General features: G+C 45.7%; 2 protein-coding genes across 4 annotated transcripts; both read left to right on the forward strand.

Moving 5' to 3' along the window:
• Positions 1-5982: 5982 nt before the first annotated feature.
• LOC149450345 (E3 ubiquitin-protein ligase TRIM21-like) lies at positions 5983-9928 on the forward strand. 2 transcript variants are annotated; one of them, XM_089692047.1, is made up of 2 exons: positions 5983-6688; positions 8997-9928. In XM_089692047.1, the coding sequence occupies exons 1-2, from the start codon at positions 6019-6021 to the stop codon at positions 9926-9928; spliced, it is 1602 nt and encodes a 533-aa protein (XP_089548173.1). In that variant the 5' UTR covers positions 5983-6018. The 2 variants fall into 2 exon arrangements, with proteins under 2 accessions (XP_089548173.1, XP_089548172.1); XM_089692046.1 differs by having other exon boundaries at positions 6019-6679.
• Positions 9929-30628: 20700 nt separating this feature from the next.
• On the forward strand, positions 30629-37474 carry LOC149450346 (E3 ubiquitin/ISG15 ligase TRIM25-like). Of its 2 annotated transcripts, none has more exons than XM_089691979.1 (2): positions 30629-31298; positions 36546-37474. In XM_089691979.1, the coding sequence occupies exons 1-2, from the start codon at positions 30629-30631 to the stop codon at positions 37472-37474; spliced, it is 1599 nt and encodes a 532-aa protein (XP_089548105.1). The 2 variants fall into 2 exon arrangements, with proteins under 2 accessions (XP_089548105.1, XP_089548106.1); XM_089691980.1 differs by having other exon boundaries at positions 30629-31289.
• Positions 37475-72089: the final 34615 nt, after the last annotated feature.

Below are 72089 nucleotides of genomic sequence, written 5' to 3' on the forward strand. Positions count from 1 at the left end.
ACTAGGTCAGGTTAATTTACTAACATTTTGTTTTACCTTAATGGATGAGAAAAAAACCAAAGGAATGCCATTGATGACCACCTGCTAAAAGAGCTCGCTGCCTGGCTGTGTGACCTTCAGTGCTAGGGCCTGTTACCCCCTACTGTCCTACTCCTTCCCTGAGCCTGTAAAGTGCATTGTATGTATTTATTACAGATATTCATATAGCACCAACAATTTACTGATGCTCATGTGTCCATTGTAGGCACTTATGGCTGTGGACACGGGTCAGCATGGGCACCCTGAGCGGTCTGTAGCTACACAGCAAACTGCGATGCACTGTGTGTTCTGACACCTTTCTATCAGAACCAGCATTCACTTTTTCAACAATTTGAGCTACAATATCTTTTCTCTTTGATCGGGCTACATGGTCAGCCTTTGCTCCCCCTCCTCCATCAATGACCCTTGGCCCCTCCCCCATGAACCTGTCACCAGTTCGATGGTTGTCCTTCCTTGGACAGCTTTTGGTTGATCCTGACCACTGCAGACCGGGAACATCTCACAAGAGCTGCAGTTTTGAAGTTGCTCTGACCCGTCATCTAGATGTTACAATTTGGCTCGTGTCAAAGCCACTCAAATCCTTATACTTGTCCATTTTTTTTTCTGCTTTCAACACGACTTCAGGGACAAAATGTTCACTTGCTGCCTGATATATCCCACCTACTTTCAGATGTCATAGTAACCAGATAGTCGGTGTTATTGGATTTACCTGTCAGCGTCATAATGTTATGGCTGATTGGTGTATATTCTCATTATTATCCAGCTTTAGCCAGTCATGCACCATGATACTGGGAGCTACATGACCAATTCAACCAATGCTTGCAATTACTGCACAGTGTAGAGCACGGGTGTCAAACTGGCGGCCCTCCAGCTGTTGCCAAACTACAAGTCCCATGAGGCATTGCAAGAGTGGCAGTTACAAGCATGACTCTCAAAGGCAGAGGCATGATGGGACTTGTAGTTTCACAACAGCTTGAGGGCCACCAGTTTGATACCCCTGGTGTAGAGGTTACCAGACACATTTTCTCCTGTAATGAAAGACTTTGCTCTGTTGTCCTAGAGATTCAAATACTGATGTAAGCAAATAGCTGTGAAAAAAAAAAAAAAATCTCCCGAGTCTGTAGCTGACCCTGCTGCCCTTCAGATTGGCAGATGTAAGATTTTTCTCACTTGATGAAAAGCTTGAGCTGGTATATTTTATGTAAAAGTATTATTATTATTATTATTAGTAATATACAGTATTTATATAGCACCAAAAGGTTTGCTCAGCGCTTTACATTATAGTGGGAGACAGAACATGAGACAATATAGTAACAATACAATACACGAGGGGTTCGAGGGCCCTGCTCCTTGGAGCTTACAATCTAGGAGGGAGGGGTACACTCACCTGCCATTTTATTAGGTACATCTGTTCAATTGCTTGGTAACACAAATCGCTAATCAGCCAATCACATGGCAGCAACTCCATGCATTTAGGAATCTAGTGAAGACGACTTGCTGAAGTCCAAACCGAGCATCAGGATGGCGAAGAAAGGGGATTTAAGGGACTTTGAACGTGGCATGGTTGTTGGTTCCAGACAAGCTGGTCTGAGTGTTTCATAAACTGCTGATCTACTGGGATTTTCAGGCACAACCATCTCTCGGGTTTACAGGGAATGGTCCAAACAAGAGAAAATATCCAGTGAGTGGCAGTTGTGTGGAGGAAAATGCCTTGTTGAGGTCAGAGGAGAATGGGCACACTGGTCCGAGATGATAGAAAGGCAACAGTAACTCCAATAACCACTCTTTACAACCAGGGTATGCAAATACCATCTCTGAACGCATAACATGTCCAACCTTGAAGCAGATGGGCTACAGCAGCAGAAGACTACTCCGGGTGCCACTCCTGTCAGCTAAGAACAGGAAACGGAGGCTACAATTCGCACAGGATCACCAAAACCGGACAATAGAACATTGGAAAAACGTTGAATAGAAAAAAACAAACAGAGGGCGCACCGGCCTAGTGCATTACCTTAAAAATGTTTACTGAATGTAAATAATAAGTATTATACTCACAAATGATCAATAAATAAAAGGCACATCATAAAGAAACAGCTCTGTCCAATTCACACTGCGTGTCTATCTGTAGTGAGAACTCTGGACATCCAAAAGGCTGACGTGTTTCCAGGACTAGCCTCTTCCTCAGTGCTCACACTTCAACTGTCAGCAGGGGAACCCCCCTGACAGCTGAATGAGTGGTCGGGTGTTAGGGATGTGGGGGCCGGATTGTTTTGTGTTTGCAGGCTTTTTTTGGTTTACATTTCAGCTGTCAATGGGGGAATCCCACTAACAGCTGAAAGAACTGAGCCTGAAGGTATTGGTTCCAGGTATTGGAGCATTTGAAGGAGTACCGATACTCATGCAAAAGCTGCAAATCAGCACTGATACTGATACCGGTATCAGTGAAACTCGAATTATTATTCTTTTTTTTTTGGTTAAGTAAGGGGTTAGAGTTAAGGTTAGGTTTTAGAGTTGGGGGGTTAGAGTTAGGGTTAGGGATTAGAACTGAGGTTAGGGTTTGGGTTAGAGGTTAGGTGTTTTAAGGTTGAGCTTTGGTATTAGGGGGTTAATATTTTTTTTATTGTCTTCTTATTTGTTTATTATTAATTTATTGTTAGGGTGGTAATTTAATTACTATTAATAATAATAATAATAATAATAATAATAATAATAATAAATAATAAGTTACTGTTGTTTTTTTAGGGGGTTAAACTTAGGGATTAATTACTATTTATTTATTATTACATATTTCTTTTTACAGTTATGATTTTTTAAATTTGTGTTTTATTTATTTAACATTTATTTATTTATTCATTTATTATTATTATTATTATTATTATCATCATTATTGCAGTATTTTTTTTTTTCACATTTGTTCATTTGAGCAGAAAAAAGCTCCAATGCTCAAAAATGCACGAGTCGCACAGTTCCATTTATTTCTATGGAATTAAAGATGCTCAAAATGTGCAAATCTGCCCAAGCAACAAAACAAAGCTCTAGAGCTTGGTTGAGCTTCAGGCATTTGGCTTCAGGCGACTTGGCTTGGACAAGTGAACCATCTCCATTGAGAATAATTGGCTTTTTTCTCCTCAAGCACTTTGGAACTTTGAGCTACCAATAGCTCAGGTGTGAATGGGGCCTATCGCTCCTCAAGCTGCAGAGGAGAGTGCCAGCAGCTCAGAGGTAAGCAGACGTTCCAACCTATTATCTCCATCCTACCCTTATGGGTGTACAGGGCTGTTAGGTGTTTTAGGGTTACGATTAGGAGTTAAGTTTGGGGTTAATATTTTATTTGTCTTCTTATTTATTATTCATTTATTGTTAGGGTGTTATTTATTTTATAATACTAATAATAATAATCATACAAGTGCTTCATATACATCCCGCTCCCATCTTACTTTCCTCACCTTCCTTCTCCTAACCTCTGGAGATATCTCCCCAAACCCTGGTCCTCCAGTATCTCACCCCCACACCAGGCACCCTCCTTCCTCTAGGAATAGCCGCAATCCCTTCAATTTAATATGAGTCCCCGTGCTCCTAGAAACCACCCTCCCTTTTTCATGTGCGCTCTGGAATGCCCGCTCTGTCTGGAATAAGCTCACCTCTGTCCATGACCTTTTTGTCTCCCGCTCCCTTCACCTACTAGCAATTACAGAAACCTGGCTCCAAGCAGCAGATTCTTCTTCTCCCTCAGCACTTTCCTATGGAGGCCTCATCCGGACCCACTCACCCAGACCCAGTGGTTGGAAAGGTGGTGTGGTTGGTTTGCATCTATCCCCACTCAGCACCTTTGAAGTCCTCCATAACCCTCCTTCTCTATCCTTCTCTTCTTTCCAGACTCACTGCATTTGGTTGTTTTCACCCAGCACACAGTTAACCCTTTGATCGCCCCTCATGTTATCCCCTTTCTGCCCAGTGCCATTAGTACCGCCTCAGTGCTTTTTATTAGCACTGATCACTGTATTGGTGTCACTGGGGTGTCAATGGCAGTTAGTCAGTTCCCCTCCAGTGTCAGAATGCCCACCGCATTCCCGCTTTAAGTCGCTGATCTCCACCATTACTAGTAAAAAAAAATTTCAGCATAGAAATGTCACAGAATACATTTTGGCCTAAATTTATGATGAAATTTTAATTTTTACATTTTTTTACTGGACATGTTTAATAGCAAAAATTTAAAAAAATTGTTTCTCAAAATTTTCGATTTGTTTTTCTGTATAGTGCAAAAAATAAAAAATGCACAGGCAATCAAATACCACCAAAAGAAAGCTCTATTTCTGGGGAAAAAAGACGTAAATTTCATTTGGGTGCAGCGTTGCATGACTGCGCAATTGTCAGTTAAAATAACACAAAGCCGTAACACAAAAAATAGCCTGATCGGGAAGGGGGAGGAATCCTCAGGAGGGCGAGGGGTTAAAGAAGGTGGTGAGGAGGAGATACAGCACCTCCTTGCTGCCTGCCAAATGCTCTCTGAAGAGTGATCAGAACACAGGTTGCTCTTCAGAGACCAAAGCTAGTGTGAAGGTGCTCTTAAAGGGATTGTGGGCAGGAGGGGGTTAAACAGAAACATGGCAGACTTGGGAGGTAAATATCTATCATGTCTGCAAAACCTTCTAGAACAGGGAGGGGGAGAAGGGAGGAAGATGGGGACAGGTCAGTCATAGAGCAGGGCTCACTCACCCCAAGCTGGGATCTGAAGACTCAGGCAGAGTCATCCATCATGCAGAGAGGGTGGAGCTTCCAGGGGTGGACTTCATATCTCCCGCCCACATTCCCTTTCTGAGGCACCACACTACCCTTGTGTGGGCGGGGCAGACCAAGGGAGAGGGGCGGGATCAGCTGGAATAGATCAAGTCCTTTCTCCTCTCCTGTCTATACAGAGGGGAGGGGGGGAAAGCTCGTTACCTGGAGTCTGGGACACAGAGACTTGGCAGATGCAGCCAGCCGCCCCTACAGATTGCTTCCCTGACCAACGGTTTGGCAACCCTGCTTGGGCACAGTATTCATGGGGGGTTGCCTGGGTGGGCGCAGCTGCAATCTGGGGGGGGCATAGCCCACCCAAGCACCCCCCTAGATCCCGCCATGGTTCATACTCATGTGATCTGATTCAAGCAAATGCAACATGTTCTGCAACCTGCTTTTGGGGTGTTGTTAAAGCGGAGTTCCAGCTGAACAAAAAAAAAATAAAAGTCAGCAAATACAAAAACTGGAGCTTCTGACCGTTAAAATACAGACACTTACCTGTCCTTAGGTCCAGCACACCGCTGGACCTAAGGACAGGTAAGTGTCTGTATTTTAACGGTCAGAAGCTCCAGCCCCTCACCATGTCTGCTTTTCTTCTCTCGGGGAGAGAGGGGGGTGGAGAACAACTTCTGCTTCCGAATGCCTAGGTGATCGCAGCTGAAGTGGGAGCGGGTACATGTCAATTTTGGGTACCCGCTCCCCCCGCTCCCCAAAGGTGCCAATCCTTAATGGGGAACGAGGGACGAAGGCTTAAAGCGGAACTTCCCCTTTTGGGTGGAGCTCCACTTTAACTTTTGATTGACACCTGCAGCAGACGCATGAACACAGTGGGATTGCTATGTGGTGGGGAAATGCAGCGATTCCTGTGCGTTTGTGTGTGAACTCAGCCTTAACCACAAAATACAACAAACAGAAACATGCCAATAGCATTTCACGCTGCGGTATATAACCCAGTTTTATGTCTTGTCTGCAGATGTCATTTACAATTTATAATCAAAATGACGTATTAAAAAAACAGATCAGTTCACAAATGTCGGAATATATCCCTTTAATTTATAAACATTTGCTTTATCCACAAACTTCCTGAAGATAAAACTGCAACACCAGCTCAGCCCCGCCCTGTGCTGAGAAATGTGAGACGACCTTTAGATTTTCCGTGTCGGAGACTTTCACTGTCACTTCTCTCTTCTGCTGTCAGCGATGGCGTCTGCTGATCTGAGAGAGGAGCTGGACTGTTCCATCTGTCTGAACATTTATACCGATCCTGTAATGCTGAGATGTGGACACAACTTCTGCCGGGTCTGTATTGATCGATCGTTGGATACACAGGAGGGGTCTGGAGGTTATTCCTGTCCTCAGTGCAGAGAAGAGTTCCAGGATCGGCCTGCATTGCACAGGAACATCACACTACGTAACATAGTGGAGACCTTCCGGTCTACTCAGCCAGATGAGAAGAAGGCTGGAATCTTCTGTACTTACTGCATTCACTCTCCTGTACCCGCTGTTAGATCCTGTCTGATGTGTGAAGCTTCTATGTGTGATAATCACCTGAGAATCCACAGCAAGTCACCAGAACATGTTCTAACTGACCCCACCACTTCCATGGAGAACAGAAAATGTGCCATTCATAGGGAGCTTCTTAAATATTACTGTGCTGCAGATGCCGCCTGTATCTGTGTGTCCTGCAGTTTGGCTGGAGAACACCAGGGACACAAGGTGGAGACTCTGGATGAGGCTTCTGAGAAGAAGAAACAGAAACTGAGAAACGTTCTGCAGAAACTGATGACAGAGACAGAGAAGACGGAGAAAAGAGTCCAGAGTCTGCAGGAACGTAAGGGAAAAGTACAAGAAAAATCAGCTGGTCTAACAGGTCTAACAATTTTTTTATTTATAATTTTTTATTTATATTCTAATCTTTCTATTTTTTTTATTATTTTTTTTTGGATATTTGAATTTTCCCAACTCCGTCCCAGATTATATGGTCCCTCTACCACAACATCGTGATCATATCTATGCATCATCCCCCCGCTGCTTTATAAATAATAATTCCATTCCCCGTACCTACATTTATATATATATAATTACCTTATTAATACCTTGTCATCCAGTCCTCGTCACCTCTTCTCTACTATTTTCTCCACCTACACCCCCACCCAGCACCTCACTCACTGCTCATGAGATTGCAAATCATTTCAAAAAGAAGATTGACGCAATTCCTAGGGGCATCGCCACTGCACAGACATCCATCCCACTTATCATACCTTATACTAAACCTCCCTCAACACTTTCCTCTTTTGACCTTGCCACTACCGAAGAGGTCACCAAGGTTTTCTCAGAAGCCCATCTCACTACCTGCCCCCAGGATCCTGTCCCCTCACAACTACTACAGTCACCCTCTTCTTCCATCCTATGCTCCATCACTCACATCTTCAATCTCTCCCTCTCTACAGGTGCCTTCCCCTCCCCTCTAAAGCATGCGCACATCACTCCCATACTTAAAAAGCCCTCCCTGGATCCCACCAACCTGAACAACTTAAGACCCATCTCCCTGCTGCCATTCACCTCTAAACTCCTAGAACACTTAGTCTACAATCGCCTGAGCTCCCACCTCACCGAAAAAAACTTTCTTGACCCTTTACAGTCCGGCTTTCGCTCATTACACTCCAGTGAAACCGCCCTACTAAAACTCTCTAATGATCTACTAACTGCTAAAACCAATGGCCACTACTCCATACTCATCCCAACCAATGGCCACTACTCCGTACTCATCCCAACCAATGACCACTACTCCATACTCTTACTACTTGACCTCTCTGTGGCTTTTGACACAGTTGACCATCCCCTCCTCCTCAAAAAACTCCACTCTCTTGGCCTCAGAAACTCTGCTCTCTCCTGGTTCTCCTCCTACCTATCGCAGCGCTCCTTCAATGTTACCTATATAAAGCAGCCTCCTCCTCTTCACTCCCTCTTTCTGTAAGGGTCCCTCAAGGTTCTGTCCAAGTCCCTTCTCTTCTCCATCTACACCTCCTCCCTTGGTCACTTGATAAACTCCCATGGCTTTAAGTACCATCTCTATGCTGATGACACACAAATCTATCTTTCTACTCCTCACCTCACCCCTTCAGTCTCCTCTCGCATTGCTAACCTACTAAGCGACATATCGGCATGGATGTCACTCCACTTCCTCAAACTCAATCTTTCCAAAACTGAGCTCTTAGTATTCCCCCCAGCCACACAATCATCACTCCCTCCCCTCATGCCAGGGTACTAGATGTAATCCTAGACTCCCATCTGTCCTTCCAGCCCCAAATCCAATCACTGTCCAAATCTTGTAGACTTCACCTCCGCAACATCTCCAAGATACGACCGTTCCTAACCTCGGAAACCACTAAGCAACTTATTCACTCCCTTGTTATATCACACCTCAACTATTGTAATTCCCTCCTCATTGGCTGACCTCATCGCAGGCTATCCCCTCTTCAGTCTATAATGAATGCTGCTGCCAGACTCATCCACCTCACTAACCGTTCTGTATCTGCCATCCCTCTCTGCCAATCCCTCCACTGGCTTCCCATTGCCCAAGGGATAAAATTCAAAACATTAACAATAACGTATAAAGCCATTTAAAACTCTGCCCCAAATTACATCACCAATCTTGTCTCTAAATATCACCTACACCGTCCTCTCCACTCCTCGCAAGACCTACTCTCTAGCTCCCTTGTCTCCTCCTCCCATGCTCGTCTCCAGGACTTCTCCGGAGCTTCCCCCATCCTCTGGAACTCTCTACCCCAATTTATCAGACTATCGCCTACTCTGCTCACTTTTAGGCAATCTCTGAAAACCTATCTCTTCAGGGAAGCCTATCCTACCCTCAGCTAATAATGGAATCTTCTACTTTGCCAACGTGCATCCCACCCGGCTTTGAGGAGGACATGCATGCCGGCCGGCTCCACAGCTGTCCCCCTCCAGCCACCACGCTGCTCCAGCGGAACGCTGACACATTATTACCGATGACAGCTCAGTGACACCGATGACAACCCCCTCCTGTCCCATGTTACACCACACCACTTTATTTCATGCATTACTTGTACCTCATACATGGGAGGGTTCCTACTTCTCATCTTCATTAAAGTGTTATGCTGCACTTAGAGGCGCTTCTTCTCCTTCTCTCCTAACAGAGAGAGTCACTGCCCTATTCATAGAGCTCAGGAGACAACTGGAGGACCTGGAGAAGAGAGTCCTGAGGGAGATCGCCAGCCAGGAAGAGCGGCTTTCATGTCCATTGTCTGAGATGATCCATCAACTGGAGATAAAGAAGAAGGATCTGTCCAGGAAGATGGGGGACATTGAGGAGCTGTGTAACATGACCGACCCCCTGACTGTCCTCCAGGAATCAGACACAGGGGACTTGTGTGATAATGAGGAGGGAGATGATGAGGACAGAGAGAGACATGATAGACTCCTGCATGATGGAGGGGATCTGGATGGGGCTGGAATCTCACACACATTACACACAGGGATATCTGATATGATAAAAGGGGGAAATGTATGCTTCAATATACAGGAAGCTTCAGACTTATTACTGGATGTGAACACAGCTCATAATTATCTACAGATATCAGATGACATGAAAACTGCATCCTGGTCAGATACAGAGCAGAATCGTCCAGAAACACCAGAGAGATTTCAGTGCTGGGAACAGGTATTAAGCAGTCGGAGTTTTTCCTCGGGGCGACATTACTGGGAAGTGGATGTCAGTGAGGGAGAAAAGTGTGAAGTCGGGATGTGTTATCCCAGTATAGAGAGGGGAGGAGGATGGCAGTCAGGGATTGGAAGTAATAACAAGTCCTGGAGTTTGTGGAAGTATAACAGTGAGTGTTATCTATTACATGATGATAAACCAATCCACATATCTCCCGATACCCCCCCTGATAGAGTCAGGATCTATGTGGATTATGAGGCCAGGCAGCTGTCCTTTTATGATCTGTGTGACCCGATCAGACACCTCCACACCTTCACCACCACCTTCACTGAGCCCCTCCATGCCGGGTTGTATGTAAGAAAAGGTTGTGTAAAGATATCTGGGGGGGTCAGGAGACGTGTAAAATGATCATATGACAGGAAATCTGACCTGAATCTGGTGAAATCTGCTGAGAAATGTGAATCTGGTTCATAGGATGACACCATTTGTAGAGATAATATATTTCTTCAGTCGGTAGATCTCAGCCGAGGAGAGTGTCCTCCATCACTGCCACACCCAACAAGGCAAGATTTGGGGGTGGGGGGTATTTAGCATTAGGCTGACCACACACTATACAATCTGATTGTACAATAACCTTTAGATCTCCCATCAGCTGTGTAGTATACGGGTCTGCCTGATGTGACCCAATAAAGAGCTGATTCACACATGTGCGGTGCGGATTGAAGCTCAGGATTCACAGCTAATTGGCACAGTAGTTGTTCAGCGGTTCAGATCAGGTTTACATCAGGTTCAGGAAAGGTTCAGGTCAGGATTTAATCCCGTTCACACATGTGCGGTTTAGAAACGGTTCCCATAGAAGTCAATAGCCTGTAATCCGCACCTGAACCGGACCGCACTGCTCAGAAATCGCACATGACTCCTTCTCACCGCCAGTGCACCGGACCTATGTGGACAGGCACCATAGGAAGCAATGTTATGTCACATGTCATGCGGATTGGATGCGGTTCAAACCAATCCAATCCACATATGTGTGAACCGGCACTCAGAGGATTGTTTAAGTTTGTCTTCATAGGAGATAGTTTTGGTAAAGCTAAAGGAGATTTGGTGGTGTAGAGTGTGGTCAGCCTTAGATTTACCAAAAGTATGTCATATAAAGCCGGACATGAGCAATCCACTTACATTGTATCCAGGCAGACCCTCGCATTACATACAGTAGTTGCTGGCAGATCCGAAACAGATTGTATAGTGTATGGTCAGCTTTAGGGGTTCAGGTTGGGGGTTATTTTTGTTGGTTATGTGTTAGAGAAGACACTGGTAGTGATGAGGCAGAATTATGACTTTACTTGTGTGGCTTAAGTTGCAAACATACAGAGCACATTTCAGCAGACATATTACTTCCTAGAGAGAGAACCAACAAGTCTTACACATATGCTCAACTAGTGACCTTAGTGTACAGTGCCATCTACTGGTCAAGTGATATTAACACAGAAATACTATATACAGTACATTATGGTACATGCTGTTGCATTCCCAACACCCCTTCTCAACGGCATGTGCATAATTATATGACATTTAGTCTCTTTTGTAGAAAAAAATGACGTTCCCTTGGCAAAGGTTTGGTGAGTGCGTCTGCAGTCATCTCCTCTGATGGGCAGTACTGGATAACCCCCTTGTTCTTGCATGTCTCTGAGCAGATGATATCTTACATCAATGTGCTTGGTTCTTGGGTTGATCTTCTCAGAGTGTGTAAGCTTTATGCATCCCTGATTGTCTTCAAAGATGGGTGTGGGTTGTGACATATTCAGTCCCATATCTAGTAGAAGTTGACGAATCCAAATGGCTTCTTGACATGCATGTGCTGCTGCTATGTATTCCGCTTCAGTTGAAGAGAGTGCAACAGTCACTTGTTTCCGACTGTTTTGCGACCAAGAGGGAGTTCTGTTAGTGACCAAGTTTTATTTTCTTGAAGTGATTTTATTTCTTCTTCAGCTGCTTTTCTCCACTGATCGGCTTCCCTTCTCGGCAAAGTTTCTATGTCTTCCCAGGATGTTGGCTCCTGTGTTTGATGTGTTTTAGCAGCGTATGATAACCTGTGGGGTGGTATCCCTTTTGTCATTCGAGAGGATCTTCTGATTTCTTGTTGTTCAGTGGGTTCTATTGGCTCGTTGATTGTCAGTTCCACTTCTTGCTCTGGCTCTTGTCCTGCTTCACATGGGTCAGTGTCTCTTGCCGATTCAGCACGTAAATCCTCTCCACATTTCTCAAGAATTGTATTATCTGGTGCTTCACTTTCATCAAAATAAACACTGCGGCTTACTGTGACCTTGTTGGTCTTTGGACAAAGGATTCTATATCCCTTACTCTGCTCACTGTAGCCCACCAGAATGCCTTCTATGGCTTTGTTCTCCAACTTGGAGCGTTTCTGACTTGGAATGTGGGCATATGCTTTACAGCCAAACACTGTGATGTGTCCTACGTTAGGTTTTGATCCATTCCACATTTCTTATGGTGTACTCTCAATAGCTTTTGATGGGAGCCTGTTTTGTAGGTATGTTGCAGTCATTATTGCTTCTCCCCAGTATTTGTTAGGTAAGGCAGCGTCCGTAATCATACATCTTGTCATTTCTACAAGAGTGCGATTCTTTCTTTCCGCTACACCGGTTTGCTCAGGAGTGTATGGTACGATTGTTTGGTGTATAATACCTTGTTTCTTTAGGTATGATTCCATCTCTTTATTCATATATTCCCCTCCATTGTCAGTGCGTATTATTCCAGGTTTCCTTTGAAACTTGTTGCTTGTCATGGCTACAAACTCTTGAAGTTTTTCTAATGTCTCACTTTTTTGCTTCATTAGATACGTTGTTGTGTACCTGGAATAATCGTCAATGAAAGTCAGTAAATATCTGTTCCCGCCAGGTGTGATGGTTTTCATTGGTCCGCACACATCACTGTGTATCAGTTCCATGGGTTTAATGGTTTTACTCTGACTGGTCTGTGGAAGAGAGGTTCGGGTGGCCTTTGCTTTGATGCAACACGTGCACTTGCTGAGTGTGTGGCAAGGCAATATTTTCATGTCTTCTGATAGACCTCTCTTTGCAAAGTCCTTTATAGCTTCTGGGTTTCGATGCCCCAATCTTCTATGCCACAGGTGGATGCACTTGTCATGTGGGTTATGAGTTGCCGCATTAGCCTTCTCACTTTCAGTGATGAGTTTGTACAGATGTTCATGTAACCTTCCTCTTGCTAGAATTTGCTTTCCATTTTGAATTGTGCATTCATCACCTCTGAACTGGACAGTGAGTCCATTGCTTGCAAGGGTTCTAACTGATAGGAGGCTTCCTTCTAGGCTTGGAACATATAGAACATTCTTTACAAGGATGCTCTGCTTGCCCCCTGATAGCGTTTTGCAGTTCAGAAATCCCTGACCTTTACCTTCCGCTGTAATACTTTTCCCATTTGCTAGGAAGACTTTATCTTTTACACTAAAATCAATTTCTGTGAAGAATGTCTCGTCGCTTGTCATGTGACTTGTTGCCCCTGAATCAATGTACCATCCGTGTGAGGTACTATTCTGAGTCACTTTAAAAGTTCCACTCCATGATGCACTTTCATTTTCTTTCATGACCGCTTTAGCTCTTTCTCTTGTGGGTAGCTCCCGCTTTCGCTGCTCAGCTTTCCAGATTGAACAGTTCTTTTTCAGGTGACCGGCCTTTTTGCATCGAAAACACACCCTGGTTTCTTTGCTTTGTCTTATGCCTTCATGCACCTTCAGAGCTGCCTCTGGTCTCTCGTTCTCTTCACTATGCAAAATTTCCTTTCTTCTGCTGTATTCATCAATTAATTTTCCCTTAACATATTCTAGAGTCAGTTCAGTTTCCGGTCTAGTTTCTAGAGCATTTATAAGGGCACTGTATGATTCTGGAAGGCTGCATAGTAGTATTGAAACAACATGGTTGCCTTTCAATTCTTCACCTATTGCACCCAGCTGGTCCACAATTTCTAGCATAGCATTTACATGTTCACCCATTTCTTGCCCTTTTTCCAGCCTCATCTTATACAGTTTGCGTAGCAGATATAGTTTTCTGTTTAGGTTTGCACGCTCATGCAGTTTCTGTAATGCAGTCCACATACCTTTAGCTGTGTTTTCTTTCCTTATAAGAATGAGTTGATCGTCCTCCACTAACAGGCTTATGACTGCTTTTGCTTGCCTGTTTTTCCTGTCCCATTCTTCCGGGTTGTCATTGGGTCTGTGTGTATCTAGTACCGGCCACAAGTCATCTTTGGATAACAGCATTTCAAGCTTAAACTTCCATAGCTGGTAGTTGGTATTGTTGAGCTTTGCTATTGTAAACTTCATATCTGAAGCACTTGCCATCTTTCAGTGAATTGGATACAGCTCTTGTTCCCTCACACAGGATTTGGTAGGATTGGAAATGCAGCACTTGCTTGTAGTTTTCCTTTTTCCAGTGTCTGGAGCTGGGCCCATAACCTGTTGGATATGTGATAGAGTAGACACTGGTAGTGATGAGGCAGAACTATGACTTTACTTGTGTGGCTTAAGTTGCAAACAAACAGAGCACATTTCAGCAGTGATAACAGCAGACATGTTACTTCCTGAAGAGAGATGATAGAGAAGAAGGAAGAACCAACAAGTTTTCAGATATCCACAACTAGTAACCTTTAGTGTATAGTGCCATCTACTGGTCAAGTGATATTAACATACAATACCATATAGTACATACTGTTGTATCTCCAACAGGTTTGGCAGTCTAGCCAAGTACAGGACCCCAAATTCCAATAAGCACCTTCAGGCTTTTAAAGGGCTTTATTTCCTTATAACACTTCCTAACTACCTATCACAGTTTTGGAGGCCCTGAAAAGCCAAGATGGCACCAAACCCCCCCAAATGACCCATTTTCGGAACGCAGACACCCCAAGGAATTTGATAAAAAGCATGGTAAGTATTTTGCAGATCTTGTTTGTTGCCACAAGTTTTTGGAATATGAAGAAAGAAAACAAAAACATATTTTTTCTTTTCTTTTTTTTATATTTTGAAACCTTGTGAAAAAAATTTGATCTGCAAAATACTCACCATGCCTTTTTAAATTCCTTGGGATATCTACTTTCCAAAAATGGGTCTGGGGGAGGGGGGGGTTGGTGCTACCCTGGCATTTCAGGGCCTCTAAAACTGTGATAGGTAGTGAGGAAGTGAAATGAAGAAGTTACACACTTTCCGGCTTTCAAAGTGGTCATTGGATTTCAGGCTCCTGTATGTGGCTAGGCTCCCAAAAAGTCTCACACATGTGGTATCCCCATACTGGGTAGAAGTAGCAGAATGTATGTTGGGGTGTAATTCCACATATACCCATGGCTTGTGTGAGCAATATATCATTTAATCGACAACTTTGTGTAAAAAAAAAAATGTTTTTGTAATTTTCCAAAAACGTGTGGAAAGGAATAAAGCTTCCATGGCTCAATATTCCTCTCAGAGGATATCTTAGGGTGTCTACTTTCTGAAAAGGGGCCATTTTGGGGGTGTTTGTACTGTCCTGGTAATTTAGCACCTCAAGAAATGAGATGGGCAGTCAGAGAGTAAAAGCTGTATAAATTCCATTATCTATGTAATAGTTTGTAGATGTTATAACTTTCACACAAAGCAATCAATATACACTTATTGGGATTTTTTACCAAAACATGGAGCAGAATACATTTTGGCCTAAATTTATGACTAAAGTTGAGTTTTTTTGGATATTTTTCATTATTTTTTTGTTTATAGCGCCAAAAATAAAAAGCGCACAGGTGATCAAATACCACCTAAAGAAAGCTCTATTTGTGTGAGAAAAAGTACATAAATTAAATTTATGTACCATATTGCATGACTGCGCAATTGTCAATTAAACTAGTGCAGCGCTGTACAGCAAAAAATGGCATAAATTGCAGTATCTATACCAGGGGTCCTCAAACTACAGCCCGCAGGCCACATGCGGCCTGCCGAGGCCATTTATCCGGCCCGCCGGCAGGGGCGGGACAGGAAGGGACACTAAGTACAGGGGTGGGCAGGGGGCTGCTGTACCTTACCTGGCTCCGGTCCCAGTCCCACGATGATCCAGTCCAGGAAGCGCTGCTCCTTTATTCACTCCGGCCACTCCATCACTCCTGCTGCTTGGCTCTGCCTCCTCGCCGGTGATTGGGCACCAGAACTGTAGCTCAGGAAAGGCACACAGGCGGCCAATCACCTGTGAGGCGGCGGAGCCGAGCGGCCCTGCGAACATCGAGGGAGGGAGAGGCCGGAGAGAAGGACAGCTGACAGGTAAGTGTGCCATGCAGATGGTGCTGCTGCAACCAGGTATGCTGGCTGCAGCAGCACCATGCTGGAGCAGAGGTCAGCAAGTTACGTGTCAGTGGGAGGAATAGTGCCCCATCATTGGTGTCACTGGCATTATTCCTCCCACTGACACCAATGATAGGGCACTATTCCTCCCCCCACTGACAACAACGATGGGGCACTATTCCTCCCCCCCACTGACACCAACGATGGGGCACAATTCCTCCCCCCCACTGACACCAAAGATGGGGCACTATTCCTCCCCCCACTGACACCAACGATGGGGCACTATTCCTCCCCCCACTGGCACCAATTATGGGGCACTATTCCACCCCCCACTGGCACCAATGATGGGGCACTATTCCACCCCCCACTGACACCAACGATGGAACACTATTCCTCCCACTGACACCAATGTTGGGACACTATTCCCCTCCACTGACACCAATGAAGTATTATTCCTCCCACTGACACCAATGATCGGGCACTATTCCCCCCCACTGACACCAATGACATACTATTCCTCCCACTGACACCAATGACGGGGCACTATTCCCCCCCACTGACACCAATGACATACTATTCCTCCCACTGACACCAATGATGGGGCACTATTCCTCCCACTGACACCAATGTTGGTACACTATCCCCTTCTCCCACTGACACCAATGACGGGGCACTATCCCCCCCCATGCTGACACCAACAATGGGGCACTATTCCCCCACTGACAGCAATAATGGGGCACTATTCCTCCCCCCACTGACACTAATGATGGGGCACTATTCCTCCCACTGACACCAATGATGGGGCACTATTTCTCCCACTGACACCAATGATGGGGCACTATTCCTCCCACTGACACCAATGATGGGGCACTATTCCTCCCACTGACACTAATGATGAGGCACTATTCCTCCCGCTGACACCAGTGATAGGGCACTATTCCTCCCTCTGACACCAATGATGGGACACTATTCCCCCCCACTGACACCAATGACATACTATTCCTCCCACTGACACCAATGACGTACTATTCCTCCCACTGACACCAATGACGGGGCACTATCCCCCCCCACTGACACCAATGAAATACTATTCCTCCCACTGACACCAATGATGGGGCACTATTCCTCCCACTGACACCAATGTTGGGACACTATCCCCTTCTCCCACTGACACCAATGACGGGGCACTATCCCCCCCCCATGCTGACACCAACAATGGGGCACTATTCCCCCACTGACAGCAATAATGGGGCACTATTCCTCCCCCCACTGACACTAATGATGGGGCACTATTCTTCCCACTGACACCAATGATGGGCCACTATTCCTCCCACTGACACCAATGATGGGGCACTATTCCTCCCACTGACACCAATGATGGGCCACTATTCCTCCCACTGACACCAATGATGGGGCACTATTCCTCCCACTGACACCAATGATGGGCCACTATTCCTCCCACTGACACAATGATGGGCCACTATTCCTCCCACTGACACCAATGATGGGGCACTATTCCTCCTGCTGACACTAATGATGAGGCACTATTCCTCCCGCTGACACCAATGATGGGGCACTATTCCTCCCGCTGACACCAATGATGGGGCACTATTCCTCCCGCTGACACCAATGATGGGGCACTATTCCTCTCCCACTGACACTAATGATGGGGCACTATTCCTCCCACTGACACCAATGATGGGCCACTATTCCTCCCACTGACACAATGATGGGCCACTATTCCTCCCACTGACACCAATGATGGGGCACTATTCCTCCCGCTGACACTAATGATGAGGCACTATTCCTCCCGCTGACACCAATGATAGGGCACTATTCCTCCCGCTGACACCAATGATGGGGCACTATTCCTCCCACTGACACCAATGATGGGGCACTATTCCTCCCGCTGACACCAATGATGGGGCACTATTCCGCCCACTGACACCAATGATGGGGCACTATTCCTCTCCCACTGATACCAATGATGGGGCACTATTCCGCCCACTGACACCAATGATGGGGCACTATTCCTCTCCCACTGACACTAATGATGGGGCACTATTCCTCCCACTGACACCAATGATGGGGCACTATTCCTCCCACTGACACCAATGACGGGGCACTATTCCTCCCCCCACTGACACCAATGATGGGGCACTATTCCCCCCACTGACACCAATGACGGGGCACTATTCCTCCCCCCACTGACACCAATAATGGGGCACTATTCCTCCCCCCACTGACACCAATGACGGGGCACGTTTCTTCCCACTGACACCAATGATGGGGCACTATTCCTCCCACTGACACCAATGATGAGGCACTATTCCTCCCGCTGACACCAATGATGGGGCACTATTCCTCCCACTGATACCAATGATGGGGCACTATTCCTCCCGCTGACACCAATGATGGGGCACTATTCCTCCCACTGATACCAATGATGGGGCACTATTCCTCCCGCTGACACCAATGATGGGGCACTATTCCTCCCACTGACACTAATGATGGGGCACTATTCCTCCTCCCACTGACACCAATGACGGGGCACTATTCCTCCCCCCACTGACACCAATGACGGGGCACGTTTCTTCCCACTGACACCAATGATGGGTGCACATTTCTTCCCACTGACACCAATGATGGGGCATTTGTTCATAGCTTTTTTTTTTTAAACTATAGTCTGGCCCTCAAACGGTCTGAGGGACAGTGAACTGGCCCCCTGTTTAAAAAGTTTGAGGACCCCTGATCTATACCATAGTTTGTAGACGCTATAACCTTCACACAAAGCAATCAATATACACTTATTGGGATTTTTGTTTTACCAAAAACATGGAGCAGAATACATTTTGGCCTAAATTTATGACTAACTTTAAGTTTACTATATATTTTTTATAGCCAAAAGTAAAACATATTCTTTTTTCAAACTTTTTGGTCTTTTTTTGTTAATAACACAAAAAAAAAGTGCACAGGTGATCAAATACCACCGAAAGAAAGCTCTATTTTGGTGAAAAAGGACGTAAATTTTGTTTGGGTGCAGCATTGCATGACCGCGCAATTATCAGTTGAAATAATGCAGCACCGAGTAGCAAAAAGAGATCTGGTCATTAAGGGGGGTAAATCCTCTGGAGGGCAAGTGGTTAATGAGAAATATCTTCTAGGTGTAGATACACATCGGGAAATACTAACACAATCACACTCCTCCCACATTCGGCATACACCTTTGAAGACCAGGAGAAATACAAAGTTGTATGACAACATAACAATCATTCAAGAACAAGTCCTAAATTCCACTCCAATATGATCATTCATACCATCTCCTGCAGCAAAAGCAACACTGGAGAAACCAGCAAGAGATTGGGGGGGAGGGGGGGGGGGTGTTAGCCGATGTGGCCTTTTACCTATTAGTCCACTAGCTATAGGCTAGAAGACATTCCATATAGTAGACTTTCTTTCTAAAGCAAATGATTGTCCCCTGTAAGATGTCCTGACACGCCTAGACTTGTTTTGTGTTCAGTGAATGTTGGAGGAGACTCGCAATACAGCTCTTAATGTGGAGCAAAATTCACTTCCCGAGTCAATGTTATTAAGGTTCCTCAACTTAAATGTCAACTTAAATGTCATGTACAACAATGAATGCAGAAATGTGAGTGTACATGACGTACAATATTAACCCCTCGCCTACCGGGCACTTCTACCCCCTTCCTGCCCAGGCTTATTTTCAGCTTTCAGCGCTGTCGCACTTTTAATGACAATTGCGTGGTCATGCAACACTGCCCCCATATAACATTTTTATCATTTTTTTCACACAAATACAAATTTCTTTTGGTGGTATTTCATTGCTGCTGGGTGTTTTGTGTTTTTGCGCTATAAACAAAAAAAAAGAGCAAAAAATGTGAAAAAAAAAAAGTTTTTCTTTGCATGTATTATAAAATTTAGCAAACAGGTATTTTTTTCTCCTTCACTGATGTGCGTTGATAAGGCTGCACTGATAGGCAGCACTGATGGGCACTGATAGGCAGCACTGATGGGCACTGATAGGCGGCATTGATAGGCAGCACTGATGAGCTGGCACTGATGGGTGGCACTGATGGGCACAGGTGGGTGACACTGCTAGGCACAGGTGTGTGGCACTGCTAGGCACAGGTGGGTGGAACTGCTAGGTGGCACTGCAGGGCACAAGTGGGAAGCACTGATGGGCACAGGTGGGTGGCACTGATGGGTACAGGTGGGCAACAATTCTGGGCACAGGTGAGCGGCACTGCTGAGCACTGATCATCAGGGCATTGATCACCTGATGATCAGTGCCGATCACTTCTCTGACAATTGCCGGTTATCGGAAATACTTTCCTCACTCTGTGACAGCATGAGGAAAGTGCAACCAATAACCGGCAACTGTATTTACCCGGTGATCTGCTGTGTCATTGGACACAGCTGATCACGTGGTAAAAGGTCGCTGTGATTGGCCGTTTACCATATCCTGTGATCAGCTGTGTCTGTATAACACAGAGATCACTGGTGGTGCCGGGTGCGCGCTGCTGAGGGCACGCAGGGGGCGTGTTCTGGAATGACATCCATGGACGTCGTCCCAGAACCAGACAACCGCACTGTAGCCCTCCTTCGGCTATAGTGCAGTAGGGAACTGGTTAAGTTGCTGTCATTTCCAACATTACAATCTAAACACAACTCATGAAAGTAGGTTTTTAAATGAAAAAGTCTATTTAAACCAATAAATTAGGATTTTTATCTTGGAAATACACATTTAATTACATGGTGGTAACAGGACCCTACTTTTTAGAGCGTATAAAAAGCTCAATCTCAGTGTTTTCTGATCATACAAAGCTAAGCAGGCAATAACCTCCCAGCAGGATGTAGGAACCTTACATGAAGACCTCCATAAAATAAAGGGGTGGCCAACTACACGGAAAATGAGGTTTAATGTTGAGAAATGTAAAGTAATGCACTTTGGGGTCCAAAAATATGAAAGCAAGTTACTCGCTGGGAGGAGAACCATTGGGGGATTCCGGGATGGAAAAGGATCTGGGGGTCTTAGTAGATCACAGGCTCAGCAATGGCATGCAATGCCAAGCTGCAGCAAGCAAAGCCAGCAGAATATTAGCGTGCATTAAACATGGAATCTCCTCCAGAGATAGGACTATAATTCTACCACTTTATAAAACTCTGGTTTGGCCACATCTGGAGTGTGCCGTCCAGTTCTGGTCACCAGTCCTCAGGAAGGATGGGCTGGAACTGGAGAGTCCAGAGAAGGGAAGCAAAGCTAATAAGGGGACTGGAGGACCTCAATTATGAGGAACGACTATAAACACTAAATGTATTCTCCCTGAAGAAGAGACACTTGAGAGGAGATATGAGAGCGATATACAAATACCTCCATGGTGATGTAATGTACCTGATGGAGGAGCCTGGAGTGCGGGGGAAGGCCTCTCTTATAGCCCCGGATCAGGAGCCCCTGGTAAGGTGACAAGGAACCCCAGAGCATGGGGTGGAAGGAGTGCCTGAAAGTCTCTCGCTGGTTGATGCTGATGTGTCATCAGGAGAGCAGGACCCCAGGACCGGATAGGCTGCTGATGAACTGGAACTGATGCTGACACAGGATGGCAGAGGCAGCTGAAGGACAGGCACAAGGCAGGGTCAGACGGTCCGGGTCGGCAACTTGCAAGCAGATGAAGCGACAGGCAGGAGCGTAGTCAGAAGTCAAGCCAGAGTCGGTAACAGCAGATGGTATATGACAGGAGGAGCAGGCAGAGATGTAATCCAAGAACAGGCCAAGGGTCGGTACAGGCAGCAATCAGAGCAGAATCAGGGGCAGACCGGGTCAGTAACAGAAGATCAGGCAGTAACTGGTATCAGGAACACAGGAATGCAATAGACCAAACAGCACTGACAGGCTGCAATAGTGCAATTCTTGTGGCACCAAAACTAATTTGTGTTCGTATATGCGCATGTGTGATCCGCTCATGCACTGGTTTGTGCGCATGTCTGCGCATTTACAGAGTTTCTTAAATTCATGTGCCTGCACACACGGGGATTCCTTTCCTGACAGGAGATTCCAGGGTTGCGGATAAGGGGGTACCACCAGTCCTCCTGTATGAGGCCCAGGCCAGACAGCTGGGTGAATCTGATGTGGGCAGGGAGAGTGCTCTGCACAACGGGGGGGCAATTCCTGGAATTGATCCCCTGTATGTCTCTCTCTGCAGCAGCTGAAAGCTGGCTTCCTCTCCTCTCCCTCCTGCCATTTTTCAGCCATAGCATAGAGAGCCATACAGGGGATTGGTTTCAGTAAATAAACCCCCCCGCTGCACCCATCACCCTCACTGTGCACTACACATTTCCCCCTGTTGCCCAGGCCCCCTTGTGTGCCCCACCCCCGCAGTGCTTCCTTCCTCTCCTTCCCACCAACAGCTGCAAGCATACAATAGGATCTTCAAGGATGGAGAGTGGAGGAAGGGCAAATATGTCACATTTACCAGCCCCTTCCTTTCCTTAATGAACCTAATGAAGCAATCGCACCAATCACTCACTGTGTTCATTCATTACTGAAACATAGAAAACTGTGGGGGGGGGGGTTTGGGGGGGGGGGCTGTCGGGCTGGTTGTATGGTGTTTCTAGCAGCAGCCCTGAGTGATTCCAGCATACAGAGAAAACAATTCAGTTTTCGGGGGGCTTAAGAAGACACATAGCCCCTCCATGAAAGTGGAGAAGTGGTTAAACCTTAAACTGCAATGGGGGTTCTTTACTGGTAAAGCGATAAGGATGTGGAACTCCCTTCCACAATCGGTGGTGTCAGTGGGAAGTATAGATAGTTTAAAAAACTTATTAGATGGGTGAATGTAGTATACAGGGATATGGGACATGATATGGACATACACACACGCATACACACCCACACAGGTTCAACTGGATGGACTGGAGTCTTTATTCAACCTTACCATCTATGTAACTATGGAAACAAACTGCATTTTTTCTTATTGAGCAATGCTAGTTTAAAAATAAATCATGTTCCTGCACATGAAATGTGCGCCTTTTATGCTTCAATTTGTCCTGTTTAAAATGACACCAAAATTATGATTCTGGTACAAAGCATTGCAAAGTTATTAACAAGTGAAATAAAGTTGTTTTTTTTTAATTGTGTGCTATTTTTAAATGGGAATATGTAAATATATGTTAAATGAGTAAAAAAAAAATTAACAAACAAAAGTTACCATATTAACAGTTAATGAACCAGTTAATGACCGCCCTCTAGCAGATATACTGCTACAGGGCTGCACCTGTGCACAGGATCACATACAGTATATATACGTGATTTTGCATTTCCAGGTAGGGGGCACAAGCAACCTGTGTATTCGCACCGTACCTGTGTTGCCGATCATGGCCACGGCCGGTGATTACCGGCAATCACAGACAGGGAGGAGAGCTGCATTGTTTACCAACAGCCCTCCTCCCTGTCAGTTTGGGCACACTGCTCTGGATGGATGAGCTCAGCCTTCCGGATCAGTGTGCTTACAGTGAAGCACACACCCCCTTCCCCCTAGTAAAACAATCCCATCAGAGGCATCCCTAGGGTTGGTGTCACCCAGTGCGGTAACACTGGGTGACACCTCCTCTGACGATCCCTGAAGAATGGATCAGATCTGCGGATTGAGCATAATGGATCGGACTCTGATCCATTATGCTCAATCCGCTGATCTGATCCATCCTGCGGGGATCGTCGGCTTTCTTTACAACTTACCTTTTTGTGGAGCTGGTCCGGCATCACCCCGTATACGTTGCATGCCATTTTATTCACTAGGGTGTTTGCTTTAAAAAAATAAATAATGTTTGGGGGTTTAAATTAATTTCCTAGCAAAAAATACTATTTTTTTTCATGTGAACAAAAAGTGGCAGAAAAGGCTTGGTCTGAAGGTGGTTTGAAGAGTGAATGATGTGTGGCATAAACTTCTAATGCTGGGCATAAAATGCCCCACCCCCCAAAATAACCCCTTTTTGGAAAGTAGACACCCCAAAGTAAGTTTTTGGACAATGAATAAAATTTTATTTTTTACACAAAATTGTCACTTAAATGATTTATTGCTCACACATACCATGGGTATATGTGGAATTACTCCCCAAAATACATTCTGCTACTTCTCCCGAGTATGGGGGTACCACATGTGAGAGATGTTTTGGCAGTCTAGCCAAGTACAGGACCCCAAAATCCAATAAGCACCTTCAGGCTTTTAAAGGGCTTTATTTCCTCATTACTCTTCCTGACTACCTCACAGTTTTGGAGGCTCTGAAATGCCAGGATAGCACCCCCCCCCCCAATGACCACTTTTTGGAAAGTAGACACACCAAGGAATTTGATAAGAAGCATGGTGAGTATTTTGCAGATCTCCTTCGTTGCCACAAGTTTTTGGAACATGAAGAAAAAAAAACAAACATTTTTTCTTTTTTTTTATATTTCAAAACCTTGTGGGAAAAAATGAGATCTGCAAAATACTCCCCATGCCTCTATTTAAATTCCTTGGGGTGTCTATTTTCCAAAAAGGGGTTTGATGCTATCCTGGCATGTCAAGGCCTTCAAATCTGTGATAGGTAGTGAGGAAGTGAAATGAGGAAGTTACGCACCTTCAGGCTTTCAAAGTGGTCATTGGATTTCAGGCTCCTGTATATGTAGCTAGGCTCCGAAAAAGTCTCACACATGTGGTATCCCCATACTCGGTAGAAGTAGCAGAATGTATTTTGGGGAGTAATTCCACATATACCCATGGTTTTTGCGAGAAATATATCATTTAAATGACAACCTTGTGTAAAAAAAAAAAAAGTTTTTGTCATTTTCCAGAAACTTGTGGAAAAAAAAAAAAATCTTCCATGGACTCAATATGTCTCTCAGCAGATAGCTTAGTGTCTACTTTCCGAAAAGGGGTAATTTGGGGGTGTTTGTACTGTTCTGGTAATTTAGCACCTCAAGAAATGTGATGGGCGGTCAGAGAGTAAAAGCTGTGTAAATTCCATTATCTATAACATAGTTTGTAGATGCTATAATTTTCACACAAAGCAATCAATATACACTTATTGGGATTTTTTAACAAACAACATGTAGCAGAATACATTTTGGCCTAAATTTATGATGACATTTTTGTTTTTTTGGATATATTTTATGACTGAAATGAGAAAATATTGTAGTTTTTTTTTTTAAATATTTTTTTTCTTCTCAAAATTTTTTTGTTTATAGAGCCAAAAATAAAAGTGCACAGGTGATTAAATACCACCAAAAGTAAGCTCTATTTGTGTAAAAAAAAGGACATAAATTTAATTTATGTACCGTATTGCATGACCGCGCAATTGTCAGTTAAACTAGTGCAGCGCTGTATAGCAAAAAAATGGCGTAAATTGCAGTATCTGTACCATCGTTTGTAGACGCTATAACTTCCACACAAAGCAATCAATATACACTTATTGGGATTTTTTTACCAAAAACATGGAGCAGAATACATTTTGGTATAAATTTATAAATAACTTTGAGTTCACGATATATCTTTTATAGCCGAAAGTAAAAAATATATTTTTTCTTCACAATTTTTGGTCTTTTTTTGTTTATAGGGCAAAAAATAAAAAGCGCACAGGTGATCAAATACCACCGAAAGAAAGCTCTGTGTGAAAATAAGGAGATGTAAATTTTGTTTGGGTACAGCATTGCATGACCGCGCAATTACCAGTTGAATTAGTGCAGCGCCGAGTAGCAAAAAGAGGCCTGGTCATTAAGGGGGGTAAATCCTCTAGAGGACAAGTGGTTAAGCACGCAGAACTTTTTTCTTCATATTGGATTGGGGACTCATATATATATACATGTGTTTATTTTGCATTGTACTGTATATCATATATTATTTGACGGTATATGTATTGCAGGTTGCACAGTTTTGCATATTATACACATTATTTGATGACACATGAATTTTTAGTTTGCACATACCGCTTTATTTATTTATCACAGTTTACGTGAACAACACACTTTTTTATGCTAAAATAAACAACCCAAATGTGAAACATAATCCTCCAATATACACCTTGTTGAATCTATGCCACGAAGAATGAAGACAGTTCTGAGGGCAAAAGGGGGTCCAACCCGATACTAGCAAGGTGGACCTAATAAAGTGCAAATATAATAAAATAAACAACCCAAATGTGAAACATAATCCTCCAATATTTGTGTATAAAATAACATTCATGAATCCATATGTAATGCTCAAAAGTTCCAACCTGTCCAAAGAAATAGAGTGAATCATCAAAAAATGTCCAACATTCCAGAACATCACAACTTGAATCTTCCAAGAGTTTGCCTCCAGCAGTGTTCATTCACCACAGTTAGGAAATGCTCTTACCCAAAGTGCATGCCGATCCTATTACAGAGGAGGAATACACAGCTTGTATAACCCCAACAGAGATTACCATCCCACTTGCACCGCATCTAGGGGGAATCTCGTGGTGGTGTTCATGATGTTGGACTTTTTTTTTGATGATTCGCTATATTTCATTAGAGTGTTTGGAACTTTTGAGCATTATATATGGATTAATGAACAATATTTTTCAGTTTTTTCCATTATATATTTTTCACATTTTATGCACAAATATTGGGTGATTATGTCTCACATTTGAGTGTGTTGTTTATTTTAATATATAATGTTTGAATACATGTACAGTTATGTTCAAAATAATAGCAGTGTGTTGAATAAAAGTGAATAAAGCTGAAAATCCTTCTAATAGCTTTTATTTCCATCCACACAAATGCATTGGGAACATGACACGTTCTATTCCAAATCAAAACATTAAGAAAAATACATCAAATTTGTGTTGTTCCTCTAAAAAAATGGAAGAAAAGTGAATATTAGACGGTTCAAAAAAATAGCAATGTTTGTATTCTTCTTTACAAACTCAAACATTCACTATATAAACTGAGAAATGTTTGAAGATTTTGCTTTCCTTTGAATGACTTCATGAATATTTGGTTGTAGTCGCACTGTTTCTGAGAACTGCTGTACATCTGTGTTGCATGGAGTCCCCCAACTTCTGGCCCCTGTGATCAGGTATTCCAGCCCAGGATGATTGGACCACATTCCACAGTTCTCTATTTCTTGGTTTTGCCTCAGAAACGGCATTTTTGGTGTCACCCCACAAGTTTTCTATTGGATGAAGATCCGGGGATTGGGCTGGCCACTCCATAACGTCAATCTTGTTGGTCTGGAACCAAGATGTTGTCCGTTTACTGGTGTGTTTGGGGTCGTTGTCTTGTTGGAACACCCATTTCAAGGGCATTTCCTCTTCAGCATAAGGCAGCATGACCTCTTCAAGTATTCTGATGTATTCAAACTGATCCATGATCCCTGGTATGCGATAAATAGGCCCAACACCGTAGTATGAGAAACATCCCCATATCATGATGCTTGCACCACCATGCTTCACGGTCTTCACAGTGTACTGTGACTTGAATTCAGTGTTTGGGGGTCGTCTGACAAACTGTCTCCGGCCACTAGACCCAAAAAGAACAATCTTACTTTCATCAGTCCACAAAATGTCTCTTTAGGCCAGTCAATGTGCTCTTTGGCAAATTGTAACCTCTTCAGCACACGTCTTTTTTCCAACAGTGGGACTTTGCGGGGACTTCTTGCAGATAGCTTGGCTTCACATAGGCGTCTTCTAATTGTAACAGTCCTCACAGGGAACGTCACACCTTCTTTCATTTTCCTGGAGCTGATTGTTGGCTGAGTCCGCCCCATTTTGGCTATTCTTCTATCCATTCCAATGGTAGTTTTTCGCTTTCTTCCACGTCTTTCAGGTTTTGGTTGCCATTTTAAAGCATTTGTGATCATTTTAGCTGAGCAGCCGATCATTTTCTGCACTTCTTTATATGTTTTCCCCTCTCCAATCAACTTTTAAATCAAAGTACGCTGTTCTTCTGAACAATGTCTGGAACGACCCATTTTCCTCAGAATTTCAGAGAGAAATGCACTGTAACCAGCATGTACAACATTTGCTGCCTTCCTTCCTTAACCTCCTTGGCGGTATTCCCGAGTGCAGCTCGGGGTAACATTTCAGTACCACAAACGGTAACCCCGAGCTACACTCGGGAATACCATGCGGCACTGCTCCGGCATTTTTTCTTCACTTACCTTACCCTGCGCTCCTGCGATGTGTCCCCTGCAGCGTCCCCGGCCATCTCCTCCGGCCGATGCCGGCATCCGGCTTCTGTGTCCTGTCCCTGTGACGTCGGGACGTACGGGCGCCGCTGGCGGCGAGAAATTTAAAAATTTTAAAAAATGTCTTTTTTTTTTTTCAATTTTACATAGTAAAACATTGCTGTCTCAACCAATTTCACATACATCTTGTCCCTAATGCTTTGTCCGGCGCCCTGCCTGCATTTTGTCTGTTCTTTCTGCCTGGAAACTGAGAAATGTCCATGGCGTCCAAAAAGTGTCCCTTTAGGTCAAAAGCGGTTTAGATCAGCTAGAGAACAGCGATAGTAAATCAGAACCACTTGCAGAATTGAGTGATAATGATTTGTGGGGAAATTCGTCATCAGACACTGAAAACGATTTTGCGACTTTGCTCAGCAATGTGCTAACTTGGCGCTATATTTCACATTTCAGTGTTTTTGGTTTGATTATATTATTGAATTAAATGTATTATTATTATATTATTATTTTTTATGATTATTTATTAAATTATAATTTATGATTTCGTGTTTCAAATTTTATCATACCCGGGATGTTTACTAGACTCTTGTTCGGACAGATTTCAGTGAGTTATTCCTAAGAATTACAGGCCTACAATAAAAAAACGACATATTTCCATGCAAATAAATGGTACCGCTTTCAGCACCAAAAATCGGAAAGAATCATACCGCCAAGGAGGTTAAATAAGGGCAATAATTGCCACCTGTTTTTCAAAGAATGAATGACCTCACTAATAGAACTCCACACTGCTATTATTTTGAACACGCCCCTTTCAATGAGTGATTCAATGACACAGAATCAGCAGCATGCATGTCATGACTGTTGGGTCTGTTGGATTTCTATTACTCTACTACACCTGCTTGTAAATTATTTGCCATATAGAAATATCATTTCTACCAAAAACAGTGATTGATCCGGTTAGTGATGTCTGACTGATATTATTTTGAACACAACTGTATATACTGTATTTTTTCATTGATCACTAGTGCTGTATAAGTTGAGGATTTTGGTTGTCCGTGGTCTTCACATACTGTAGTTGCGCTTATTTAATGTGTTTTTATTATAGCAGTTAAGTGGCAGATACTTTATTCATCTAAATAGACATTTAGTGTTGTTGGATTTGGCCATGGCACAGAAGGGTTTATCTATAGTGTCTTTATTTTACTATTCCCGCTTTTTCTGTGAATTTTTTATTTTGTGCAATGTTGGGGTTTTAAAATTTAATTTAGGTTGGAGTTTGTCAGGAGTCAAAACCCTTTGTATAATTTGAGGGGCTCCAAAAGAGGGGGGCAAAATAACTTGGAGGGTTATTAAAGTTATTACAGGCATCACATTATAGAAACCCATTGGCAGCATTGTTAAAGCACAACTTTGGGCTTCATACTTTTCCAGGCGGAGCCCCCCTCCCCCATTCCTCTGCATATCACATGCAATGTCTGTGCGGACCCTTTTTTCCAGCACCTGATTCACATCGCATGGTTCACACCCATGTGATCCGATTTCTGGCAATCACTCTGCATTTTGCGATTTCGGGATGCCAATAATTTTACATGACACCCACACCAGATCACATGGATGACGTGCGATTGCAATGCGGTGCAGGAAACGTACAGAATTTGCTGCATTTCACGCACCACATTAGTGTGAACCAGGTCTTAAAGAGAAGCAGAAAGCTGCCATTGAGGACCTCTAACATTCAAATATTAGTTGCCTGGTTGTCATGCAGCTTTCTGACTCCAACACTAAAAGCATTTTTGATTGAAAGTTCTCACCAAAACATTCTAAAAGAAGGTCACCAGTAACACCGTCCATATATCGCTCAAGACGGGTTTCTATTAACTTTGGAAATGATTTTCTCTGAGGCCGGGTTCACACTGATGTGATTCACCACATCATATGATATTCACCCAGGAATCGCACCACATTCCTGTGCAAATCACATGCCATTCTGTGCGGGGCAATTTGAGTCCATCATTTTGTATGGCTCATATCACACCGCATCCACATGGAGAAAGTGCAGGCACCTTTTTTTTACCACGCTGGATTTGGATCGGAAGGATGTTCATACTCATGCGATCTGATCTGATTCAAGCAAATGCAATATGTTCTGCCACCTGCTTTTGGGGTGTTGTTAACTTTTAGTTGACACCTGCAGCAGATGGCATGAACACAGTGGGATTGCTATGTAGTGGGAAATGCAGCGATTCCTGTGCGTTTGTGTGGGAACTCAGCCTTAACCACAAAATACAACAAACAGAAACATGCCAATAGCATTTCACGCTGCGGTATATAACCCAGTTTTATGTCTTGTCTGCAGATACAATTTACTATTTATAATCAAAATGACGTATAAAAAAAACAGATCAGTTCACAAATGTCGGAATATATTCCTTTAATTTATAAACATTTGCTTTATCCACAAACTTCCTGAAGATAAAACTACAACACCAGCTCAGCCCCGCCCTGTGCTGAGAAATATGAGACGACCTTTAGATTTTCCGTGTCGGAGACTTTCACTTTCATTTCTCTCTTCTGCTGTCAGCGATGGCGTCTGCTGATCTGAGAGAGGAGCTGGACTGTTCCATCTGTCTGAACATTTATACCGATCCTGTAAACCTGAGATGTGGTCACAACTTCTGCCGAGTCTGTATTGATCGATCGTTGGATACACAGGAGGGGTCTGGCGGTTATTCCTGTCCTCAGTGCAGAGAAGAGTTCCAGGATCGGCCTGCATTGCACAGGAACATAGCACTACGTAACATAGTGGAGACCTTCCGGTCTACTCAGCCAAATGAGAAGAAGACTGGAATCCTCTGTACTTACTGCATTCACTCTCCTGTACCCGCTGTTAGATCCTGTCTGATGTGTGAAGCTTCTCTGTGTGATAATCACCTAAGAATCCACAGCAAGTCACCAGAACATGTCCTAACTGACCCCACCACTTCCATGGAGAACAGAAAATGCGCCATCCATAGGGAGCTTCTTAAATATTACTGTGCTGTAGATGCCACCTGTATCTGTGTGTCCTGCAGGCTGGATGGAGAACACCAGAGACACAAGGTGGAGACTCTGGATGAGGCTTCTGAGAAGAAGAAACAGAAACTGAGAAACGTTCTGCAGAAACTGATGATAGAGACAGAGAAGACGGAGAAAAGAGTCCAGAGTCTGCAGGAACATAAGGGAAAAGTACAAGAAAAATCAGCTGGTCTAACAGGTCTAACAATTTTTGATTTATAATTTTGTATTTATATTCTAATTTTTCTAATTATTATTTTTTGCAGTTTTTGAATTTTCCCAACTCCGTCCCAGAATATATGGTCCCCCTACCACAACATCGTGATCATATCTATGCATCATCCCCCGCTGCTTCATAAATAATTAATTCCATTCCCCGTACCTACATTTATATATATTATTATTACCTTATTAATACCTTGTCATCCAGTCCTCATCGTCTCTTCTCTACTTTTAACGCTCTACTTGCTCCACCTCCACCCCCACCCAGTACCTCACTCACTGCTCATGAGATTGCAAATCATTTCAAAAACAAGATTGATGCAATTCGTAGGGGCATCGCCACTGCACAGACATCCATCCCAGTTAGCATACCTTATACTAAACCTCCCTCAAAACTTATCTCTTTTGACCTTGCTACTACCGAAGAGGTCACTAAGGTTTTCTCAGAAGCCCGTCTCACTACCTGCTCCCTGGATCCTGTCCCCTCACAACTCCTTCGGTCACCCTCTTCTTCCATCCTATGCTCCCTCACTCACATCTTCAATCTTTCCCTCTCTACTGGTGCCTTCCCCTCCCCTCTAAAGCATGCGCACATCACTCCCATACTTAAAAAGCCCTCCCTGGACTCCACCAACCTGAACAACCTAAGACCCATCTCCCTGCTGCCATTTACCTCTAAACTCCTAGAACACTTAGTCTACAATCGCCTGAGCTCCCACCTCACCGACAACAACCTTCTTGACCCTTTACAGTCCGGCTTTCACTCACTACACTCCATTGAAACCGCCCTACTAAAACTCACTAATGATCTACTAACTGCTAAAACCAATGGCCACTACTGCGTACTCATCCCAACCAATGACCACTACCCCGTACGTACTACTTGACCTCTCTGTGGCTTTTGATACGGTTGACCATCCCCTCCTCCTAAAAAAACTCCACTCTCTTGGTCTCAGAGACTCTGCTTTCTCCTGGTTCTCCTCCTACCTATCGCAGCGCTCCTTCAGTGTTACCTATATAAAGCGGCCTCCTCCTCCTCACTCCCTCTTTCTGTAGGGGTCCCTCAAGGTTCTGTCCTTGGACCCCTTCTCTTCTCCATCTACACCTCCTCCCTTGGTCACTTGATAAACTCCCATGGCTTTAAGTACCATCTCTATGCTGATGACACACACATCTATTTTTCTACCCCTTACCTGTCAGGATACGGGTGTTCTGCGGCATCGCGTCGGGCGGCGCATGCGCAGAACACCAACACTCACTACCCCGCGGGCGGTAGGACCTGGGCGCGCATGGCGGCGGCGGGGTTCGCGCATGCGCACTCGGGATCGCGGACGCGCGCCTGGCACCAATGACAGCGGGAGGCGGGCTATTTAAACATAGGAACAGGTATGTCAAGTTGCCGTTTGGTCTGTATCCTGTTCCTGATTCTGTGTTGCTGTATACTCCGTTGCCAACCTCTGCTTGTTCCTGATCCTGCTCTTTTCCTGCTTAACCCCTGGCTTGCCTGACTATGCCTGACCCGACCATCCATCCATTGATCGGGCTCGGATCAGACCAGTGTATCTGTCTGCCTTTTCCAATTAGATTCTGTTCCTGCACTCCCCTGTCAGTACTCTCTACCACCGCAGGACGCACTCGGGGGTCGCGACCTGGTTCCAGTCTGCACCAAGTCCATCCCCACCATCAGGGGCCCTGGTGAACAGCAGGCTGGGACTTAGACCCCGCGCCCTGAGGGCATCCGTGCGGTGGGCTGCTAGAGACTCTGCCAGGCGGTTTATAACAGTACCAAACGGCCACAAATGGTGGAACCTGGAAGAGGACCATCTCCCCTGGAAAGTATGTGCCAGCACCTGGCGGCTCTTACTCAGGCGGTAACGGCGCTGGAGGAGGGCTATAATCACCTGGACGGTCGGATCCAGACTCAAACTACCGCTATTTCGGCCCCCCAAGATCCTAGTCCCTCAGCTCCGGCCAGTGGTACTCCTGGAACCCCGGCCAGACCAGCAGCACCTACACCTATGCCAGAACCTCATGTTCCTGTCCCAGAGCGATTCAGTGGGAATCGCACCAAGTTCAGAGCATTCCGTAATGCCTGCCTGTTGTACTTTAGGCTACAGCCGCGAACATTCGCTACAGAAACCGTGAAGGTGGGGTTCATCATTTCCCTGCTACTGGACGAACCCCAAGAATGGGCTCATCAACTATTGGAGATCCAGCAGCCACCTCAGCTGGAATCTGTGTCAGCATTTTTTGAAGCGATGGCCCTCCTATATGATGACCCCGAACGAGCAGCATCAGCCGAATCGGCCCTTCAGTCTCTCAGGCAAGGTCGTAGGCCTGCGGAGGAATATGCGGGTGAGTTCAGGCGTTGGATGGGAGACATGCTATGGAACGACGCGGCCTTGCGCAACCAGTTCCGCATAGGCCTGTCTGAGTCCCTGAAAGACGAATTAGCCAGGGTAGGCATACCAGCGACACTAGAAGAGCTCATGACCCTGGCTATCCAGATCGACCGACGCTTGCGGGAGCGCAGGATGGAGAGGTCAGGTCAGGGCCTGAGGCCTGCTTGGATGTTACCCCATGCTCCAGGACCAGTCAGTAGCCCTACTGGGAATCGCAATAGAGAACCTCTGGGTACACCTGAACCAATGCAAGTCGGGCTAGCTCGTCCCTCCCTAACACCTGAGGAGCGTCAGAGACGCCACCGCAACAACCTGTGCCTCTACTGTGGGGAAGCGGGCCACATGGTACGTTCCTGTCTGGTGAAGGCTGGTAAGTGCACTTCTGTTTACTCTGCCACACCTACTACAGCCAGTCACAATGTCAATTATTTGGCGGTACCCATTTCATTCCAGCTCCCCGGAAGGGTCGTGACGGCAACAGAGATCATTGATTCCAGGGCCTGTAGCTGTTTTGTGGATCTGGACTTCGCGGCTCGATTCCAGATTCCCTTACAGGTTAAGGAATGTGGGTTTAATATTTTCCTAGCCGATGGGTCTTGGATTAAGTCTGGGGTGGTGGACCGGGAGACCCCACCTCTCTGTGTAACTATATTAGAGACTCATCGAGAATTCCTCCCCTCTGTTTCCAAATATTCTGGGGCTTCCGTGGCTGCAAAACAACGACTCCCAGATTAATTGGAAAGCCGGTACCCTCCGGTTCAGCTCTCCATACTGCCAAGAGCATTGTTGTCCACCTGAGCCGGAGGCCCCACGCACACTATTCTGCGTAGATACTAACATAGAGCTGACACGACTCGTCCCTTCAGTTTACCATCAATACCTTGTCGTATTTAGTAGGCGGGGAGCTGACAATCTTCCCCCGCATAGGGCCTACGACTGTCCGATCGATCTGCTCCCGGGATCTGAGGTACCTTTCGGGCGGATCTTTCCTTTGTCAGAAAAATAATTGGGGGTACTAAAAGAATATATTGAGGAAAATCTCCAGAAGGGGTTCATATGCCCCTCCACGTCCCCGGCCGGGGCGGGTATTTTTTTTGTTGAGAAGAAGGATAAATCCTTAAGGCCCTGTGTGGACTATAGGGAGTTTAACAAGATCACGGTGAAAAACCGTTACCCACTTCCTTTAGTACCAGAACTTTTTCAGCGACTCAAGACTGCATCCATTTTTACTAAGTTGGATTTGAGGGGGGCTTACAATCTGGTCCGTATTCGGGAGGGAGAGGAGTGGAAGACTGCCTTCCGTACTAGGTTCGGGCACTTCGAGTACCTGGTAATGCCCTTTGGTCTGTGTAACGCCCCCGCCACCTTCCAGCACTTCATTAACGATGTGTTCAGGGACTTCTTGGATATCTTTGTGGTCATCTATCTTGATGATATTTTAATTTTTTCTGCATCTCTGGAGGAGCATAGGGGTCACGTCAGGGAAGTGCTGGAAAGGCTCCGTTTGCATGGTTTATATGCAAAGGCGGAAAAATGCAGTTTTGAGCAGCACAGTATTCCCTTCTTAGGCCTAGTTATTTCTACTACTGGAATAGCGATGGATCCCCAGAAGATCTCCGCAGTTCTGGAATGGCCGGTGCCGTTGGATAAAAAGGGGGTTCAGCGGTTCATTGGCTTTGCCAACTTTTACCGGAAATTCATTAGGAATTTTTCAGGCCTGGTATCCCCTATGACGCAACTTACCAAACAAGTAATGCGTTTCAAGTGGACACCTGAGGCGCAAGAAGCCTTTGAGTCCCTAAAGAGGTTATTCACCGAGGCCCCAGTATTGAGCCATCCTGATTCTTCACTACCCTACATCTTGGAGGTGGATGCATCCGAAAACGCGGTTGGGGCTGTGCTTTCCCAAAGGAAGGGCATCAAGGAATTGATGCATCCCGTGGCATTTTTCTCCAGGAAACTGTCTTCTGCAGAAAGGAACTATGACATAGGGGACCGAGAACTCCTGGCCATCAAGGCAGCGTTGGAGGAATGGAGGTACTTGCTGGAAGGAGCCGTGCACCCGATATTGAGTTTCACATTATTATTTTTCATTTTGACCATTTCTATTTTTATTCACATTTTATAAATATTGATAACCAAATGTCTTTTTTCCTTTTTCTTTTCTTTTCATTTCCTATGTTTTCCATTTTTCCATTTTCCCCGGTTTCATTTTTTCCCATACCATTTTATTTTCATTATTAATAACTTCTTATTTTTTCATCCATTTACAATTTTAATTCTCTTCCCGTACTCTTTTAACCACACAGTGTCACCTTACAACAATGGTAGAATCACATTATTGCTGAAACAATTGGTTAATTAATTGCCAATCAGCCCCTCTGAGGATTAACTCCGTATATATACAACTATCGGACTCCCACTTCCCCCGGCTTGATAAAGGGGCGCACTTCCGCCTCTCCAGGCCAGCGCATGCTCCGAAACGCGTCACAGTGCACCTTGGGTAACTGACGTCATCACGCCCACGTCGTCACTGCGTTCCAGCGTGTGTTCCACCCGGCTTTGAGGAGGACGTGCACGCCGGCCGGCTCCACAGCTGTCCCCCTCCAGCCACCACGCTGCTCCAGCGGAACGCTGACACATTGTTACCGATGACAGCTCAGTGACACCGATGACAACCCCCTCCTGTCCCATGTTACACCACACCACTTTATTTCATGCATTACTTGTACCTCATACATGGGAGGGTTCCTACTTCTCATCTTCATTAAAGTGTTATGCTGCACTTAGAGGCGCTTCTTCTCCTTCTCTCATCCTAACAGAGAGAGTCACTGCCCTGTTCATAGAGCTCAGGAGACAACTGGAGGACCTGGAGAAGAGAGTCCTGAGGGAGATCGCCAACCAGGAAGAGCGGCTTTCATGTCCATTGTCTGAGATGATCCATCAACTGGAGATAAAGAAGGAGGATCTGTCCAGGAAGATGGGGGACATTGAGGAGCTGTGTAACATGACCGACCCCCTGACTGTCCTCCAGGAATCAGACACAGAGGACTTGTGTGATACTGAGGAGGGAGATGATGAGGACAGAGAGAGACATGATAGACTCCTCCATGATGGAGGGGATCTGGATGTGGCTGGAATCTCACACACATTACACACAGGGATATCTGATATGATAAAAGGGGGAAATGTATGCTTCAATATACAGGAAGCTTCAGACTTATTACTGGATGTGAACACAGCTCATAATAATCTACAGATATCAGATGACATGAAAACTGCATCCTGGTCAGATACAAAGCAGAATCGTCCAGAAACACCAGAGAGATTTCAGTACTGGGTCCAGGTATTAAGCAGTCGGAGTTTTTCCTCGGGGCGACATTACTGGGAAGTGGATGTCAGTGAGGGAGAACATTGCAGAGTCGGGATGTGTTATCCCAGTATAGAGAGGGGAGGAGAGCAGTCAGGGATTGGGTATAATAACAAGTCCTGGGGATTGTGGAAGTGTAACAGTGAGTGTGATCTATTACATGATAATAAAACAATCCTCATATCTCCCGATACCCCCCCTGATAGAGTCAGGATCTATGTGGATTATGAGGCCGGGCAGCTGTCCTTTTATGATCTGTGTGACCCCATCAGACACCTCCACACCTTCACCACCACCTTCACTGAGCCCCTCCATGCCGGGTTGTATGTAATAGAAGGTCGTATAAAGATTTCTGGGGGGGTCAGGAGACGTGTAAAATGATCATATGACAGGAAATCTGACCTGAATCTGGTGAAATCTGCTGAGAAATGTGAATCTGGTTCATAGGGTGACACCATTTGTAGAGATCATATATTTCTTCAATCGGTAGATCTGGTAGATCTCAGCCGAGGAGAGTGTCCTCCATCACTTCCACACCCAACAAGGCAAGATTTGGGGGGGGGGGGGTTATTTAGCATTAGGCTGACCACACACTATACAATCTGATTGTACAATAACCTTTAGATCTCCCATCAGCTGTGTAGTATACGGGTCTGCCTGATGTGACCCAATAAAGAGCCGATTCACACATGTGCGGTGCGGATTGAAGCTCAGGATTCACAGCTAATTGGCACAGTAGTTGTTCAGCGGTTCAGATCAGGTTTAGAATCGGTTCCCATAGAAGTCAATAGCCTGTAATCCGCACCTGAACCAGACCGCACTGCTCAGAAATCGCACATGCAGGGGCGGACTGACAACTCATGGGGCCCCCAATTCTTTCCAAATCAGCCAATGTGATTGTCTGGATTTGTTTTCTCATTTTGTCTCTCATAGTTGAGGTCTACCTATGATGCCAATTACAGGCCTCTCTCATCTTTCTAAGTGAGAGAACTTGCACAATTGGTGGCTGACTAAATACTTTTTTGCCCCACTGTACCTGGTTGCAGCAGCGCCATCAGCACGGTACACTTACCGGGCGGTCAGCTGTCCTGCTTCATTCACTCCGGGTGCTCCCTCACTCGATGTTTGCGGGGCCGCTTGTCTCAACCTCCTCACAGGTGACTGGCTGCCTGTGTGCCTTTCCTGAGCTACAGTTCTGCCGCCTAATCACCGGCGAGGAGGCGGAGCCGAGCGGCAGCGCGTACATCGAGTGAGGGAGCGGCCGGAGAGAATGAAGGAGCAGCGCTTCCTGGACTGGATAGTTGTGGGACTGGGACCGGAGCCAGGTAAGACACAGCAGCCCCCTGCCCGCCCCTATACTTAGTGTCCCTTCCGTTGGAAGGGGGGGGCACAGCGCCACCCCCCTAAAAAGTGCCACCCTAGGCAAACGCCTTGTTTGCCTCGTGGAAAATACGCCCCTGGGTTGGGGGTTATGTAACTTTAGCTCCCGCCCCGTTTTCTGAACTTTTGGACAAGCTGTATAAATTCTGCACTTTGAACAGATGTAGAGAAGAGAAGGCTGCAGATACACAGGTACAACTTATGTAGGAGGATTTGTTTCCTCTCTGTGTATCTCCTGAGGCCAGTCACTGCACTGGGTATAGGTAAGGGTTGACAACCCCTTTGAAGATTTAATTATGAGTCGGTTTTATGGCCCTTTTACCCGTCTGACTGCTGAACAGCAGAGATTATGCTGGATGGTTATTCACTGTTATAAATAAGTCATCTAGAAAGGTGAAAATATTTTATTCTGTAAAGTGGTTATAAGGGAAGGACATTCTGTACCTCAAAGCCGTATTAAACCCAAAGGGAAACATTTGTTATATTGCAGCTTACCAATTCTTAGATGTGACGGCTGCATTAGTTTTATTTTTTAGGCTTTCTTTCCTCTATTTTTATCTGGTGATCCTGCCAGTATGTCTGTTGTTTTTCATAGGAACAAGCTCTCTTCCAGATATAGCGGTTACAGGGATGAGACAAACCATCTGCCAATGACAGGGGTGATTACAATACTCAGCTTTTATTTATGTAAAAACTTTGTCCTAAGAGGGAAAGCATGTTCGGTGTAACTACTTGGAGTTTGGCTTCATTTTGTTAGTGTATTTAAATCTGCTAGTCCATTTAACACTCCCCTCCCCCCAGACAGATAATGCTGCTGTCCGAAGCTGCCCCCTGTGCTCCTTCCTCCAGAGTGGGGGCGATCGAATACAGGAGGTGTTAGTGACCAGCAGTGCCGGGACAAGTTCATCTAGAGCCCAGGGGGAACATGCTGAATTGTGCCCCCCCCCCCCAAGATGTATGAGCATTATGTGTTAGCAAAAATCCCCTCCCCCACAAAAAAATGGACTAATCTGCCTGCTTATCCCCTAAGCATTCCCCTCCTCCCAGTACAAATCTGCTCCTTGCTGAAATCCCCTTCCCAGCACACATATTTGCTCCCCCCCAACCCCACATCTCTAATCCACTCATTCCTCATATGCCCCCAGCACAAATCCACCCCCCTTTAAAAAAATTCCCCCCGCCTAGTACAAATCCTCTGCCCCTCACCTCAAATTTTGACTTCTGAGCACAATTCCTCTCCCCCCACTCTAAATCCTCCCTCCCAGCAAACATTTTCCACAATCCCCCATCCTAACACAAATCCTCCCAACTTTCCCCTCCTCGCACAAATCCCCCCAATCATCCCTGCTAGCACAAATCCCCCCCAAAAAAAAAATCCCCTACTTGCACAAATTCCACCCCAACCTTCTTTTGGTGCCCCCCCCACCTCACATGATATCACAGTGCCCAGGGCAGATGCCGCCCCCGCACCCACCCCTTGTCCCAGCCCTGCTGACCAGATCACCAGGTGAAAACAGAGGGGAAAGCCTAAAAAAAGAAAACTAATGCAGCCAAGAGAAAAAAATGCATCGGGTGGTAAAAAAAGCAAAATCCACCTGTTGGTTGCCTCTGTGGAATTCTACTGAGAAGTCATTTTACCCTTTTATATGTGTTGTTTTATATATTCCATGCATTTTAATGTTTTAGATTCCACTTTTATGCATTTTATCTTGTCTCTATTTTTGTGCCATTTTATGTTCTGGGATTTGATTATTGTGTGCCGACATTTTATTGTACATTTTATTGTCCAACTTTCATCTTTCATGTTTCAATAAAGTTTTAATCCTTGAAGTGTTCGGTTTAGTATTTTGAAGCGTTCATTTTCAGGCTTTGGTTACAATGTATCTAAAGCCTTCCTTTTTTTTTAGTTTTGATAGAGTAGGGAAGGGTTAGAACCTCGCTCAGTTTTGTTTTCACATATTTTCATTTCTTGTTCACAGAGACACAAGGAAATCTCTCCAAGGTCAGAGGAATCCCCCTCTTAGTCTAGGGTCACACCTATGCAGGTTGCGTTTGATGTGTTTCTGCATTGCGTTTTGCATTTTTGCCACGTTTTTGATGAATTTTGTGTTTTTGTTTCGGTTTTTCTTGTTGCTAGGCAGATTTAAAATGCAAAACGCAAAAAACGCAATACATGTTTTTCTGCAACGTTCCCATTGAAGTCTGTAGAACCAAAAACACAACGTAAAAATGTCCCTGATCCTTTCCAAAAAATGCACCGGGTTAAAACACAGATGTGAATCTGTCCCATAGGAAATCATGTTAAATGGACTGCTGTGCATTTTTGCAAAATTCTGCAGAAAACACTTAGGTGTGAACCTGGGGTTAGATAGGTGTCATTGGAACACATAGGGGAGGGGAGGATTTATGAAAACTGGAGCACTCAGAATCTGGTGCAGCTGTGCATGGGAGCCAATCAGCTTCTAGCTTCTGCTTGCTCGATAAACTCCTTTGCATCTAAGTGTAAAACAAATGTTAATGCCTAAGCACAATTTTCTAACTTTGACATGTGTTAGTGAAACCGTACATATCATCACACCTACTTTGTGCATCCAGGTGGATTATACTGTGATTTTTTTCAGGAGAATTTGCGCTTTCATTTGATGGTAAATGGTAACGGATATCTCCTGATTTTTTCATTTTTATGGAAGGAAAACTGGCCCAAAATAATACTTTTTTTTTAAATTTAGCTGTATATTTCCTGCTGCTGCCATAACCTATCACCAAAGAACAACCCAAAATAAATTCTCCTGCTCCTGACGATCGCAGCGATACCACATGTGTGTATGTTAGTTGTGTTTGTACCCGTAGTACAGCCTAGAATCAACAGAGCGCATTCTGATTTTTTTATCCTACATAAAACACACCGACACTAACTGACACTGATACTGATTTAAAAAAAAATGTGCTCAAAAAATACTGACCCTGACCCAAACACTAACCCTGGTACTGACCGAGACCAAACCTTGATCTAGGTTTGATTTTTTTGTATTTTTTAAAATTATATATTTTTTAAAAATAATATTATTTACAGTTTTTTTTCTCTCTGCAAGGAGAGAGAGAGATAAAATGTTTCACAGGGAGAAAACACGGGGGCGGGCTTCACAAGGACTGATCACTGTGATAGCCTATTAGAGGTTATTGCAGCAATCAGGTGACCTGGAATCGGTCTATGTGCTGGGAGAGTGCAGCATTTAGAGGAGGGAGCAGAGCTCACCCCTCCAAACCTGGGGAGTGGACCCTGATGGAAGAAAGGGGGGGGCTCTGGGGACCCTGATGTAAGCAGGGGGACTCTGGAGGACCCTGATGTAAGCAGGGGGACCCCGATGTAAATGGGGGAGGAAACTCTGGGGATGGTCATAAGTACCATGTACCCAGACTGGTCTGGAGAGGTAAGTGGGGTACCCAAGGCTCTGTCCTGGGACCTCTTCTGGTGAACTTATTCATACATAATCCAGAGGTCGGTACGCTCTAAAAACAAATGTTTTGGCTCAAGAAAAAAAAATGAACACAACAGTTTGAGTTGAGCTTTTTAAGTGACGACAATGTCTGGTGAAATGAAGTGGAAGCAACAAACTACATTGCATGGAGGTCATTCGCCTTTCTGCTAGAAATGAATGCATTTTTATTTACCGCCAACTTCATTCCTGGCATTATAAACACGTTTGTAATTTGAATACTTAAACATATTAAGTCACTTCAAATAGTTTTTCCAGTTTTTATAAGAAACCTTCAAGTCACGTGGACTTAATTGCTACAATTATCAGCAAGTTTTTCAAAGTGAATAATCAGTTAAAAATCAAGTTGGTCCAAATTGATTTTCTGTATTAGTTTTTACCTTTTTGTTTTTTTATACTAGCTTTCAGAAATGAATTCATCCAGTTTAGGCTCACACTAGAATGTGGTGCAGAAAACCTGCAATCTGTGTGCGTTTCACGTACCGCATTTAAATCCCACTGCCCTTGCAATCCGCAGTGGGTGTCAGTGCATTCTTAATGACACCCTCAAATGCAGGTTGGAAACGCAGTGCATTTGCCTGCACCAGATTGTATGGTACAAAACAAACATGCAATCTGGTGGCACTGCAGTTCCAAAATCACTGCATTCACGTCTTTGGTGCGATGTGGTGCGATTTGAACTCTTTCATAATGAATGGGCTCAGACTGCATTGCACTGAATCACATGAGAATTGCACAGGAGTGTGTTGAAGTTCCTTCGTGATTCACTTGCACTTCATTGTGTGAACCAAGGCTCAGCAATACAATTGTCACACAATGAACATTTTTGCACACAATAGTTGTGTATTCCAACAGAAGTATTAAACAAACATCAATGAACTGGCACTTTATGTTTCAATGTTCTTATTAAGTTTACAGAAAAGTAAAGTACAACAGATGGCATAGTACGTATACATGCGTCCATTATCAACCATCAATAACAAATGACATCCCATCTCTTACAAAGAACAATATATACCTATGTGTGATGTCACTTTAGACATGGAGGGAAACACAATATATTGTATAAGATTGGAGCCAGTAAGAACAAAGATTTTTATATACCAAAACATTATCCTGAATATATATTTGCAAGCATCAGTAACAAACCTATAATGCGCATATCTGAATGGGCAATTGCCAGAAAGAAACGCAAAGGCCAATCTTATCCCTAAAAGAAAAAAAGGGAAATATTACTAGTAAGTAATCCAATGAAAGCAGCAATATTAGAAGGTCATGTTGGAGCTGAGGTATCAAATACAAATTCACAGAGAACTGTTGTTAGAAATACTTTTTGCCCCAAATGGGGTCAAAGAAGTGAAAGGACAAAATGAACAAATATAAACAAAAACCCAAAGAAACATATAAAACTGGTAATATCCCAGAGCCGCTCTGTTATCCACCAACCTCACAGTTGTGACATTACATAAAAAAGAAAAAAAAAAGCACCAGAGAGACATTCAAGGGATCCTTGAAGCCTTAAGAGTAGATAACCAAACGTTCTATAAAGCTGTTATATGATTTAATTAGGTGTGTGACAACATTTGTTACATTACTCAAACTCATTGTTTTTCACCCCAAAATCAAATCCTCAAAGTTGTACTGATGAATGAGTAAGCACTTTGCATTAAGATTTTTTATATTGTCTGTCTGGTGCAGAAACTGTTTCTCTACCAGACCTTTGCTATGTGTTGCAACAAATTGTGGCAATACAGCGAAGCTATTGGTGGATATTGAAAGCTGATATTTTGTGAGCTTTCTTACAATTTGCTATATTCTTTCCGCATTACCCTGTGGCAACCATTTTGTGAACTGAAATAAAAGTGAAAAATGTCATCTGAGAACAGTGTGAATGCGCTATAGAACTCATACGTTCTTCAGAAAATACTGTACTTGAGACCAGGGGCAGACTGACAACTCATGGGGCCCCCGGATAATAGGGGATCATGGGGCCCCTGTGTCCTCACCAACACTCAAACCACTCCCAAAAAAGCCTATGAAAGGTACCAGTGCCATCTCATGGGACCCCCTCTAACCCTGGGCCCTCGGGAAGTGCCAGAGTGCCCGAATGGTCACTCCGCCCCTGCTTGAGACCCATTACTTTTGCACTGGCTTTCAGTCCATCAAGTTCAAGGAACAGTTTCTGAAATACTTCAAAAGTGTATTTAAGTTCCTTGGGATAGCACAGATTCAGAGCATATATTATACCCATCAGCAAAGCACGGCACCTTGGAATATTACATCCCTCCAGGATTTTGGTTCCCTCCACCAGAATGGTTGCTGTCTTGTGGTCACATCCTGAGGTGGGCTGGTTACACTGTTCAACAAATTTTTATTTTTTGCCAGTTTTGGAAACAAAAGGATCCATTTCTTAATGAATTTCACATTCTGAGTTCAAATATAACAATGAAATTTGTCAATTGGCTCTAGTTTTTCTGTAAACGGAAAGTTTTCTACTATAGGCGTAATGACTACATAATGCACAATAATTCTATAGATAGATGTCTTTCCACAAATATAAAGCAAGTGATATTGACTACATAACAAAGCCTAAATGGCATAATATATTGCATAGGATTACCAAGAAAAATTATAGCCATAAGCTAAGTTGAATCATTTTAATACTTAGGATTCTCACTAGTTTTGTCTTCAGTTTGTGTCGGTTTTGCTTCTCTTGGCTTTTCTCTTGTATTCGAGGAAAGGGCTATCTCTTACAACTGCACGTGACTACATGCTTCAGGTTCTTCCTCACTTGACTCAACCACGAAGGATTCTGGTGCTTTAGGAATTGGTAGCCCCTCTCCATGAGGAACTGGACGTATTGCCGATGGAATATTTGGATAGTGCACAGATAACTTTTTCTTCTTATTTAGCCCTTTTACAATTGGAGGCACCATACAAAAGTAACAATTACTAACATGATCTGTTGGCTCTCTCCAAATCATTGGCACAGCGAAAGGCATAGATGCCTTTTTTCCATTCAACCATTGCTCCAGTGCCGTCCCACAAGAATTGCAGCATATATGTGGTGCCCAGCTCTTGTCCTGGTCTCCTATCTTGCAGCCAAAATACAACTTGTAGGCTTTCTTAATCATTCCTGTTATCCTCCTTTTTTGTGAGCTAAAAGTTATTTCACCGCAGATATAGCAAAAATTATCTGCTTTATTCACACAAGTTCCAGGCATTACTGAGTAGCCTATATAAGCATAAAACGAAATGTAAAGACGCTGTGGAACTACAATCAGCTACAGATACTGCAGCTTTTATGCAGTGAAGTGATGCAATTAAAGGCTAATATTGCATCATCTCAGTATACATGCAATTTTCTATTGGTCACCAGTATCAATTGCGCAATATGCAGCTGAAGTTGCATCATAATTTTGAATGGCTTACGTCATTAGATGGGTGAATATATCATGGAAACTAGAGCCAATCAACATTTTTTAGGGTCATTTTCGTTTTCAGCACCCCAAAATTATGTAAGATTAGCTAATTTTATGCCCAAAACTTTTTACCTGTTGAACAGTGTTACCGATGATAGCAATTTTCATCACTTGCATGTCAAGGTTTGCTTTGAACTCTTCCAAATCCTTGTAAAAGGAATTCAAAGAAATGTTAGCTTGTTGAAGATAATGAATTTGATAATTACCATGGACTTCTTTGTACTATGACACCCTTTATTCTATTGTAAACCTGGCCATACATTGTGCAGTTTTTTGTACAATTTCTGAACAATCTCCTCTACATTTACCTTCAGCTATGTAGTGCAAGGACCTGCCTGACTGGATAGAAATTGAAAGTGTTGTTTAGGTTTCACCTCATATTATATGGTTTGGTGAATCTAAAGAAAAATGATCCGATAAGATGATATAATATATGGCCATCCTAAAAGAGAAATACAGGGTTTAAAAAAATGATGCTTATCTAGGTGGATGCAGCATTGGTGTCAGGATCCGGGTGTTCTGCGGCATCGCGTCGGGCGGCGCATGCGCAGAACACCAGCACTTACGACCAGGCAAGCGATAGGACCTGGGCGCGCACGGCGGCGGCGATGTTCACGCATGCGCACTCGCGATCGCGGACACGCGCCTGGCACCAATGACAGCGCGAGGCGGGCTATTTAAATGTGGAATCAGGTATGTCAGATTGCCGTTTGCTCTTATTACCTTGTTCCTGATTCTGTGTTCCTGTGTAATCCGTTGCTGACCTCTGCTTGTTCCTGATCCTGCTATTCTCCTGATTAACCCCTGGCTTGCCTGACTACTCTTTTTTGCTTGATCCCTGGTACTGTGCTGCCCGCATCCTATTGACCCTGGCTTGTGACCTGACCATCCTCTGCTCGCTCCTTCTGTACCTCGCTGCCCGCACGATACCGACCCGGCCTGTCTGACCACGCATACCTCACCTGACCATCCATCCATCCCGCTCGGATCATACCAGTAGGTCTGTCTGCCTCTTCCAATCAGATTCCGTCCCTGCACTCCCCTGCCAGTACTCTCTACCACCGCCGGACGCACTCGGGGGTCGCAACCTGGTTCCAATCTGCACCAAGTCCATCCCCATCATCAGGGGCCCTGGTGAACAGCAGGCTGGGACTTAGACCCCGCGCCCTGAGGAAATCCGTGCAGTGGGCTGCTAGAGACTCTGCCAGGTGGCACCTAACAATTGGTCTGATGCTGCATCTATTTCCTGCCACTTCTAAGACTGAGAACTGACTTATCAAAGACCGCTGATCTTTCAGTTCTCAGTCTTCTGTGTGCAGAGAGTGGTGAACATCAGTCACCGGCTCTCTACTCTGCCCCTCCAGCTCTCACTGGTGCACTGGGCTGTAGAGGGGAAAGGCTCTCAGGCTCTCAGCGGCATGCTGAGAGGATAAGCCAGCTGCTGGTCAATAAATCTGGGTGGATCCCGGCCATATCATTGGGTTCTTTTGGGAGCCTGGACCGCCTATGTGACATCTGCCGACAGCAGGCTTTAGGCCACTGTCAGCTGAAAACAGGTCACAGGAGTGCAGAATAAACTGCAGTTCTGTGATCCATAGAAGAAGTACAGCCAAAAGAGCTTTGGCCATACTGCTCCATGAAGTCTTAAGCAGGTCGTAGATTACACAGTTTTCTTTCCATTCTACCACAGGTAGAAGGAGAAAAAATTTTTGTTTCCCCCATCAACCCATTTAGAGTTGATGGGGGAATCCCTCCCGAAGCACTATTGTGTTCTGCCAGTGAGAAGCCTTCCCCACCGCCACAACACAAAGATTTGTCTTACAGGCTATAGCTGGCGGCACTAATCATTTGGGAAAACTCCAGCCAAATCTCCATCTATGTAGGGCCAACTTTAGACCAGCACACACAAAAACACACACAGGTATTCAAATTAGCTAAATAAACAGGTTGCATAAATAACTAAAAGAGGGGGGAGGGGAACTATGAAATGATTGACACTTTTACAAAAAAAAAAAAAACAACAACACACACAAGCATGGTTTTGTTTGTCACACAATTAGAATAGCATAGTTTATAGTATTACGGAGCGATATGCTTCTATAAATGTTAATGGCTCAACATCAAGCTAATCAAGGCTAATCACATTGCTGACTTAGGTGCTCTAATTATATCTAGCAATGGCAAAGCAGAATGTGCTTCTCACCTATGTACAGTCACGGGGAAAGGAAATGAACCATTTGGAATTTCCTGGTTTTGTACATAAATTGGTCATAAAACATGATATGATCTTCATCTTAGTCACAGAAATAGACAAACATAATGTACTTCAGCAATACTGCAAATCTGTCATTTGGAATGTCCCAATCAGTGCCCAGACCTCAATCTAATAGAGATGCTGTGGAATGACTTCAGGGAGCCATTGACACCAGACATCCTAAGAATATGGCGGAGCTAAAGCTGCTCTGTGAGGAAGAATGGTCCAAACTTCATCCTGAACATTATGAAGGTCTGATCCATAGCTACTGGAAGAACTTGTTTGCCATTAATGCTGCCAGAGTAGCTTCGGCCCGTTATTAAATCCAGGGGGTAACTTACTTTTTCATCCAGCACTTTGACTGTTTAGTGGGCGTGTTCAATGAAGTCGGGAAATGTATCATTGTTTGTGCAGTATTAGCTGAAGCAGATTGTGTTTGTCTATACTTGAGACTTCGATGGAGACCGTCTTACATTGATAATTTTATGTAGAATACCAGGTCATTCCAAATGTTTTTACATTTCCTTGAGACTGTATATATTGTGTTTTGAGGGTTAATGCTCTAATTTATTCTGCTGACGAGTTCATGTCTAAAACACATCCTCATTTGCAGTAAATGGAAGTTATGGTTTCTCTCAAACTCTGTCTTAGTTTTGAGGATTTGTCCATAGTTACCATTGGTTATCAACGAGAACTCAGGAAACCAAAAGTAAAACGAAAGAGGAAGTTAAGGCAAAACGTAACTAATCTGCTACCACCCCCATTCTAAGGTATTCTGTCTACCCTTTAACCTTCCTGGCGGTCTGATTATGTCAATATTTCTGAATGTCAAAGCGGTACATTGTTTTGCATGGAAATTTGTTGTTTTATATTGTAGGCCTGTAATTCTTAGGAATAACTCACTTAAATCTGTCCAAACAAGAGTCTAGTAAACATCCCGGGAGGATAAAGTTTGAAACACAAAATCATAAATGATAATATAATAAATAATTATAAAATAATAATAATATGCTGATATCTCTTTCTGGCACATAGCTCCATTGGAAATTCTTTAGAATCATTCAAGATACTTCCCAAATTTTCGTTAGTTTTGGTGCAGGATGAGTAGTTTCATCAAATTCTTCATTGTTTTAAAAATGTAAAAAGTGTAAAAATGTAATGATCAGGGAAAATCTGTACTCTGACATGACCGTGCCAAAGAATGGAGTGGCAAGTCATTTATTAGTTGTCCAATACCACTTCTGCAGGGGTTTACCCACCACTCCCTGAAGTATTATTAGGCCCAGAAATTTCCAAATGTCATCCAGGGGTGGACTGACAACTCATGGGGCCCCCGGGCAATAGGGGATCATGGGACCCCTGTGTCCTTGTCCAAGCTCAAAAAAGCCTATGGAAAAGGTACCAGGGGCATCTCATGGGGCCCCTACCGACCCCGGGCCCTCGGGCAGTGCCCGAGTTTCCAAATGGTCAGTCCGCCCCTGATCTCATCTTTGGTCTCTGGTGCCCACTTTCTGCTTCTTGGAAACCTCCGATGCAGAGTAGCCAATTGTTGCTCTTGGTACCGATTTGTCTCAGTAACTATTTTTTCAATAACCTCATCGGTCAGAAATAATTGTAAGTATGCCAAGAGGTTGTCATGTTCAACTTCTACTTTCATACCAGATGCTGCAGTAAATGGGAATCTTGGGGGCGCTGCCTGATCCGTACCACAGTCAATAGAGCACCAAGTTCACACATCACTGAGCTCAGTCACAGAATGGTCACCACTTTCAGTGTCTGATGATGAATTTCCCAACGAATCATTATCGCTCAATTCTGCAAGTGATTCTAATTCACTATCGCTGTTCTCTAGCCGGTCTAAAACCGCTTTGACCTAAAGGGACGCTTTTTGGATGCCATGGACGTTCTCAAGTTTCCAGGCAGAAAGAACGGTAAAAGTGCAGGCAGGGCACTGGACAAAGCAAAGCATGTTGCCATGGTTTAATTGCACATAACATGTAAACATTCACAGTGCAGGGAGGAAAAAGTATGTGAGGCCCCAGCTTAATGACTTCTCCCAGAGCTAATTGGAGCCAGGAGTGAGCCAACCTTGACTCTAATCAGTGTGATGATATTGGATGTGTTGCTGACAGCTGTCCTGCCCTTAAAAAACACACACCTGTTTTGGGTTTACTGGTTTCAAGAAGCACTGTCTGATGTGAACCATACGTCGCAGAAAAGAGCTCTCAGAAGACCTACAATCAAGAATTGTTGACTTGCATGAAGCTGGAAAGGGTTACAAAAGTATCTCCAAAAGCCTTGATGTTCATGTGTCCACGGTAAGACAGGCTGTCTACAAATGGAGAAAGTTTAGCACTGTTGCTACTCTCCCTAGGCGTGGTCGTTCTGTAGAAATGACTGCAAGAGCACAGCGCAGAATGCTGCATGAGGTAAAGAAGAATCCCAGAGTGTCAGCTAAAGACCTACAGAAATCTCTGGCACATGCTAACATTTTTGTTGACACATCTACAATAAGGAAAACATTAAACAAGAATGGAGTACATGGGAGGACACCATGGAGGAAGCCATTGCTGTCCAAAAAGAGTATTGCTGCACGTTTGAAGTTTGCAAAAGAGCACCTGGATGTTCCACAGCACTACTGGCAAAATATACTGTGGACAGATGAAACCAAGATTGAGTTGTTTGGGAAGAACACACAACACTATGTGTGGAGAAAAAAAGGCAAGCACACCAACATCAAAACCTCATCCCCACTGTGTCAGGGCTCCGGGTATGACCAGAGGTGTGTGGACTGACACAGGGAAACGCAGGCTTCAGATATAGTATAAACAATATAATTTATTTAAGACTAAACAATACATAAACGCAGTGCAAGACTAAACATAAACACAGTGCAACCAAACCCAAACCCCCAACAGATAACAAAAGAACAATACTAAGCGTAGTCGGGCAGGCCGGGTCGGTAGCAAACGGGCAGGCAAGGTACAAAGGAGCAGGCAGAGCGTAGTCAGATGGGCCGGGTCAGGAACAATCAGGAAGACAAGGTACCAAAGGAGCAGACTGGAGAGTGGTCAGGAATAGCAGAGGTCAGGACAGGCGGAGTTCAATCAGAGTCAGGGATCAAGCAGGATCAGTCAGGAAGCAGACAGGATGCAGGTACAGGGGCTCTTGGGAAACATACACCAAGGCCCTGATTGCAAGTCTGGCCATTCCTTATATGCACCTCCTGCAATCAGCCTCAGGTGTTTTTTTTGCTGACTGCAGGAGAGAGCCTCTGGTTGTTGAGAGCACCCGCTGGCCAGTCCTGGTACTGCAACCCACAAGGCAGGTGAGTCCCACCACTATTGGCGAGTCCATTCCTGACACACTGTAAAACATGGCGGAGGGAGCATCATGGTTTGGGGCTGCTTTGCTACCTCAGGGCCTGGATGGATTGTTGTCATTGATGGGAAAATGAATTCCAGAGTTTATCAAGACATTTTGCAGGAAAACGTACGACCATCTGTCCGCCAACTGAAGCTCCGCAGAGGATGGGTGATGCAACAAGACAATGACCCAAAGCATACAAGTAATTCAACAAAACAATGGCTGCAACAGCACGGAATACGCCTTCTGGAGTGGCCCAGTCAGAGTCCTGACCTCAACTCGATTGAAATGCTGTGGCATGACCTTAACCTCCCTAGCGGTATGACGCTGCAGGGGACACATCGTGGGAGCGAAGGACAAGGTAAGTGCTGCAGGGACTCCCTATGCAGCGCCGCATGGTAAGCCCGAGTGTAGCTCGGGGTTACTGCTTTTGGTACAGACATTTTACCCTGAGCCACACTCGGGAATACCGCTAGGGAGGTTAAGAGAATGATTCACACCAGACATCCCAAGAATATTGCTACACTGAAACAGTTTTGTGAAGAGGAGTGGTCCAAAATGATTCCAGATCGTTGTGCAGGTCTGATCTGCAACTACAGGAAACGTTTGGTTGAGGTTATTGCTGCCAAAGGAGGGTCAACCAGTTATTAAGTCCAAAGGTTCACATACTTTTTCCTCCCTGCACTGTGAATGTTTACATGTTATGTGCAATTAAACCATGGCAACATCTAATGTTTGTGTAGTATTATGTTCAGCAGACTGTGTTCTTCTGTTGTTGTGACTTAGATGACGTTCAGAGCACATTTTATGCCCAATTCATGCAAAACTCCACATAATCCCAAGGGGTTCACATACTTTTTCTTGCAACTGTATATCCAGTGAATCGTAAAATGAATATAAAAATGATATATGATCTACAACGAGACCTAGATCTACATTGTGAAAAATGTGATTAACTTAATAAAACCTAATCCACAGTCCCACATAAACAATAGGCAAAAACTTCAACAAATATAAAAATGATTAAATTAGGAATAATTTTAAAAATAATTTAAAAAAATGACAAAAATATAAAATAAAAGAATTGATGGTACTGGAATATAAAATACGTGTCAAGTAATAATGTATAAAGCAACCTATAAAAGTGCTGCACTTTAGAAATTAAACGTGAAAAATCTCCAAAAAATCCAAGAGAGCGACAGCCTAACAGAGTTAATAGTAACAAAAAGGAGGTTAACTATTATCAATAAAACAATTGATATCAAGATCAATTTTAAGCCGTAAGGTGAAAGTGTTCGCAGCTGCAAAATCCACCTAGTCTCTAACATGGACACAGCTCTGTGTTTAAAAATCCCTCTCCAATGTTTTTTAACAATATCTAGATCCATAAATTTCAGGCAATGAGGGTTTCTATTATGCGATTCTCAGAAGTGCATAGAAAGTGAATGTTCTTTGTAACCTTTCTTAATATTGTACAAGTGCTCTCTGAATCTGTCTCTGAGTCTTCTTGTGGTCCTTCCTACATATTGTTTGCCACAAGAGCATTCTAGAAGGTATACGACGCGTGTGCTGTTGCATGTAATGACTGATTGTATGTCGTATGATTTTCTTGTGGAGTTAGAGTAGAAGGTTCTCACGGGTTTCTTATGAACTCCATTATTCATGCATAACATACTATTTATTGCACGAATAAAAACCTTTATGACTAAAACCGAAAGATAGTTGTTTTGGAGGATTTACTGCATTAGGGGCTAGAGAATTCCTCCGTGAAGGTGCTTTGCGATAGGTAATCTCAGGAAATTCAGGTAAGGCATCTCCCAAAACAGGATCATTTTTAAGGATGGCCCAGTTTTTTCTGATAATTTTCGCTACTTCCTTATATTGAACAGAGAAGTTTGTTATAAACGGACAAAATCTGTCCGACTTGACTCTATTGTTTGGGGCAAGGAGGTCTTCTATATTTAAACTACCCACCTCTTTGATCTCTTTTTCCAAAGTAGTGACATTATAACCATTTTCTATAAATCTTTTTGAGAATATTTGATTGGGAGATGTAGTCTTCTATTCTAACACAGTTTCTGCATAAACGTAGGAATTGCCCCTTAGGAATGTTATTAAGCCACCTAGGATGATGGCAACTATCTTTTGGTATAAAACTATTTCTATCAGTTGCTTTAAAAAAGGTTTTGGTAAAAATCCCAGTACCATCATTAAAAAGAGTCAGATCTAAAAAAATTGATTTCGTTGTAGTCATATTGAAAAGTGAGTTTAATATTCAAGTGATTATAATTCAAGGTAGTAAAAGGTCAGGCCACTCCCTAGAGTAAATGAGATCCTCCTCCCATCTTGCCATAAAGAGGTTTGCTAAACTGGGGGCAAATTTTGCAGCCATAGCTACGCCCGTGGTCTGCAGGTAGTATTTATCGCAGAACCAAAAGTAGTTATGACTCATGGCAAAAGTGAGCAACTCCAATATGAAACCTCTCTGTGGTATGGGTATATCTTCAGCTGTGCTTAGATAGAACTCTGCTGCTGACATCCCGTCTGCATATCTTATATTACTATATAAGGCAGCAACGTCTGCCATCACAAGAAATGTAGGGTTAGGAAGCTTAATCTCTTTAATATCTGTCAAGACTTGTTTGGTATCTTTGAGGAACGCTGGAGTTTTACAAACTAAGGGCTGGAGAAAACAATCGATGTACTCCCCACACGTGAACAGAGGGAGCCTATGCCGCTTACTATAGGCCTACCAGGAGGGTTGACAGGGTCCTTGTGGACTTTGGGCAGACAATACATGATTGGTCATTTAGGAGCAATAGGGCAGAGCTAATCTTTTTCTTTCTTACTTATAATACCCGCGTCAAATCCTCTCTTAATAATTCCCTTTAAGGTTTTTTTAAAAGGGATGAGAGGATTCCTCTGTAATTCAGCGTAGGTATCCTTATCATCTAGGATGTTATGAACTTGTGCAAAGTAATCCTTTTTATCAAGCACAACTACTCCTCCCTCTTTGTCCGCGGGGCAGATGACCAAGTCCTTGCTCTCTAGTAGATTTTTCATCACTAGGTCAACTTGTTTTTGGTTATTCCGGTTTTTAACTTTCATATTATCTAAGTCTTGTAGTACCAAGTTTTTAAAGATATTTATGTGAGAATGAGCAGGGGGGTTAAAAAGTGATGCGTTTTTTAGGTTAGAGGTTTTTACGTCACCCAGAACATGATTCGCAACTTCATGAGTAGGGGGATTACTTAAGAAGTACGTTTTAAAGGATAGCTTCCTAGTAAACCTATGAATATCTATATAGGTATTAAATTTGTTGAGTTTAGCTGATGGGGCATATTTGAGACCCTTGTTTAAGAGGTTAAGTTCATCGTCCGTCAATGTTTTTTACTCAGATTAAAGATACCCTCCGTATTCAAGTTCTTCTTTTTTTGTCTGTTGTACAGTTTACCTCCTCGTCTTCGTCTAGTCTTATGCTCCTTTTTCTTGCTGGGCCCCTCCCTAAAAAATTATTTTATTGTTGCTCAGAACCAAAATTATGGTTTGGTCTGAGTTGGTTATCACTATTTTCCTGGTTCCTATAACTCTGATACGAATTTCTGTTATTACAATTAGAGGATTTATTATGTTGTGGGTACCCTCTGTTACGGAATGGACCTATGTGGTGAGAGTTACCAGGATTATAGTATCTATTTCTTGAAGGGGTTTGGTTATATGATCTATCATATTGACGGTTATCATAATGGCTAGAGATGAGCGAATCGAAGTAGGCGAAGTGGAATTCGAGTTGAATATTGGAAAATTTTCGATTCGCGCCGAATCCGAAAAATACCCTACTTCGGACGCGCGAATCGAAATTTTTCCTAAAATGGCGGCGGACATGTGCGGCGACGGAGCGGGGATGTCTGGGAAGGCGCGCAGACAAGGCGCGCTGACCCATAATGCATTCCTTAATGACATGTGATCGCATTAGCCAATCAGCAGCCAGCCAGACAGCACTGTGTAATGGTCGAGCTATAAATAGCGGCCATTTTAGAATTCTTCATTTGCCTCCAGTCATTCAAGAGAGGCAGACCGCTCTGTATTAGGGACAGAGTTAGGGCCACAGAAACGTTACTTGGGGACAGAGAAACGTTACTTAGGGACAGAGAAGCATTACTCAGGGACACAGAATTGTTAATGAGGGCCACAGAATCGTTACTTAGGGCCAAAGAAACGCTAGTTAGGGCCACAGAATTGTTACTCAGGGACAGACAGAATTATTACTGAGTGCCAGAGAATTGTTACTTAGGGCCACAGAAACGTTAGTTAGGGCCACAGAATTGTTACTCAGGGACAGACAGAATTGTTACTTAGGGCCACAGAATTGTTACTCAGGGACAGACAGAATTGTTACTGAGTGCCAGAGAATTGTTACTTAGGGACAGACACAGAATTGTTAATTAGGGCCACAGAAACGTTATTAGGGCCACAGAATTGTTACTCAGGGACAGACAGAATTGTTACTGAGTGCCAGAGAATTGTTACTTAGGGCCACAGAAACGTTAGTTAGGGCCACAGAATTGTTACTCAGGGACAGACACAGAATTGTTACTTAGGGCCACAGAAACGTTATTAGGGCCACAGAATTGTTACTCAGGGAAAGACAGAATTGTTACTGAGTGCCAGAGAATTGTTACTTAGGGCCACAGAAACGTTATTAGGGCCACAGAATTGTTACTCAGGGACAGACAGAATTGTTACTGAGTGCCAGAGAATTGTTACTTAGGGACACAGAAACGTTAGTTAGGGCCACAGAATTGTTACTCAGGGACAGACACAGAATTGTTACTGAGGGCCACAGAACTGTTACTTAGGGCCACAGAAACATTATTAGGGCCACAGAATTGTTACTCAGGGACAGACAGAATTGTTACTGAGTGCCAGAGAATTGTTACTTAGGGCCACAGAAACGTTAGTTAGGGCCACAGAATTGTTACTCAGGGACAGACACAGAATTGTTACTGAGGGCCACAGAACTGTTACTTAGGGCCACAGAAACGTTATTAGGGCCACAGAATTGTTACTCAGGGACAGACAGAATTGTTACTGAGTGCCAGAAAATTGTTACTTAGGGCCACAGAAACGTTAGTTAGGGCCACAGAATTGTTACTCAGGGACAGAGAGAATTGTTACTGAGGGCCACAGAACCGTTACTTAGGGCCACAGAAACGTTACTCAGGGACACAGAATTGTTACTGAGGGCCACAGAACCGTTCTTAGGGCCACATAAACGTTAATCAGGGACACAGAATTGTTACTGAGGACAACAGAACCGTTACTTAGGGCCACATAAACGTTAATCAGGGACACAGAATTGTTACTGAGGGCCACAGAACCGTTACTTAGGGCCACAGAATTGTTACTCAGGGACACAGAATTGTTACTGAGGGCCACAGAACTGTTACTTAGGGCCACAGAATTGTTACTCGGACAGACACAGAATTGTTACTCAGGGACACAGAACCATTACTTAGGGCCACATAAACATTACTCAGGGACACAGAATTGTTACTGAGGGCCACAGAACCGTTACTTAGCGCCACAGAATTGTTACTCAGGGACAGACACAGAATTGTTACTGAGGGACACAGAATTGTTACTGAGGGCCACAGAACCGTTACTTAGGGCCACAGAATTGTTACTCGGACAGACACAGAATTGTTACTGAGGGCCACAGAACCGTTACTTAGGGCCACATAAACTTTACTCAGGGACACAGAATTGTTACTGAGGGCCACAGAACCGTTACTTAGGGCCACAGAATTGTTACTCAGGGACACAGAATTGTTACTGAGGGCCACAGAACTGTTACTTAGGGCCACAGAATTGTTACTCGGACAGACACATAATTTTTACTCAGGGACACAGAATTGTTACTGAGGGCCACAGAACCGTTACTTAGGGCCACATAAACGTTACTCAGGGACACAGAATTGTTACTGAGGGCCACAGAACCGTTACTTAGGGCCACAGAATTGTTACTCAGGGACAGACACAGAATTGTTACTGAGGGACACAGAATTGTTACTGAGGGACACAGAACCGTTACTTAGGGCCACAGAAACGTTAATCAGGGACACAGAATTGTTACTGAGGGCCACAGAACCGTTACTTAGGGCCACAGAATTGTTACTCAGGGACAGACACAGAATTGTTACTCAGGGACACAGAATTGTTACTCAGGGACACAGAATCGTTGAATTAAAGAGTATGTCAGACAACATGCAGAGGAGTGGCAGAGGAGGCAATGTTTTAGGAGCGAGCAGACGTGGCAGCAGAGGAAGGGGTCAAGGCAGCAGTATTCGCAGCCAGAGGCCACTGCTCCCGGTGTCATCCAGCGGTCGTGTCTCCACCGACAACCCTGCCGTCATCGATTGGTTGGCTCGGTCGTCTTCCTCTTCCCAGGTCACCTCTGACACCTACAGCCAACGGTCGGTGGGTACGTCAGACACAACCGTTAGTTGGCATGGCCCGGGAGCAAGCCCACTGAAATCACGTGTCCTCTACCTGCCCCTGTCCTTTGGTGTTCCCTCACCAAGTGAAGTATCGCATGCTGTGGGCTCAGCCCCACTGTACAGTGAGGAAGAGCTAACAGAGGGCGGTCAGGAACGGGGGGAGACATCCGCCTTTTCAGCAGCCAGGCGAAGAAGTACTGGCGAGGAGAGTGGCTCGGTAGCCGGTCTAGAGACAGGTCTGTCTCCTGACCCAGACGCAGCCGAGGGGGCTAGTAGTGAGGCGGAGACCCTACTTGATGATGAGGAGGTTGATCGCACTTGGCAGCCTCGTCGTCATCAGGTAATTTCTTCCGCATCATCAGGAGAAGAGGGTGCCAGCTTGGCAGCGAGCGAAACAGTCGGTGGGTTGCCCAGGAGGCAGCAGGGTCGCAGCAGTGTCAGTGGAGCCAAACGGCCACGGAGTAGAGCACCAGCTCCACTGCAGCCTACCACCACGGCCAGTAGTGGTGCCGGTGCGCACGGAGGAAGTAGCAGTCAGCCAGTGAGGAGTAGCGGGGGCAAAGTTTCCTACTCGGTGGTGTGGCAATTTTTTGTCAAGCCGCCCGAGGAAGTAAACGTAGCCGTATGTCGACTATGTGGCCAGAAATGCAAGCGTGGCCAGGGGGCCCATGTTGGGACTACAGCGTTGCGTCAGCATATGCAGCGTCACCATTCGGTGGCCTGGGAAAACCGTGATAAAGATACGGCGGTTCTGCCTGCCCCAGCCCCCGCTCCATCACCCGCTCCGTTACTTGCTCCGTCACCCGACGTCGTCAATCGCCCTCTATCAGCCAGTCAAGGCTCCAACACCTCTGCTGAGGGGAGTTGTCGCTCGTTGGCATCTTCCGCTCGTTCAGATGCTCCTTCTCCTGCTACTCCTCTTCTCGGATTCCGTCAGCAGTCTTTCTTGGAATCCGTTTCCAAGAGACAACAGTTTGCGAGCACGTACCCGACGGTTCAAAAGCTGAACGTCCTCCTGTCCAAGTTGCTGGTGCTGCAGTCCCTCCCTTTCCAAGTGGTGGACTCAGCACCTTTCCGAGAAATGATGGCTTGTGCCGCGCCGCGGTGGAGAGTGCCAAGCCGTCATTTCTTCGCCAAAAAGGCAGTGCCAGCCCTGCATTCACATGTAGAAGAGATGGTGGGCCAGTCTTTGAGCATGTCAGTCTCTGCCAAAGTGCACGGCAGCGCCGACGTGTGGAGCTGTAACTACGGTCAGGGACAGTACATGTCATTTACGGCCCACTGGGTGAACGTGGTGCCGGCACAGCCGCACCAGCAACTTGGACAGGTCACGACGCTTTTGCCTCCACGTTTGCACGTCCTTGGTCCAGCAAACATGTCCGCCTCTACCACCTCTTCTTCCGCCGTGTCCTCAGCCGCCACCCCCGTGCCAAGTCCCATTACCCGACCGGCATATCACATGTGCAGGGCGCAACGGTTCACGCTGTGCTGCACCTGGTATGCCTTGGCGAACGTAGTCACGCAGGGGAGGAACTTCTGAGTGTAATGAACAGAGAAATCGACAGATGGCTGTCTCCGCGCAAACTGAAAATCGGAACCATGTTGACCGACAACGGAAAGAACATGCTGTCTGCTCTGCGTCAAGGAAGGTTGTGCCATGCGCCATGCATGGCTCACGTGTTCAATCTGGTTGTCAAGCGGTTCCTAAAATCCACCATCCCACTGCAAGACATCCTTAAAATGTCACGTAAACTTTGCATGCATTTCAGCCATTCCTACACCGCAAAGCACACCCTCCTTGAGCTGCAGTGGCAGAACGGAATTCCACAGCAGCACTTGATCTGCGACGTTGCAACAAGGTGGAATTCAACCTTACATATGTTAGACCACCTTTACGAACAGCGAAAGGCCATCACCGATTTCCTGATGTTACAAGCGGATAAAGGTACTCCCCTGTGTAACTTAGATGTCAGCCATTGGCAGCTCATGCGTCTCATGCGTGACACCTGCCGCTTGCTCAGGCCCTTTGAGGAGGCCACGCTATTCGTGAGTCGGCAGGACTATGGGATGAACGACGTCATTCCTCTGTTGCACGTCCTGGAACAAATGCTGTTAACAATGGCTGGTCAGGGTGCGGTAGACGTGGCACACAGATCTCAACGCCACATGACCCCTGTGGGGGCAGGACAGAAAGAAGAGGAGGAGGTAGAGGAGGACATTGGTGCTCAGGAATTATTGAGTGAAATGGGTGGTTTTTCCACTCAGCGGACAGGAGTGGAGGAGCAGGAGCATCTGGTAGAGGAGGAGGAGGAGACAGAGGACCCAGACGCACCGTGGCAGTATGATGTGGAGATGGAGGCAGGGAGTCCCTCGCATTCCTTGGCACAAATGGCCCATAGCATGCTCGCTTGCTTGCGTAGCGACAGCCGAATAATAACCATCAGACAGAGGGATGACTTTTGGCTGTCCACCTTGTTGGACCCTCGCTACCGTTCAAAAATGGTGGCCTTTTTCACACCTGCTGAGAGGGAGGCCAAAATAACGTACTATAAAAACCACCTATGTAGTCAGTTGGTCTCTGCCTTTCTGCGCCAACGTCCATCCTCAGACACTGTGGGCCCTGTGCGCTCGCGTTCCGCTGCCATGGCAGCAGGGGAGGGGTGGGGTGGTAGGAGCAGTGGCAGCTCCACCAGCAGCGGCTGCCTCAGTCTGCAGTCGATGATGAGTAGCTTTCTTCACCAGCGCAGTGAGGAAACTACTAACCAGCCGCAGCAGCAGCAGCATCAGGTGGACCTGGAGCAGGAGCTCAAACAACAGGCTTGGGCCTACTTGGACAGAACCCTGCCAACCGAGGTAGACAATCCCCTTGACTACTGGGCAACGAAACTTGACCTTTGGCCCCAACTAGCTGAATTTGCCCTTGAAAGGCTGTCATGCCCCGCCAGTAGCGTGGCATCGGAGCGCGTGTTTAGTGCGGCAGGAGGTATTGTAACTCCGCGGAGGACACGACTGTCCACCCAAAGTGTGGAGAGACTCACGTTTGTGAAAATGAATCAGGCGTGGATTAGTCTGGATTTCAAACCACCAGTTCCTGACACAACTGACTAAATCCGCCATGAATCATGCCACAAACATGTGCCACTTTCAGGTCTCCTCACACACTGCTGGTGTGTTCCATTTTTTGTCATAGGGTGCTGGCAGATTACGGGTCTCCCATTGCTGCTGTCTCCATCGCCACACTCTGCCATGTGCCACTTTCAGGTCTCCTCACACACTGCTGTTGTGTTCAATTTTTTGACATAGGGTGCTGGCAGATTACGGGCCTCCCATAGCTGCTGCCAGGCCCCTAATCTGCCATGGGCCCCTGTACCGCCTCCTCATGCTGCTGCCAGGTCCACAGTCTCTCATGCCATGTGCCACTTTCAGGTCTCCTCACACTGCTGGTGTGTTGAATTTTTTGACATAGGGTGCTGGCAGATTACGGGCCTCCCATAGCTGCTGCCAGGCCCCTAATCTGCCATGGGCCCCTGTACCGCCTCCTCATGCTGCTGCCAGGTCCACAGTCTCTCATGCCATGTGCCACTTTCAGGTCTCCTCACACACTGCTGTTGTGTTCAATTTTTTGACATAGGGTGCTGGCAGATTACGGGCCTCCCATAGCTGCTGCCAGGCCCCTAATCTGCCATGGGCCCCTATATCGCCTCCTCATGCTGCTGCCAAGTCCAGAGTCTGTCATGGGTCCCTGTACGGCCTCCCATTGCTGCTGTCTCCATCACCACACTCTGCCATGTGCCACTTTCAGGTCTTCTCACACACTGCTGTTGTGTTCAATTTTTTGACATAGGGTGCTGGCAGATTACGGGCCTCCCATAGCTGCTGCCAGGCCCCTAATCTGCCATGGGCCCCTGTACCGCCTCCTCATGCTGCTGCCAGGTCCACAGTCTCTCATGCCATGTTCCACTTTCAGGTCTCCTCACACTGCTGGTGTGTTGAATTTTTTGACATAGGGTGCTGGAAGATTACGGTCCTCCCATAGCTGCTGCCCTATCTGATCTGCCATGGGCCCCTATATACCGCCTCCTCATGCTGCTGCCAAGTCCAGAGTCTCTCATGGGTCCCTGTACGGCCTCCCATTGCTGCTGCCAGGAGGCAGCAGGGTCGCAGCAGTGTCAGTGGAGGCAAACGGCCACGGAGTAGAGCACCAGCTCCACTGCAGCCTACCACCACGGCCAGTAGTGGTGCCGGTGTGCACGGAGGAAGTAGCAGTCAGCCAGTGAGGAGTAGCGGGTGCAAAGTTTCCTACTCGGCGGTGTGGCAAGTTTTCGTCAAGCCGCCCGAGGAAGTAAACGTAGCCGTATGTCGACTATGTGGCCAGAAAGTCAAGCGTGGCCAGGGGGCCCATGTTGGGACTACAGCGTTGCGTCAGCATATGCAGCGTCGCCATTCGGTGGCCTGGGAAAACCGTGATAAAGATACGGCGGTTCTGCCTGCCCCAGCCCAAGGTTCCATTTTGTCATAGGGTGCTGGCAGATTACGGGCCTCCCATAGGTGCCACCAGGCCCCAAATCAGCCATGGGCCCCCGTACCGCCTGGTCACGCTGCTGCTGAGCCCACAGTGTGACCTGGGTCCCTGTACCGCCTCCCATTGCTCCCACTCTGCCATGTGCCACTTTCAGGTCTCCTCGCACTGCTGGTGTGTTCAATTTTTTGACATAGGGTGCTGGCAGATTACGGGCCTCCCATTGCTGCTGCCAGGCACGTAATCTGCCATGGGCCCCCGTACCAACTCCTCATGCTGTGACGTTGCAACAAGGTGTAATTCAACCCTACATATGTTAGACCGCCTTTACGAACAGCGAAAGGCCATCACAGATTTCCTGATGTTAAAAGCGGATAAAGGTACTCCCTGTGTAACTTAGATGTCAGCCATTGGCAGCTCATGCGTGACACCTGCGCTTGCTCAGGCCCTTTGAGGAGGCCACGCTATTCGTGAGTCGGCAGGACTATGGGATGAACGAGGTCAAATCTGCCATGGGCCCCCGTACCGCCTGGTCACGCTGCTGCTGAGCCCACAGTGTGACCTGGGTCCCTGTACCGCCTCCCATTGCTCCCACTCTGCCATGTGCCACTTTGAGGTCTCCTCACACTCCTGCGGTTTTCCATTTTGTCATAGGTTGCTGGCAGATTACAGGCCTCCCATAGGTGCCGCCAGGCCCCAAATCGGCCATGGGCCCCCGTACCGCCTGGTCACGCTGCTGCTGAGCCCACAGTGTGACCTGGGTCCCTGTACCGCCTCCCATTGCTCCCACTCTGCCATGTGCCACTTTCAGGTCTCCTCACACTCCTGCTGGTTTCCATTTTGTCATAGGTTGCTGTATGGCCTCCCATTGCTGCTGCCTCCACCGCCACACTGTGGCTCCAAACACTGGTTTTGGCCCCGTGACTGGCCAAATGAGTGAAGTGTGCGGTGATTCTAAGATCGACGGCACTCATCTGCATGTCATACTGACTGACAGTATTATTTCTCTTCCCCAGCAGACTCCAAGGGCATTTAAATTAAAGGTACAGTGTTCTGCACTAATATTAAGTCTCTCTGAAGCCTAGAAACACCCTTTTTTAAGTTAAATTCACAGCGAATATATTCGAATCGAATATTGTCCACGAATTTGCCGAATCAGTCAAATCGAATTTTTGAATACTTCGCTCATCTCTAATAATGGCGTTCAGGAAAAGGGTCATACTCCCCAGAGTTTCTCCATATATTACTCCTAGAAAATGACCTGGGTCTAAAGCCTGCCCTAGAATTGGAGTTATTGGACGCATTCTGCCGTCCTCTCCTTTGATACTGTCTTTGTTCGACCAATGGGTGCGTTCTCATATCCCTTTTTCCTATATAGGGACTGTTTTCATTACCAAGGGCTCCAAATCTGTTATGGGTGGGAATATTATACTCAGGTTTAGGTGTGCCAACAGGGCGACTATTATGTCTATTATTAGGGGTATTGGGAGGCCTGAAGGGGCCTCTCCGGAGTAGGTTACCTCTCATATTAGCATTAATGGAGGGTTGTATTGAATTAGTCTCATTATTGGCCGTAACAGAGAAATCTTTTCTTGTTCAAACATTTTATTAGTATTATAACATAGAGAACAAGGCATTAACAGCAGGTAATGAACATTACATTGACATAAAGATATTGGGGAGAGACATGAACACTGTCGATGTCCTTATATGGGAAGGGAGAGCGAGGGGCAGGAAAGCAAAACCGCACAACTTATGATATCAGGAAAACAAAATTATTAACAAAAGGTATTAACATATCACAAAGGGAGTGAACAGTGGGGGTAATGACTCTCCCTAGCTGCATGGAAAGTTAGGGGCGAACAGAGGAGGACCAGGGAGGGGAGAGGAATGGGAGGGGGTAAAATGACTCCATGGTTGTCAGGGAAGGATATAGTAGTGTGCGAGTGTGGCTAGTAGTGGTACCAGATTAGTGCCGGAAATATACAGAGTGCATATTATGGGAGAAGGAGTGATTCATCGAAATTTTGCGAGAGGAAACATTCTACCCAAGGATTCCAAACGTTCAGGAACTGAGGGATTGTATCAAGGATTGTGGCTTCCACTTCTGCGTGTATCATGGCTTGCGTTAACCTGGTTTTAACAGCACCAATGTTTAGAGTGGGAGATTTCCAGGATTTTGCTATGACCTGCTTGGCTGCTGTGGTAACTTGCAGGATAAGCTTGAATTGTGATGTGGTTATGCCGGGGGGGCGCATATTGAGAAGAGCTGTTATCGAAGTAGGTTGGAGTGGGTTTGCGCAAAGTTTGGATATCACATTAAAAACATCAGCCCAAAAAGTTTGGGCTATTGAGCAGTCCCACAATATGTGATAGTGTGTTCCCGGGTCTGCACAGCCTCTAAAGCAGTTAGGGGAGTAGTTAGGGGTGTATTTAACGATTCTCGCTGGAACCAAATACCAACGAGTTAGAACTTTATAATTGGTTTCCAAGGCTACAATATTCTGTGACAATGATTTCGTGTTAGCCCAGATGTGGTCCCAATCAGAGGGTTTTAGTTGTCTATTTAGATTCGTTTCCCACCTGCGGGCATATATAGGGGGGGATGCGGTGGTCGAAGTTGTAAGAAGGGAATACAAGCATGAAATGAGGCCACGTCTATGGGGATCTTTATGACAGGCCCGTTCAAAGGGAGACATAGTATTAGTTTGGTTAGATGTTATAGTGTAGGGGCCATAAAAGTGTTGTAATTGTAAATATCAAAATATTTCCGAAGCTGGGAGGCTATGTGTTTCTTGTAATGAGGCGAAGGATTTGAATTTGTTCCTTTGCAAGAAAAGATGGGTACAGAGAAGGTTTGCAGAGGTCCATAATTTTACCGAGCTAGGCGATGACCATGCTGGGGGAAAAGCTGGGTTCTTGAGATACGATAGCAAGGGGTTATGTAATGACTGGAGAAGGTAGCGAGTCTTCAATTTATCCCACAGAGATAGAAAGTGAGAGGTGATGGGATTTGTTATTAAGCGGCGGTCGATTGGTCTTAGCCAGAGTAAGTTAGCTGTGGACAGGGGGTCACACTCTATGGATTCAAGAACAACCCATTGAGGAATTTCATAGGTCGCATGATATTTAGGTAACTGTGCTAGGTGTGCCGCCTGGTAATATTTACTGATATCGTTGAGACCAAGACCGCCGCTGAGCTTGAATCAGTAAAGGGTAGAGCGGGGTATGCGGGGGCGAACCGCGCCCCATACGTAGGAGAAGATACGACGCTGCAGTATGCGAAGATAATGGGAGGGTACTGGGATTGGGAGTACCCTGAATAGATATAGAATTTTTGGAAGAATTGACATCTTTACGACTGCTATTCTGCCTAGCCATGCAAGTGGTAAGGAGGACCATTTAGTCATGAGGGCAGTTAGATGGGTTAACATAGGAGTATAATTAGCTGCATAAAGGTCTGATATACTGGGGGTCAGTTTGATTCCCAAGAAAGGAATGTAATGCTGTGACCAAGAGAATGGGAGGATCTGTTTCAGATGGGCCAACTCTCTAGGGGGGAGGGAAATATTAAGTGCCATAGACTTGTGGGAATTGATTACTAGGCCTGTCCTGCCCTGACTTGGCTATGACTGCCTATAACAACGCGTTGTCAACAGCCCTTGACTCACTAGCACCTTTAACCACACGCAACATTAGACCCCGACCACTCCAGCCCTGGCAGACTGATCACACCAAAACCCTCAAACGACAAAGTCGTGCCCTGGAGCGACTATGACGCAAAACCAAATCCCAACAAGCCTTCACCCGCTACAAATCTGCCTTCCACACCTACACCTCCTCCCTCCACGCAGTCAAACAAGCCTACTTCCTGACCCTCATCAAGGCCCTCTCCTCCAATCCTCGTCGACTCTTCTCCACCTTCAACTCTCTACTCTCTCCACTCCCACCCAGCACCTCACTCACCGCCCTTGAGATTGCCAATCACTTCAAATACAAGATTGACACAATTCGCAAGGACATTGCCGCAACTCACACTCCCTCTCAACCCATCCCCTCTCACACAGCTACCTCCTCATCCCCCCTCTCCCTCGACATAACCAGCAGGGACTTTGTCACTGCTCAAACTTCCCCCAACCCCATCCCCTCTCACACAGCTACCCCCTCATCACCCCTCTCCCACGGCCCCACCACTGCTCTGACCTCCACTTCCACCCCACCCTACATTCCTCATACTGAAGCCCCCTCAACACTCCGCACCTTTGACCTTACTACCATCAAGGAAGTCTCCAAGGTCCTCTCTGATGCCCGTCTCACCACCTGCCCTCTCGACCCTATCCCCTCACAACTCCTACAACCTCCTTCCCCTTCCATCCTATGCTCCTTCACCCACATCTTTAATCTCTCCCTCTCCTCTGGCACTTTCCCCTCCCCTTTGAAGCATGCACACATCACCCCCATACTTAAAAAGCCCTCCCTGGACCCCAATGACTTGAACAACCTCAGACCCATCTCCCTGCTCCCATTCACAGCCAAACTCCTCGAGCGCCTAGTCTACACCCGCCTATGCTCTCACCTCAACGACAACAACCTCCTCGATCCCCTACAGTCCGGCTTCCGTCCCCTACACTCCACCGAAACTGCCTTACTCAAACTCTCCAACGACCTGCTAACCACCAAAGCTAATGGCCACTATTCAGTGCTCCTACTCCTTGACCTCTCTGCGGCCTTCGACACAGTCGACCACCACCTCCTCCTCAAAAAACTACACTCCCTCGGCCTCAGAGATTCTGCTCTCTCCTGGCTCTCATCCTACCCGTCACAACGCTCTTTCAGCGTTACCTATAATGCTACCACCTCCCCCTCACTCCCCCTCTCTGTTGGGGTCCCTCAAGGCTCCGTCCTCGGGCCCCTTCTCTTCTCCATCTACACCTCCTCCCTTGGTCAACTCATACACTCTCACGGCTTCAACTACCACCTATATGCCGACGACACACAAATCTATCTCTCAACCCCCCACCTCACCCCCTCAGTCTCCGCCCGAATCACACACCTGTTGAGCGACATATCAGACTGGATGTCGCTCCACTTCCTTAAACTGAACCTCTCCAAAACCGAGTTTCTTGTCTTCCCCCCAGCCCAGACCCCACCCCCCATTGACTTCTCCATCATGTCCAACAACGCCACCATCAAACCCGCCCCGCAGGCCAGAGTACTTGGTGTCATTCGGGACTCCAACCTATCCTTACAGCCCCAAGTCCAATCTTTAACAAACTCATGCAGACTCCACCTCCGCAACATCGCCAAAATACGCACGTTCCTAACTCAAGAAACCACTAAACAGCTCATCCACTCCCTCATCATATCACGACTCGACTACTGCAACTCCCTCCTCACTGGCCTGCCTCACCGCTGGCTATCCCCGCTTCAGTCGATCCTGAATACGGCTGCCAGACTCATTCACCTTTCCAACCGCTCCGTTTCCGCCACCCCCCTCTGCCAATCCCTCCACTGGCTTCCAATTGCGCAACGGATCAAATTCAAAATCCTAACACTGACATACAAAGCTGTCCACCATACTGCCCCGAACTACATCACCGACCTAATATCCAAGTACCACCCAGCACGCACACTCCGCTCCTCACAAGACCTCCTTCTCTCTAGTTCCCTGGTCTCCTCCTCCCATGCCCACCTCCAGGACTTCTCCAGGGTGTCACCCATCCTCTGGAACTCCCTTCCCCAACCCATCAGATTATCACCTACTCTCCTCTCCGTTAGGCGCACCCTGAAAACCCATCTCTTCAGGGAAGCCTACCCCACCCCCTGCTAACTTGCCAACCTCCTCCACTCTTCCTACCACCCCATCCCCCACAGCTATCTCCTCCTGTACCACCATCCCCTCCCTCCTAGATTGTAAGCTTGAAAGAGCAGGGCCCTCGATCCCCTCATGTTTTGCATTGTATTGTTATTGTTCTGTCCCCCTTTGTAATGTACAGCGCTGAGCGAACTATTGGCACTTTATAAATACTGTATAATAATAATAATACTAGGCCAGAAAGTGAGCTGAACCTCTCGAGAAGCCAGAGGAGGGAGGGAGAGGAAGTCAAAGGAGAAGTGAGAAAAAACAGAACGTCATCTGCAAATAGGCATCATTTGTGATGAGAGCCACCTAATTCAAGTCCCCGGACATCCGGATTAGCTCTGATTAAGAGGGCTAGCGGTTCTATGGCCAATGCAAAGAGTAAAGGGGAAAGAGGGCAGCTCTGTCTTGTACCACGGGAGATTGGAAAATGAGCAGACCTGTGTCCTAGGTATCTAACTCTAGCCGTGGGTTCTCGGTATAGTGAGAAAATCCAGGTTAGAAAGTGAGGGCCAAAACCCCAACGATGCAGAATGTAGTGCAGATATGGCCATGAGACTGTATCAAATGCCTACCGGATGTCCAAGGACAGGAAACAGGCGGGAATGTTGCGGGATTTAGCAATATGGGCCAAGAGGGTTGCGCGTCTGATGTTATCTCCGTCTTGACGAGTTGGGATAAAGCCCACCTGGTCATTATGTATTAAAGAACCTATACACAAGTTAAGGCGTGTGGAGAGGATTTTGGCTAGTAGTTTGATGTCGATGTTGAGGAGCAAGATCGGCCTGTAGTTAGCCCAATGTGTGTCATCCGAGCTGGGTTTTGGGATCATTGAGATGTTAGCTTGGACTGTTTCTAGGTTGAAGGCATGGCCCGATAGTATGGCGTTAAAAGCATTAGTAAGGATGGGCGTTAGAAGGTGGGCAAATTTTTTGTAATATGTGGCGGAAAAACCATCTGGTCCTGGGCGTTTAGATTTTAAATTTTGTATGGCGTTTAAGGTATCCGTTGGGGCAATGGGTTGTTCTAACGCTGTTAGGTGTTGTTCAGAGAGTGTGGGGAAGGAGATGGAGGCCAGGACGGTGTCAGCCTGGGTGGGGTCAAAGGGTGTGGAGTGAGAGTAAAGACGTGAAAGATGTTTGTGAAAAGTTTGCAGGATGCGTTCTGGATTACTAGTGAGGGTGCCTGAGGAGGTGCGTATTCGAATAGGTTTAGTAATCTGATCAAGCCTACGAAGCGAAAGAGCAAGGAAAGTACTGGGTTTATTTCCTTTTGTATAATATTTGTGCCTAGACCTGCGAAGCGAAAGCTCCGCCTGGTCCGTGAGAAAAAGATCGAGAGCTAAGCGAGCCCGCTCTAGGGCTTCACGGTTGGCCAGAGTAGGGGTCACTTGGAAGGCTAGATGGGATTGGTTGTAGGTTCATTCGAGAGAGAGACATTGGTGTTTTCTCGCTTTATTTAAAAAGGACGCTTTGCTAATACAGAAGCCTCGTAGGACTGGTTTATGCGCTTCCCAGAGGAGGATAGGAGAAATTTCAGGTGTTTGATTTCTGCGCGGTGGGTTGGGTTTGCCAGTAAGTTTTCATTAATGATCCAAGCAGGATCAGAGGGGGATGGGCTAGGGAGGCCATGGAAGTAAAACAGCGCTATGGTCTGTCCAAGGGATTGGAAGTATTTCAGAGGTCAGAATCCGGGAGGAGGAGCTAGTGGTCATGAGAATGTGATCTATCCTAGAGAAGGTCTTATGGGGGTGAGAGTAGAAAGTGTATTGGCGTTTAGCTGGGTTAAGTTCCCTCCAGGTGTCGATCATGGAATGACACTGCAGTATGGCTTGAAGGATTTGCTTAGAGGTAGGGAGGGGAAAAGGTGGGGGAGATTTGTCAAGGAAGGGATATAAGGCGCAATTTGAGTCTCCGCAGACCAGCCGAGTACCTCGCTTGTGGTGATCTATTACCAATAATAGGTGGGAAAGGAATGGCAAGGGACCCTGGTTCGGGGCATAGTATGTAGCGATAGTGACCTCCACATCTAGTAGCTGTCCTATTAGCAGCAGATAGCGACCCTCTGGGTCCTTGATTTCATTACAAAGCATAAAAGGTGTTGTGTGGTGAAAGGCAATTAGTACCCCTCTGCATTTGGTCGTGGCTGAGGCTGTGTAGACCTGCGGGTAACGAGGGCCAAAGAACTTGGGTGTAGAGTTGGGAGTGTAGTGTGTTTCTTGCAGGCAAACCACATGGGCCTTAAGTGATGCAAAAGAGCGGAAGGCTTTATTGCGTTTCTGTGGCATGTTGAGGCCCTGAACGTTTAGGCTAAGAATATTTAACGAGCCCATAGGGAGGGTGTATAGCGTAGTGCGTGATAAAAAATTGCCTGGTGGGGGAAGGTCTGGTAGTCACTATGTGAGATAGTCTGATTGTATAGGGGATTGGGCGAGGTCATGGAGTCATACAAAGGGGAAGGTGGGGGGATATAAGTAGGGGATGGTATCAGGAAAAGGGAGTAAGGGGCCATTCTAGGCCTAAAAAATGGTCCCCAGAGGCACCCAAAAATGGGGTGGGAGCAATTATAGCCCAGGTGCTATCAAATAGGCAATAGCACAGGGGCTAGTGGAGAGTGCACAGGTATGCGGGCCGTGGGGATAACAGTGTTTAAATACTTGCATAGTAATGGGATCCCGGAAAAAGGTAAATAAACACATTCCCGATCAATTTGAGGGGTCCTGAGCTTGGGCGGCATCGGTTGTGAGCGTGGACAAATAAAAATGGACAGAAATGGTATCCTATGCCACCAGAGCCGAGGACCCCATATACGATCAAAGATATGACCTAGGAAAATAATGCCACAAACAGTATATACGGTTCATCTGGCTCTCAGGGATAAAAGAGAGGCAAAAAAGTAAAGTAAGCACCAACTTGTGGGAAAAACCAGAAGGAAAGGGATTTCCAGAAAGGTTCAGGGCGTGAGGCAGGGAAGGTAGACATCGAGAGTGGCAACCTTAACACTGGCCAGATGACGAGCTGTCTAGCGTATGTAGCAAAGTAGGAGTTGAAAGATGCGGTTCAGTCCATGGTATCTTGTGGAGATGGGCCTGGTGATGAAAAACGCCCTCGCTTGTGGATGCCGAGTTGACCACCGGCGGAGCCTGAGGGATAGGATTTCCGTGGTGAGCAGGATGTGGATCTCCGTTTGGAGCTCTCTGATGGTGTTGTTGGAGAGTGTAGTCGAAGGTTCTGCAGGGTGTCCAGTAGGTCCTCCGGGGGTTTTGCAGGTGTAATCTCTGGATTGATATCGGAAACGTACGGCACAGGGGAAGCTCCATTTATATGGAACCGTGTGTTGCTGAAGCGCTAGTAGATGGGGTTTCATAGCCCTGCGTTTGGCAATGGTAGTAGGGCAGAGGTCTTGAAACAGTTGGTAGGTGTGACCTTGAAATTGTAGGGATTCCGCACTGCGGGCTGCTTGTACGAGTTGCTCTTTAGTGCTGAAAAAATGGAATTTGGCTATGATGTCACGCGGTGGGCCATCGGAACGCCGCGGGGCTGATGCCCTATGTACCCTGTCCATTTCTAGTCGTTCGATTGGAATTGCAGGGGCGAGTTCTTGGAATAGCGTCGTAACAGTCGATTGGACATTGACGATCGATTCCGGAAGGCCATGAATTCATAAATTTGAGCGCCTTGCCCCGATTTTCAAAGTCCTCCAGGCGCGTTAGTAGTGTTGCATTTTCATCACGCAAGAGGTCAAGGTCGTCGGCATGTGTCTGAATTGAGACGTCAAGATTGTCCACTCTCTGTTCTAGGTCAGTAGTACGCTGTCCCAGTTCGTGGATTTCTCTGGACAATGTAGCGATGATGCGGTCAGAGGTTTGCTTCAATGCTTTGTGTAACATCTTTTCAAAGCGTGTCAGGAGGTCTGGGGGTGTAAGGTCCGGTGTTGAAGTGTGAGAGGGGGTGTCTGGGTCAACGTCTGTCTCACCCTCCGATGTGCAAGGATGGCTAGGCTGTGCGTCCTGCAGAGCTTCAATTGGTTTTGCAACCTGCTTGTTGCCACGTGGTGGGGCGGTAGCCATCTTGGAGGAGGCCTTTGCTAGTGCCTCTTTAATGGTTTTATTCTGCGGCGGGGCCTGGTGGCGGGCTGT

This window comes from Staurois parvus, unplaced genomic scaffold, assembly GCF_062004578.1.
Source record: "Staurois parvus isolate SC_StPar_1 unplaced genomic scaffold, SC_StPar_1.0 ptg000575l, whole genome shotgun sequence".
NCBI lineage: Eukaryota > Metazoa > Chordata > Amphibia > Anura > Ranidae > Staurois > Staurois parvus.

Coding starts and splice junctions, on each gene's coding strand:
- LOC149450345 (XM_089692047.1), top strand. CDS start 6,019: ATGGCGTCTGCTGATCTGAGAGAGGAGCTGGACTGTTCCATCTGTCTG. Junction 6,689..8,996: donor AAAATCAGCTGGTCTAACAG/GTCTAACAATTT, acceptor CTCTCCTAACAG/AGAGAGTCACTGCCCTATTC.
- LOC149450346 (XM_089691979.1), top strand. CDS start 30,629: ATGGCGTCTGCTGATCTGAGAGAGGAGCTGGACTGTTCCATCTGTCTG. Junction 31,299..36,545: donor AAAATCAGCTGGTCTAACAG/GTCTAACAATTT, acceptor TCATCCTAACAG/AGAGAGTCACTGCCCTGTTC.